The sequence below is a fragment of the Balaenoptera acutorostrata genome, chromosome 2 (assembly GCF_949987535.1).
Source record: "Balaenoptera acutorostrata chromosome 2, mBalAcu1.1, whole genome shotgun sequence".
Lineage (NCBI taxonomy): Eukaryota > Metazoa > Chordata > Mammalia > Artiodactyla > Balaenopteridae > Balaenoptera > Balaenoptera acutorostrata.
Genome location: NC_080065.1, coordinates 173,577,933 through 173,646,199, shown reverse-complemented (window position 1 = coordinate 173,646,199; position 68,267 = coordinate 173,577,933). Strand labels below are relative to the sequence as shown.

Here is a 68,267-nt window from a genome sequence, read left to right as displayed (position 1 = left end):
CGTGGGCTTTCTGTAGTTGTGGCGAGCGGGGGCTACTCTTCATTGCAGTGCGCGGGCTTCTCATTGCGGTGGCTTCTCTTGTTGCGGAACACGGGCTCTAGCCGCGGGGGCTTCAGTAGTTGTGGCGCACAGGCTTAGTTGCTCTGTGGCATGTGGGATCTTCCTGGACCAGGGCTCGAACCCGTGTCCCCTGCATTGGCAGGTGGATTCCCAACCACTGCGCCACCAGGGAAGTCCTCTTTAATAGTCCTTATATTAGCCCTATATTAGCTTATTAGGCCCTATATTAGCTATCTACTGATGCGTAACAAATGACCCTAAAACTTAGCAGCAGAAAACAACATTTATCTCACGGTTTCTGTGGGTCAGGAATCTGGGAGTGGCTTAGCTGGCATTGACCTTAAAAATAAAACAACCAGTTATTTTACCAGCAAAATGGGTTTATGCAGGAATAGCAGAGAATTGCAATTCGGGGCAAGCATGCCATAGCAAAAACTGTAGGCAAGTCCAGCAAACAAAGGAGAGGAATGTTATGTTTAGAGAAAAGGGGGAAGTTGGGAGGGGTTGCTTTGAAGGAAAGTCCATTGGAGGACAGTAGGAGTTCAGGGCAGTGATGGTTTTCAGTTGGCTAAGTTGTGACAGTTCCCACTGGCTGGGCTATTGCTGGGCAAGAAGAAAACTCCCTTCTTCCTGCTGGGGCAGTAAAGTAGAGACGCTTTCCTGCTGGGAATGCAAGGTAGGTCTCTTCCTGTTGGGATGTGTAATTGACATTAAGTGATAGTGCATGAAATCTCCCCCTTCTGGCCTCCTGACTCCATTTTAAATGAAGTTTCCTTTATTCAGTTTCACACTGGGTACTTGTGGCTTAAGGTCTCTTATGAGGCTGCAGCCAGGGTTGAGGTCAGTTCAAGGCTCCACTGGGGTTAGAGGATCCACTTCCATACTCACTCGCTCCACAGGGCTGCCTCATGACACAGCAGCTGGCTTCCACTAGGATAAGTGTTCCAAGAGAGAACACCCAAGATGCCAAGATGGAAGGTATGTTCTGGTCTTTTTTTTTTTTTTTCCTTAAAAAAATGGACGTATTTTTCTTATGTAACAAGAAGTCCAGAATCCAGAACTAGGCAGCTCCAGGTGCCCTTTCACCTACTCCATGATACCACAGACTTTTTCTTTTTTGGCTGCCCCATCTTTAGTGTGTCCTCTTTATCCCCAGGCTTGTTGCCTTCTGATTGCAAAATGGCTGCTGCATGTCCAGGTATCACATCTACATTCAAGACAAAAATGCATCTCCCCGGGACTTCCCTAGTGGTCCAGTGGTTAAGAATCCACCTTCCAATGCAGGGGATGTGGGTTTGATCCCTGGTCGGGGAACTAAGATCCCACATGCCGTGGGGCAAGTAAGCCCACACGCTGCAACTACTGAGCCCGTGCGCTCTGGAGCCCGTGGGTCACAACTAGAGAGAAGCCCAGGCACCACAACGAAAGATCCCGCGTGTCGCAATGAAGATCCCACATGCCACAACTAAGACCCAATGCAGCCAAATATAAATAAATAAATATTTATAAATAAATATTTTTTTTAAATGCATCTCCCTTTTATCAGGATAGAAAAAGCTTTCCTAGAAATCCCCACAGCATACTTCCATACATGGCCATCCTTACTGCAAAGGAGGCTAGGAATTTGGGGCATAGGAACCCATAGTCTACGAAACCTAATCTTGGAAGTGACATCTCATCACTTTTGCTGTGTGATATTCATTAAATGCAAGTAAGGGAATTCCCTGGTGGTCCAGTGGTTAGGACTCTGCGCTTCCACTGCAGAGGGTCCGGGTTCGATCCCTGGTGAGGGAACTAAGATCCTGCAAACCGTGCAGTTCGGCCCCCCCCAAAAAATAGCAAGTTAATAAGTCCGGCCCGCTCCAAAGGGAGGGATTTACACAAAGGCATAAAATACCGGATGGTGGGGGATCACTGGGGACAATCTTGAAAGCCTCCCCTTACGGGCCCCAAAGCCAGGAGCCTAGATGACCAAATCCAGGCAAAGGAAACATGCCCCCAATTCAACCTGGGGTCTGTTCTAGAGATCCAAGCCGCTTTTTCTTTTTTCTGGTCACAGACTGTTCTGCTTGACCTGCAGTATTATCTTGTGTAGCAGGAAGTGTTTGCCAGTAGCATAGACTGCCCTGGGCTGGCTACGACGAGGAAATCAACACTGGCGAAGGAATTTAAACGGGTCTGTGGGACTTCTAGAGCAGAAGCTGGACCTCCTAAGAAGCAGTAATACAGAAAAGGAGAGGTTGAATGGGAACACAAGTACTGTTTACCACAGCAGGCGTGAATCAAACATCAGTCTCTTAAGGGGAGAGCTTTTCTGAGCAGAATGGGGTGTCTCTAAGAGGAACACATTATTATACGTGAGATAACCCAAATATTTGTCTCTACTCTTGATGGGCTGGGTTTGCTGATACAGTTGTAATGACCTCAGCAGAAGCCTTTTTGTTGACCTTAGATCAAGATCCAATTTTTACAAAATGATGTTTGGGATTAAGTAGGTGAGGAAAGTGTACATAGTAGGAGGGGCCTATAGAAGGAAATCTACTATATTGGTTTCCTGAGACTGCTGTGACAAAGTTCCATAAATTGGGTGGCTTAAACTGACAGATATTTATTTTGACTTTCTCAGTTTGAAATCAAGGCATCGGCAAGTTGGACCCTTCTGGAGACTCAGAGAGAAAACTGTTCCGTGCCTCTCTCCTGGCTTCTGGAGGCTGCCTGCAGTCCTTGGAGTTCCTTGGCTTAGAGCAGCATCACTCCAACCTCTGCCTCTGTCCTCACGTGGCCTTCTCCCTCTGTATGTCTGTGTCCAAACTGTCCTGTTCTCATAAGGACACCATCATTGCCTTACAGCCCACCTTAATCAAATATGACCTCATTGTAACTTGATTGTATCTGCAAAGAGCCTATTTCCAAATAAGGTCGCATTCACAGGTACCAGGGGCTAGGATTTGAATAGGTAGTTTGGGGAGACACAAGTCAAGCCTCAACACCTATCTTCTGAATTGTTTAGAAGCATAGCTATTACGTTTTTGTCAGCAGGATCAGGTGGGGAATGAAGATGCAGCAATCAGCTATTATCCGGAAGAGTAGCTGCAGTCTGTGAAACACACACAACAGAGATTTTTTCTTGTTTAAGAGGCAGAAGAAAACCATAGGAGGTCTCTAGTCCAGGATGAAGATGAGAAAGAGCATACTGAGAAAACTTTTAGGCATTTAATAGAGAGTGCCAACATACGATAATACGCAAGATGAACAGGGGGAAAGAAAAGTAAAAAAATGACTGTGGAATCAGAAAATTAATCTTGTCTTCTCGGGAGGAAGTCATCCACAGCTGACGGTTATGTGGTGGGGGGTAGGGGGTGTCAACCTTTAAAATAGCCAGTTATTTTACTAGTGAAATGAGTTTACTAGGGAATGGCAGAGGAATTGCAATTCAGCACGTGCAAGCTATGGCAAATCATATGCAAGTCCAGAGAACAAAGGAGAACATTACTTTACAGAGGAAAGTGGGAAGTTGGTGGGGGAGCGCTGCTTTGAAGGAAAGTCCACTGGAGGAAAGCAAGAATTCAGGGTGGTGACAGTGGTGAGTTGTGGTAGTTTCTCATTGGCTGGGCTGTTGCTGGGCAAAGAAAAAATCTTCCTTCCTCTTGCTGGGGTAGTAGTCTTCTTCCTGCCCAGGAGTGTAAAGTAAGCTGCAACAGAAGGTATGTCTGTGAGAGGGAGAGCTCCCCCTTCAGGGCTTCCTGACTCCATTTTTTTTTTTTTTTTTAAGAATTTTTTTTTAATTAATTTATTTATTTATTTATTTTTGGCTGTGTTGGATCTTCGTTTCTGTGTGAGGGCTTTCTCTAGTTGCGGCAAGTGGGGGCCACTCTTCATCGCGCTGCGCAGGCCTCTCACCATCGCGGCCTCTCCCGCTGCGGAGCACAGGCTCCAGACGCGCAGGCTCAGCAACTGTGGCTCACGGGCCCAGCCGCTCCGCGGCATGTGGGATCTTCCCAGGCCAGGGCCCGAACCTGCGTCTCCTGCATTGGCAGGCAGGCTCTCAACCACTGCGCCACCAGGGAAGCCCCTGACTCCATTTTAAATGAGATTTCCCTCTATTAATTTTCACAGGGACTTGTCTGTCTACTGCAGCTGTAGGTTTCTAGAGCGTGCCAAGAATCCTCAGTTTAAGGTCTCCTGATGGAATGGATATCCAGTGGTCAGGATAGGATGAACTAACTGTTTTTAATTGGGAAACACAGATCACAGAGCCTGATGAAACTCTTTCCATCAAGACTCAGAGCAGGGACTTCCCTGGCAGTCCACTGGTTAAGACTCCATGCTTCCAGTGCAGGGGTCACGGGTTCGATCCCTGGTTGGGGAACTAAGATCCTGCATGCCGCGCTGCACGGCCAAAAAATAAATTAAAAAAAAAATTCAAGGGCAAATTTCCTCTGATGACTTTTTCAGAACACTGTCTCTTGAGGTTTCAGGTGATGCTGGGATTGCTTACTGGACAATGTGGAAAAGCAGCTTGCACGTGTCAGTGATACTGTGTGGGCATCCTCCGAGTCGCCTGCAGTATTTAGTCACGTTAGCCTGTGATAGGGTAGACTTCAGGACTGGGAGTGGAACCATCAAATGCATGTCAGACTACTATTTACTCACAATGAGATAACTTGAGGGGTTTGATTTTTAGTGCCGACAAGGCTATTGGCAAGTTTAGACCTTGGAAGATGGGAGATTTCTGAGATCTTTGCTATGTCTTGTTTTAGAATTCCATTAGTTGTTGAAGTCACAATATCCTGGCTCCATTGGGCTAAGTGAAATTTATCAGGAAATGAATTCCACCTGTTTCTTTTCTTTTTTAATGTGGTGCCTAGGAAGTATTAAACCCAATCAGTGGCCCACCTTACCTTTATTTCTAATGGACAGCACAGCTCTATAAGATCGCCCCTGAGTCAGGATAATTCTTTTATTTTTTATTTTTTGGCTGCATAAGGTCTTCGTTGTGGCACGCAGGATCTTCGTTGTGGAGCATGGGCTTCTCTCTAGTTGCAGCATGCAGGCTTCTCTCTAGTTGTGGCATGCGGGTTTTCTCTCTCTAGTTGAGGCGCTCAGGCTCAGTAGTTGTGGCGCACGGGCTTAGTTGCCCCGCAGCATGTGGGATCTTAGTTCCCCGACCAGGGATCAAACCGCGTCCCCTGCCCTGAAAAGTGGATTCTGTACCACTGGGCCACCAGGGGAGTCCTGACTCGGGATAATTCTTTAACATGGGGAGGCAACTGTGGATTCTCCTTCTTGGAGGAGGGAAGGAGGGTGGCAGGGTTTAGAGTGTCACGGTGATGGAGAGTGACACGTGAAGGGGAAAACAGGAATATGTCACAGGAGCTGAGAATGCTGAGTGTTTTCTATCTGAAGCGCAGTCTGCAGGCATGGGGTCCAATTAGCTGAGTGGAGACCCCAGAACCCAGTCACTGAAGCTTCCACAAATTCTGCTGCTGCTGCCCTAGTTCTTACACAAGGTTACTGAATCCTGGCTACTGAATCCAATGAAAGATTGAAATAAACAATGGTGCTGGACGACTCCCATGTGACTGAGTCAAGATCCCTACTGCCTCTCCAGCCCTTTCACTGAACAAAAAGAGAAAAGAATTTGTGGATCTAGAATCCAAGAAACAAATACTTTTGCAGCTGCTTTTTGTAGCAATCTTTGTGCTTCTGCATGGCCATGCTTCTTGTAACCTGAAAAGTATACAATCATTGAAAGATACTTATCTTAGCACATTTTACATCAGTACAACCAACAGAGGAATATGGCTCTCTTTTTGTCACTTTAAAAAAAAAATCCTAAATTTGGTAAATGAAAAAGCTCTCCTAACAGTTTGGAATTAATTAAAATTTGGAGAATTCTAGACTAACTTTTTTTAAAAATATTTATTTATTTATTTATTTTTGGCTGCGTCGGGTCCTAGTTTCGGCATGTGGGATCTTTCGTTGCAGCGCACAGGCTTCTCTCTAATTGTGGGGGGCTTGTCTGTAGTTCTGGTGCACAGGCTCAGTAGTTGCAGCACAGGCTTAGTTGCCCTGCACGGGCTCCTCTCTAGTTGTGGTGCACGGGCTTAGTTGCCCTGCGGCCTGTGGGATCTTAGCTCCCCAACCAGGGATCCAATCTGCGTCCCCTGCATTGGAAGACGGATTCTTAACCACCGGGCCACCAGGGAAGTCCCCAAGAATTCTAGACAAACTTGATGATACTTCTGTCCTTGCTTCTATAGGTGAAGGAGCAAATATCTGTGTTAACCAATGGCAATCTCAGGATGCCCAACGAGAGGTGAGGCATAAAAGACATCTTCAGAGTTGTCTTATTCTGAATTTGGAGACTGAATTTGGGAAAGGTAAAATCATGATGGTTGCTGGAGAAAAGATTTAAGTCATAAAGACAAGAAATATTTTCCCGGCAATAAACAATGGTTATGAGGGACTTAATTTTTTTCAAAAGTAAGGGATCTTTTCAAAACACAATTTGGGAACATTTCAAAAAGCATACGAGTTAACAATATTTGGGGGACAAAAGGCAATGTCTGTGCATCTTAACATGAAGTAACAGCCACTTTACAGGGAAAAAAAGACCCAAATTTGAATTTTCCTCATTGTGTACATTATTCATTAACAATTTGCAGTGCAGTATTTGTTAATATAGCTCTCTATGTGTGTATTTAGGCATACAGGGGTATACGAATATACAAATATATAATAGAGAAATGAAATTTATCATGGTATCAGATAAAACCGTGTGTGTCACATAAAATTTGCCTGCAGGCTTCTATAGCCCACTCTCAACACGGGGCACATCTTCCAGCCAAGGTTAGGATCATAATTTTTGGTATGACTTCCTGACTGTGAGCCCCAGGAGACCAGGGACTGTGTCTGTCTCATTCACTGCTGCGCTCCCAGCACAGGCGCAGAGTAGACCCTCAATACTTACTTGAGAATGTGAGCATCTAAGAGCTATAGAATGTCAGAACAATAGAAGTCAAGAGTTCTCAGGAATGGGAGCCATGCCCTGTGGCCTGGGAGGTGGCAGAAGTCTCCTTGTAGAAGACTTAACTTGTTCTGGAACGATTCACTTGACCTGCACCCCTCAGATATGTCAACAGACATAAGAGGCTCCCGCCCTCAGGAAGATGTGACAAGCCTGGCTCTTTTTTTCAATTAAAAAAAAAAAAACATTTTTTTTTTCTTTTTAAAGCCTGGTTCTTTACCGGTAGAAGCTTAACTAGGTGTTGCCTTTGGCACTTTCATCCCTCACCCCATACGGAACAACAATAAATGTTTATGCTGAGCTCCTTCTTCTTGGTGACAAATATTCCAGGTGAAGGGGTTCGATCCTCCAGACAACACAGCCATAGGGGAGACTGAAAATAAACAGGTAAACCAACAAAGCAAGTTGATGCTATGAAGGAAATGAAGAGGGCTGGGGGCGGGCACCAACTATTGATCCTTGGGGAAGTCAGGGAGGTCTTTCTCAGGAAGGGATATTTGAGCCAAGGCCTGAAAGAAGTGAAGGAGTCGTCCGTGCGAAAAGCTGCGGGCAGAGGGAACAGCACAGGCAAATTCCCTGAGGCAGGGCTGTGTCTGGCAATTGGGAGAAAGGAGGCTGGTGTGGCTGGAGCTGAGAGAGAGTGGGGAAGAGGAGGCAGATGAGATGGGAAGCTGGGGTGAGTCCTGCAGGGCAGGGGGACCCACTCAAGGCTTGAGAGCAGGGGAGGTAAACGATCCGACTCAGTTGCCAGCAGTGTCACTGGCATTGCCTTTTGGAGTATGGACTCCGCAGTCAGCCCGTCCTGCCTAAACTGCCCCTAAATCCATGCCCTGCTTCTCTCCGTACAGCCAGGCCCAGTATAATCATTCTCAGCCCCCTAGTACTACCATTTTTACAGATGAGGACACTGAGGCTTAGTAAGTGCATAAAATCTAAAGTATAGGTGCCTAGGACAAACTGGTCCCCCAAACCTAATTGTTGAATAAAATAAAAGAGCAAGGTGTGTGCGGGGGTGGATAGCAATCCAGGAGGAGGGATTCTGAGTCCTTCGATTACACTTTGGTCAAATTCAATTTCTGGTCTCCCTGAGCCTGTTTCCCCACCTGGACAGCGCGGAGTGTTTTAACTTCTCTGTCCCTTTCTTCTGCTCCCTCCCACTTCAACTTCGCAGGAGGGAGGCAGAGAATGTGGACTAGGAGAGCGTCTTCAAACCACAAAGCGATGTTAAAGGGCCTGACTCCCCCTCAGGCGAAGCGTGTCTAACCACGCGCGGACCGCGGGTTCTGGCGCGCCCTGGCGGCCAAGCAACTCCTGACTGACGCCGCCAGACCCACACGTGAAACCGAGGACTCCATTTTTCATCTGGGCAACGGCCATCTTGGTAGAGACAACAGTCCAGATTGTAGTTTCTGCTCTCCTCTCCTGACTAGCTAACGTATGAAGTGAGCGCAAGGAATGAGGGTTTATAAAATATTCTCTTCTTGAAGACAAAAAGAAACGGCTAACGCCCTTGGCTTGGATTGGAGCAGCATCTCCTCTACCAAGATGGCGACGGAGCCGAGACGTAATCAGCACGCGCCCCCCTGGGGCTTAGCGCGCAAGCCCTGCGGTGACGGCACAGAGGTGCGACCGGGCGGCGCCGGGGGAAGGAGGTAGGAGCGGCAGCGGCGCGGGCGGAGCCGGGGGGCGGGGGGCGGGGGGCGGGGGACGGGTGGGCCCAGTGGGGCTGCTGGGCCTGGGACCACCTCCCCGGGAGGGTTGGAGATGGGGTGCTCGGAGACGGAGGCGCTTTTGACCACCGTCTCCAGGGCTCCCGCAGGGGCTATGCCCATTTCCCGGAGCGGACGATTGAGACCCAGAGGGACAGCGTCGTGCTCGAGGCCACCTATCTCCGGTCCTGCTCCTGAGCAGCTTACAGGCCTGGGGGTGACAGAGCTGGGTACGGACGTCCCTGGCCTCTTGCAATGGGATCAGGGCTGGGGAGAGGGACGACGGACTGGGGGAGCCTAGAAGGGGTAGCGGGAGGACTTCTTGGAGGAGGCAGCGTTGAGTTTCATCTTTTATTCTCTTTCTTACTTTCACATCCAATCAACCACAAAGGTCTTGATTCCCCCCTAAGTGTACCCACTGCTTAGCCAAAGCCACTCCTTAGACCCCCTGTTTGAGCTCCATGCTTCTGTCTCAATCCTCCAGTTCACCTCCTTACCAACCCCAGAGGGCTCTGACGCCCTCCGCACCTTCCCATCACCCTGGAATACAAATCCCCTCTTTCCAGCCTGCCTCCCGCACACCCCTGGGGGCTTGGATCTCCCCACTCCCTTAAGTCTTTCCTTTGATGTCTCCTTCAGGAAGCCCTTTGACACCCCCTCCCCATCCCTCCCTAGGCTGGGTCAGAAGCCCCCTCCCGACTTCCTCAGCGTCCATATGGCCCCATCACAGCTCTGATCTGGAGTTACCACTCTTATTGTCTATCTCCCAACCAGCCTGGGAGTCCCATTCTGTCAGGAAGTCCATCAGCACTGCCTCTTTCCCCAGCATCCCACACATACTAGGTGTACAGTGCGTGTTTACTGAATGACAAAGTGTATGTGTGTGAGTGTTTATCAGAGGAGAGAAGCTGTCTGTATTAGGCTTTGGCTGCCATAACAAAATACCACCGACTGGGTGGCTTAAACAACAGATTTATTTGCTCACAATTGTGGAGGCTGGGAAGTCTAAGATCAGGGTGCCAGCCAGTTTGGTTCCAGGTGCAGGCTTTCCTCCTGACTTGCAGATGCGCACCTTCTCACTGTGTCCTCACATGGTGGAGAGAGCAAGCTCTGGTGACTTTTTCTCTTCTTATAGGGACACCAGCTCTACTAGATTAGGGCCCCACTCTTAAGACCTTATTTAACATTTATCACCTCCTCACTGGCCTGTCTCTCTTTTTTTTTTTTTAAGGATAAGGTACCGTTTTTAAAAATTAGTTTATTTATATTTTGGCTGCATTGGGTCTTCGTTGCTGCGCGTGAGCTTTCTCTAGTTGTGGCGAGCGGGGGCTACTGTTTGTTGCCGTGCACGGGCTTCTCATTGCTGTGGCTTCTCTTGTTGTGGAGCACAGGCCCTAGGCGCGCGGGCTTCAGTAGTTGTGGCACGCGGGCTCAGTAGTTGTGGCTCGCAGACTCTAGAGCACAGGCTCAGTAGCTGTGGTGCACAGGCTTAGTTGCTCCGCGGCATCTAAGAGGAATCTTCCCGGACCAGGGATCGAACCTGTGTCCCCTGCATTGGCAGGCGGATTCTTAACCACCGCGCCACCAGGGAAGTCCCAGCCTTGTCTCTAAATACAGTCATATTGAGGGTTAGGGCTTCGACATATAAATTTTGGAGGGACATAAATATTCAGTCCTGGCCTGCAGAGGGGGTCAGAAAAGCCCTGTCAGGCTTTGGGATGGAATTGGGGGTCTTAAGCAACACGAGGAGGAGGAGATGCTGGGGCTGAGTCTCTGTGAGTGGGTAGGTTTTCACAGGAGGAGGGGACAGAGGAGGGTGTATCAGGTGAAGGCATAGCAAGAGCAAAGGCTCAGAGGCTGGAGAGGGAAGTGAGTGGGAAGAGAAGTGAGAAGCTGAGTTTGGACACAACACAGAGTGTGAAGTAAATACTGAGAGAACCCTGGAAATAGATGCTTGTTCATTCATTTGCGCAAAACATTTTTTGAGCCCCTACTCTGCAGGGCACTGACTGAAGCAGTCCCAGCCCTGCCCTCATAGAGCTCCCAGCCTGGTGGGGAAGATGGACATTTGTCGAATAATCCTGTAAATGAACATAGATAGCAACCTAAACAAGTACCTCAGAGAGAAGTTTATGGTCTGAGAGCCAGGGGGTGTGTCAGGGAAGGCTTCCTGGAGGTGGCAACACCTGAGCTGAGCCCTGAAGTTTAAATAGGAATTAACTGGGTAAAAAGAGGAGCAAAAGTGGTGGGCAGAGCAAGTGCAAAGGCCCTGAGGTGGGAACATGCTTTGTAGGCTTGAAAAAAGGCAAGGAGGTTGGTGTGGCTGCTGCTGAGAGAGTGAGGGGGAGATGGAGAGAGAGGTGGCATGTGGGGAGTTTCCTCACCTGACACTTAGACTGTGACCCCCACCCACTTCTTAGTGCTCTTCTGGGGAATCCAGGTGAGGTTTTCTGTTGGGTACATTGTAGATGCTCAGTAATGAATGCTTGATTCAGGGGGCCCAGGAGCAGCTGGGAGAAGTACAGGATCAGGCTGGCATATCCAGCCCCGCCGTGGCAGCTCTTGCATCCTGTGTAGGGAGGGACTGGAATCAACCCCACTTCTCAGATGAGGAAACTGAGGCTTAGGGGAGCATTTCAGCCACGATTGCAGGGCCAGGACTCAACCCTGAGTCTCCTGGGTCCATTGATCTCCCTTACTTTGCCCTGCTCTGCCCCGTGGGATTCACCCCCCAGTCTCAGCCTGGAGGAACTGCCTCTCTGTGTCATGTGAGGGTCACCAGTGGCCTCAGAGACCTGATCTGCATTGATGTTCCCTGAGAGGCCAGCTGGGACCCTGTGGCGGGGCAATGGTTAGGAGGACAAAGTTGGGACTGAGGGGCTGGGCCTCGGTTGGAATCCGGGCCCCTCCACTAACCCACTCTGTGGCCCTGAGCATGTCACTTACCCTCTCAAGGCCTCAGATTTTTCATCGGTAAAATGGGGAGAAAAGTACCTGGCCTTGCTACTGCCGGGGGATGACACAGTTTAGACTACATCAGTCAGTCAGCATTCCGGTTATCATTGCCCGGCTCCATCTGACTCCAAACCCCTGGCTTTGCCCATTGCACCATCGTAATTCCCTCAGCCCCTCGCCCACCCACATGACAGCGTAAATCAGAATGTGTTCATGCCCTGCTCAGAGCCGCCTAACAGTTCCCTGGTGCCCAGAGAATAAAATCCTTGCTCTTTCTCATCCCTCCTTGTCAGCCTCACACCCTCCCACTCACTCTCTTCCCTCCCCTTCCCCCTTGCTCACCCACACCGGATTCAGTTGCCTCCATGCAGCCTGTAGCGCATGGCCTCGTTCCTGCCACAGGGTCTTTGCACATCCTGTGCCCTCTGCCCAGAAGTCTCAACCCTTCATCCCCACCAAGCTGCCTCCAACCCATCCTTCAGGTCTCAGCTTGGCTGTCACCTGCCAGGGTTGTGAGAATTCACAAGACGCTATATGTAAAGCATTTAGCCCAGCGTGCATGACTGCTGCAAACAGGAGCTGATAGGGCTCAGAGATGGGAGCCCCCTCCCCCATAAGCCACACAGCTAGGAGGTTGGTGGTGGGGGGTTGCCTGGTGGTCCTGAGTCAGGATGGCCCTACATTCTTTCCCCTTCATTCTCGATGCTGGGCCTACTTCTCCAAGGTTCAGCAAGGGACTGAGCTGAAGATTCTCAGTGGGGAGAGGACAACCAGGAGTGAGGGACATCAGCCCATTTCCCAGATGAGGAAAACTGAGGCCCAGAGAGCTGAAGGCTTGCCCTGACCGCACAGTGCTTATGTCCTCAGTCAGTACTCTGGAGGTGGGGTGATCTTAATTTCTTGGCTTCCCTTCCTCACCTGAAAGGCAGGCTTTGGAGGTGAGACTCCAGGCTCGGCCCTGTGCAACTTAGCCAGGTACCTTGACTTACCCACCTTCGAAAGGGAATAAGGGCAGTCCCCGTGTTTAAGGCTTTGAGAGCATTCAATGTAGTTGGGCCATATAAAATGCTTAGTAGGGGACCGGGTGTGGGGAGGGTGGCACCTCCCATTTGGTGTCATCATTTCCCCAGCACCCAGTATGGGACTCACACAGACCAGGTGCCCACTGGACAGCAGCTTTACGATTGTTATAAAATCTCCTGGCTGTGCGAGCCTGGGCTGGATCACTGGGAACAGTTCATGGCAGCTGCTTACCCAGGGGGAGGGGGATTCGGCCTCAGGGCTGTAGGGCCGGGACACTGAGGCCTCATAGCCGGCAGAGTGGGAGGGTCCACACACAGACTGCCCCGCGGGGATCTAGAGCAACATGACTTGTAAGAGCTGAAAAGTAGAAACAACCCACGTGTCCATCATGGACAGATGGATAAACAAAATGTGGCCCATCCATACAATGGAATATTATTCAGACATTAAAAGGAATGAAGCACTGACAGATGTTCAAACATGGATGAACCTCGAAAACATGATGCTGAGTGAAAGAAGTCCAGAATAGACAAATCCATAGAGACAGAAATTAGATTAGTGGTTGCTGGGGGAGGGGAGGTGGGGAGGGACTGCTCATGGGGACGGGTCTCCTTTGAGGGTGATGGAAATGTTCTGGAACTAGATAGAGGTAATGGTTGCACAACATTGTGAATGTGCTAAATACCACTGAACTGTGCACTTTAAGATGGTTCATTTTGTATTACGTAAAATTCACCTCAGTAGATATTTTTTTTAAAAGAGAAATGAATAAATCCAAAGCCCTTGTTTTATAGCCAGAGCTATTGAGGCCCCAGGGGGGTCGTAGCTGCACAGGTGTGAGTCTGGGGCTGCCGAGGGTGAATGCCCCAGAGTCACTGGTCCCTGCCCTCCACTCACAGCGTTCTGAGGGATGCCCAAGAAGTTCCAGGGCGAGAACACTAAATCGGCAGCGGCCCGGGCACGGAGGGCTGAGGCCAAGGCAGCAGCTGATGCCAGGAAGCAGAAGGAGTTGGAGGATGCCTACTGGAAGGATGAGGACAAACACGTCATGAGGAAGGAGCAGCGCAAGGTGGGTGTGCCCTGGGCTCCCGCGCCCCACCCGTGGGCAAGGTGGCTGGGCAACACGGTAGAAGGTGGTGAGAGGCCCCTGGGTCTTTGGCCTGAAGGGTGAGGAGTCATTGGACATGGAGCAAGGGCAAGGAGGGAGACAGAAACAGAGGCAAAGGCTCGTGCAAAGGCCCTGAGGTGGCCAGGACTTGCCACATTTAGGGAACGGCAAGCCCTCCACGAGCTTGTTTCTCTCCTTCGTGTGATGCCAGGGTTGGTCTAGACTGGCAGGACCTCACTCTGGAGCGATTCTGCACCCAGGGGACACTTGACAACATCTGGAGACATTCTTGGTTGTCACAACTGGCAGCTGGAGGGTGCTACCGGGCAGCTGGTGGGCAGAGGCCCAGGATACTGCTCAACACCTGGCAGCGCACAGGATGGCCCCACAGCAGAGTGAGCCAGCCCGGCTTCAGCAGTGCCGAGGCTGACACGTGCTGATAGATCCTGTTTCTGACCTGCTGACCTGGGGCCTGCAGGCATTTCCGGGTGTTTATAAAAACACAAAAGAGGGCAAGGATGGTTGACTGTCTCCTGCGGGGCCGCAGCGCCACACACACAGTGGGTGCTTAATTGGTGTCCGGGAGTGGTTCAGGGCTGATGCTGACCCTCTTGGCCCAGTAGGTGGCACCAGAAACCATTCTTAGCCTCTTCTAGTCCCCTGGGCTGGTGAGAGGCTCCAGCTGGGACTGTTAAAGGTTCTGGAATAGCAGTGGTGACACACCATCCCTGCATGCCCAGTTCAGGGGGCGCCTGGGCACTTTTGTGAGTTTTTCCCATTGTCTTTCTGTGCAGGGCTGGATCCTGCCTTGTTTTTAGTTGGAATTGAATATCCCTGGTTGCCTCCCCTCAGCGCCCCCAATGTTGCACTGGGTCCATGGAGGTCTTTAAATTTTCTTTTTGACTGCCAACATTTTGACAATATAGGAAAGTTGAAAACCCAAAAGGAAAACTAATGTCTGCCGGGGATCCATTATCTAGACAGAAAAGCCAGAGACTTTTCCACAGTCCCAGAGGCAGCAGCCCAGCCCAGGGCCCCAGGAGCCCTCCCCAGGCCTGCATCTTGGGCCTCGGTGTCATCCCCATCCTCTAAATGAGGAAACCAAGGCACAGACAAGGCAGGAAGTCCAGGTCACGGGGCTGTGAGGAGGGGCTGGAGCCAGGCTGGCGCTAGCTGAAGCCAGGGATCTGCCTTCTGGTTTGTGATGAGGTTTGACTAATAGCCTTGCAAGCGTCCATGCCCCAGGGGTGTGGCCCAGGGAGCATTTGCCTGTCCACTCACCTGTGTAGCACACACCTGGAAGAATGCACAGGGCAGAGGTCCGACAGGCAATAGGGGCCAGACAGGCTCTCAAAGCTACTCGACCCTGTTGCTGTAGCACAAAGCCACCATGTGCAAATAGGCTAAAACTTTACCAAAACAGGTGGAGGGCCAGAGTTTGCCAACCCCTGCTCTCTAGAACATTCCCAGCCCCCATGCCCCTCCCAGGCAGTCCCCCCTCCTGAGTGTTTTACCTGGAGCTATTGATGGTTCTCCTTCCCCATGGGGTGGTTTTCTGGGTTTTGTTTATCCCTCTTCCTGCTGATGGGTGAGGGGGGCCCACAGTCTACACAGCATACCCGGTCCCTCTTTCTTTCCTTATGTGACAGCTGCTTTAAAAAGATACTGTTTTTATGAAAAAGAAACAAATCCACATTTGTTCCAAAACACTAAAAAAACCCCAGCACCTCCCGCCCATGTGACCAAAGGCTCTTCTCACCCAATGCCATACCCTAAAGGCCATGTCCTCCGTTAAATGGGATCGCACAGCCAGATTTCTGCCAGCCGCCAGGCATCAGCCTTGGGCTGGGCCGTAATTCATCGCCTCGCCCAGAGGCTGGCATTTCATTTCCATTTGTTCCATATTAAGCAACTCGGCAATGAGCACCTGACTCTCTGGGTTCCATCTCAATTATTTAGGAGGCTCATTTTTGATGGCTCCAGAATATTCCGTCCGCAGCCTCATCCTTCACCCATCACCAGATGCTGCCAATTGCTAATTGGCCTTTTTAAAAAACTGCGAGCGTCTTTTTCAGAAAAGTCTGCTGAATGTCAAAGTATAAACGCTCATGTTCCCGCCTCAGTCCCATGTCCCTAGAGACTAATGGCCCCATTCTGCATGTCCTTGCTGAGATTGGAGCCTTCTGGAATTCATTCACTCATTCATCCAGCACACTTTTACTTAAGCACCTACTGTGTGCTGGGCCAGGGCCTGCCTCCTGCCTCAGGGACTAACCAGATAATCGGAAGACTAGAAAACAGGGATTTGTGGAACACAGGAAAGAGCCGTGTGGTAGAGCAGGACAGGGAGCCAGGAGCTCAGGATGAGCCAGAGTTAATCAGGAAAGGAGGCCGGCAGTGGTGCTCCAGCAGGGTAGAACAGCTAGTGCAAAGGCCGTGAGGCAAGGCCGTGCTGTGGACAGGGTGAACGTGGGCTGTACACGCACCACGCAGTGGTCGGGGAGCCTCAGGAGGGCATTACTTCTGACCGATGGGGTAACTGAGACTCAGAGCACGATGGCGCTACCCCAGGCGTCTGACCACAGACATGGGATCCTAGCAGCTGTGCCCAAACAGCCTTGATCTTTAACCGCCACCATCCCTGCCGCCCCCCCACCCCCACCCCCGGCTTCTTTCCTATCATGCAGGCAGGTTGGAGGTCAGAGGCCCAGTACGTGTCCTCAGGAACCCCTTTTCTGGGGCACTTGGCCCTGTCACGGGGGGCACTGCAGGCATAGGGACCGTCCCTGAGGCCTGGCGGGCAGATGGCAGAGTTGCAGGCAGTGAGTGGGCAGGTGGGAGTGCCTGCAGTGCAGGGCCCTTTGGGGGTGCTGGGCGGGAGGCGGCAGAATATTCCAAGCCTACGGCCGCACAGCCACACTGCACTACAAAGGAACCAGAGCCTCGCTCTGTCTCTGGAGCAGTGGAGGGGCAGCGGCCAAGGACAAGTCCTACAGGCCACATGTCCCCTCGACCAGCTGGCATCCGGGCCTCCCTGGGGAACCAAGGTGGGATCAGTCCCAGCCCCTGTGACGCTCAGCTGGGAACACTTCGATGGTGCCTCCCAAGGTCTCCTGGCTCATAAAGGCAGAAGCGCTATCCCAGCTGGCAAATGGGTCCAGACCCCAGTGGCTCCTGTCGCCTTTGGAATCCAGTACAAACCCCTCCGCATGCCCTTGAGGCACCCCATGGTACCACCTCTGCCCTCCCCACGTCTTTGTCCTCCACACTTCCCCTCCTCCCTCCAGCCACACCAGCCTCTGTGCTGTTCCTCTGTCATGCTAGGTGGTTCCTGCCTCAGGACCTTTACACCCACCGTTCCCACCACTAAGGACTCTCCTCTTCCCCAGCTCTTTTCCTGGCTGGCTCCTCCTCCAGCCCAGGTATCACTTTTTCTTCAAGAGCCACCCACCCACTGCCTTGGCCAAGGTTCCCTGTTGTTCCCTAGTCATATAGGATGGGAGCCCCCAGGTAGGCTCATCGTGCTCCCATCCGTGTCCCCTACGCCCATCACGGGGTCTAGCACACAGCAAGGCCTCCATCCACACTGGTTGAGATGCAAACTGGACCCCATGCCGGTGGGACGGGGTCCACTCCTGACTCCCAATCCCCCAGGAGGAGAAGGAGAAGCGGCGCCTGGAGCAGCTGGAGCGCAAGAAGGAGGCACAGCGGCTGCTGGAGGAGGAGGACTCGAGGCTTAAGGGCAGCAAGGCCCCGCGAGTGGCCACCTCCAGCAAGGTCACCCGCGCCCAGATTGAGGAGACGCTCCGCCGAGACCATCAGCACAAGGAAGCCCCGGACACAGGTGGGGGCCTCGGCCCACTCTGGAGCTGCCCTTTTACCTGATAAACAATAGGCAGTGGGCCTACCCTCTGGACTGAGTCCAGACCCCCCTCCTCACCTCCAGAGAAGCTGCCTGGGCTCTGCAAGGTGAAGGGGGTGGGTGGGCGGTGTCTCGGCAGGCCTGGCTCTGAGCACGGACGCCATAGGCACACACGTGTGTAATTACTCTGCACCTGACCCTGGCTTGTGCTCCCCGGGGTCCCCATAGCTGATGTGGTGCCCCGAGGTGAGGAGACAGCAGCCACGTATGAGGTGTCTCCTGAGTGGTGGGCTGCAGGGAAGTTAGTTTGGGGACTAGGCGGGCAGGACTGGCCCATCCCGAAGGTAGGACTGGGCGGGAAGCTCAAGTTGCCTTTCCATCCTCCCCCATCCTTCTCTGCCTGCCTGCCTCCCTCCCGTTCTCCCCTGCTTCTTCCCCTGTGGTGTCTCTCATCTCCATGGAACTCTGCGTCTCTGCTTATTTCTCTCTGTTTCTGGTATGTCTCTGTCCCCCGGCCGCTCCCGCCCCCAGCCGAGAAAGCCAAGAGCCACCTGGAAGTGCCGTTGGAGGAGAATGTGAACCGCCGCTTGCTGGAGGAGGGCAGCGTGGAGGCGCGCACCATCGAGGATGCCATCTCAGTGCTCAGGTACGGGGCAGGGCAGAGGTCTTTGGGGTGGGGCTTGGGGCCCGGAGGGGAGCTTGAGCCTCTGGGGGCGGGGCGGGGCGGGGCGGGCCACGCCCCAGCCCCCTTGACGCCTGCGTCTTTACCAGCGTGGCGGAGGAGGCGGCAGACAGACACCCTGAGCGCAGAATGCGGGCGGCATTCACTGCCTTCGAGGAGGCGCAGCTGCCGCGGCTCAAGCAAGAAAACCCCAACATGCGGCTGTCACAGCTGAAGCAGATGCTCAAGAAGGAGTGGCTGCGTTCGCCGGACAACCCCATGAATCAGCGCGCCGTGCCCTTCAACACCCCCAAGTGAGCCTGGAACTGGGGGAGACGCCCCGTGGGCGGTCAGGGTCACGACCCCACACGCTCTTCCGTTGGGTCAGCTCCGAGGGTTACAGAGATGTATGGGGGCCACGGCGCGTGTCCTGGGGGCTAGGAGGCATCACTGGCCACACCTCCCGCCCGAGGGTCCCTGCTCCAGTGACACCCCTCGCCCTTCCCGCACGCGCCAGTGTCCTGGGGCTGAGTGCCCAATAAAGGCAGTTGGTGAGGCAGAGTGTGCTCTTGAAGTCTACGTGACTGGGTGGGTGGTGGGAAAGAAGGGCTGGAATGAGGTGGAACGCACAGGCCACAGCCAGAGAACACAGCCAGAGAAGGGGCCCCCAACCGTGCTCCTATCCTAGCAGGCTAGCTGAGAGCTGTGCTCGGCTCCCGGCTGGGCCAGTTATCCAGTGAGAGACCTGTACCATCATCCCCGGAAGCCTTGCTGGGGGTAGCTCAGAGAGGTTGAGGCACTGGCTCCAGGTCACACAGCACTTCAGAGGCGGAACTAGAGGAGAGCTGGAGGTGAGTTGTTGGCACCCTGAGATTCTGGTTCAGAGTCAGCAGCCAGGTCACATACTGTGCTTGGGGTCAGGAGATGCAGGCTGCTCTGCTGTTATTCCAACACGGGAGGCATCTGGAATAACAGGGCAGGCTTCCTGGTGGAGGATTTCTTTAGAGCAGGCCTTAGTGGAAGATGAGTCAGTTTCCATCGCAGAGGCAGGGCACTGGGCAGGCAAGGGCCTGGAGGTTGGAGTGGGCAGGTGGATCCGGGTAGAAAGGAGTATCCCATCAGAGGCCGAATATCTGGGAAGGGCTGGGTGAGAGCTCAACTTGGTTCTGGCTTCCTAGAGCTTAGTTGGCCTCAGGGAGTCAGTAGAGAGGAAGGGTAGCTGGGAGATGGGCCCAAGTGTCTGGGGTGGGGTCCACGCATTTACCAGGCCACTGCTATGGGCTCCCATCCAAGTGACACCCTGCCTGCACTCACAAGCCTGCCCCTGCACCTCTGGCCTCTATCCCCCTCACTCTCCACCAGCCCCCCAGCTCTGGCCCCACTATCTCCTTGTTCCCAACTTCTCCAACACAGCAGACTTGTTCCCTCTCAGGCCTATGCCAAGAACTCTATTCTCCCAGGTGTCAAGTCTCGGATGCAAATCCTCACAGATGTCCCCAACTCTGTGGGGTCATGGCTGAGCCTAAGGGAGCCAGGCTCTGCCCAGAAGTAGGGAGGTAAAAGTCTTCATGGAGGGAGGGCTTTGAAGGATGGGAGTTCTCCACAAAGACAAGGGACAGAAAAGGCTGAAGGGACCACACATGCAAAGGCCTGGAGGTCACAACTCCTGTTCAAGGGGGGGGGGGGGGTGCCATTAATAATTGGGTACAGCTGAAGTGCAGTATGGCAGGTACCTGAAACAATGGTAGCTGACATAAAAGCTAACCAACATACATTGAGCACTGGCTTAGTTTGGGGATTTCCCCAGGAACCAACTCTGAGACAAGGACTAGGGGGCATGTGAGGGATCTAGGATGGACCCCAGGAAGACCCCGTGGGGGTTGAGGGAAGTGAGACAGACGGAAGGAGCCCTACAGGGGGTGCCAATGAGCTGAACCCTCACCAGGGAGGACTGTGAGAAGAATCCATTGTGAGATGCTGTGCGAAGCATCCAGTGGATGCTGGGCCCTGGCCTAGCACATGATAATGTCATTTCACTGAGGCCTGGGGACAGCCCTGTGTTATATTGATCTTCTTTCTAGATGGGAAAACTAAGTCATCTGCCTGTGTCACATAGCCAGGAAGCACCCAGACTGTTGGTGAGCCAGCGGGGTGGAGGTGGGGCCCGGAATTGGGGCTTGAGATGTCAGCTGAATAACGGGTGGAGGAGCCCAGATGGCTCCCCACAAGTGGAGCCATTTGAGCTCCCCCTCTTACCTCTGGGGGCCTTAGGCCAGGGCCTTAATGGGTTTGAGCCTGTTTCCACCTATATAAAACAGGACTGAAACAGTATCTAACCCTAGGCCATCTCGAGAATCAACGAGATGGTGCCTAGGAAGGGCAGATGCTGAAGAAGAGCTTGGCAAAGGAACCTCCTGCATGGCCACGTTGGGGTATTTGTGGCCGGCGATTAGGGAAGGTCGGGGACCAATGGTGATTAACTGGAGGGAAGAAGCCAGCGGAGCGTGCAGGGCCTTGGACGCCACGCTGAAGAATGGGGCGATGGATGGGACTTCACCCCAGGGCGACGGGGAGCCATGGCAGGTGTGTGAGCAGAGAGTAGGAAGAGCACCGGAGCTGCGCGTGGCAAGCTCTGCTGGGGACTTGTAGGGGGACGACTGGTAGGCCAGAGAATGAAGGTAAAACTCAGGACAGGTGCTGAGAGGGCCGCCTTCATTCCTCACACATAAAGACGACGGTAATAACGACTGTTCTGCTTCAAAGAAAATCCTCTTCTGACGCTTTCTGGCCTCATCCCCGCGGAATCCCAGGCTGGCGCATGCGTGCGGGCAGCAGGGAATCCCCGGCTTCGCCGCAGTGCGCGGGAGGGGGCGTGAGACGGGAGTTCCGTGCGCTCCCAGCCCTCCCCGCGCGCGTTGCCTTGACGACCAGGCGGTGCCGCGGGGACGCCGGACACTCACTGCGCCTGCGCGGGGGTTGTCTCAACGGCGCCAGGGCTTTCCCGTCGTGCGTGAGTCGGGGAGGGAAAGCCGCGCCCGGCACGCATGCGTGGACCCTCGCCCGACCCCCGCCCTGTGGGCCAGGGAATCCTCACCTGCCGCAGTGCGCACTGGGGGCGGGGCGGGGAAACCGGCTCAAACTGGAGTGGGGTTCGCTGAGGCTTGGGCTGGGGAGGGAGCGAGCGCGGGGTCTTCCCCAGGTTCCCGCTCCGGCCCTCGCCGTCGCCTTGGCAACCGGGCGCGCCGGCCGCACTGCGGGGGCGGCGGCAGCCTCGGGGAAGCCGGGCGGCTCTGCGCCTGCGTGGGGCTCCGCGCCTGAGGCTGGGGTTTCCCTTCGTGCGCCTGAGGGATCGATGCGAGGGGCGGTGTGTGGGGAGGACTGGAGAAGGTGGGCGCCAGGGAAGGGGGTGAGCGCGGAGAGAGGGGCTGTGGGATAGGGGAGGATTGTGGTGGAAAGAGGAGGCGGAGTGGGTGCCGAAGAAGGTAGGGGGAAACGGGAAAGGGTGGGGGTGGTGGGGAGAGGGGTACCGGAGGAGATCGGAGGAGGGGGTAATGAGGGAGAGAGTAGAGGGAGGGGTACAATAGAGGAAAAGGAAGGAAGGGAGGAGGAAGTTGGGGAGCAGTTAAAGGACACGGACAATATGAGGGAAACAAAGAGAAGCTTATTGAAGGGAACACGGTGGGGTGTAGAGGTGACTGGGGGAGAGAACGGACACCTTCAGGACAAAGCAAACCCCAGGTTTGTTGAGCCAGGAAATCCAAGTCTAAGATTTCCAGATTTAGAAAAAAAAAAAAAGGTACGGGACACACCAGTTAAACTTGACTTTCAGTTAAGCAATGAATAATTTTTAAGTATGTCTCATTCCGTGCACTGTTTTTACTGGCAACCCTAATCTTGGTCGGACCACTTCCCTCTCCTCCCTGCCCTCCCCCGCCCCCCCCCGCCTGTCCCTTGAGCCTTTCTGAAAGCCGCTGGGACCTCTCAGATGATGCCTTTGTCTCTCACCTCCCTGGTGCCCCACAGCCCTGCATACTGGTGCCCTCCCATGCCATCTCCCATCCTCCTGGCTTCGAACACCACCTTGAGGTGGAGTCCTGGCCAGGCAGTGAAATGCTCAAAGGCATGGCTCCCACAGCACCTTCAGGTTCTCCTGCGGGCGCTCGCGCTCTCTCTCTCTCTCCCCCCCCCCAGCCCCCCATAGCCCCTCCAAACCCTTTGCCTTGGGGCCTGGCCCTGCTGAGGTGACATAATGTCTCCGCCCATGCCAGCTGCCATCACCTCCTTCTCCCTGAACTTCCTGGGCTCCTTACTCTCAGCCTGCGACCCAGGAAGCTCCTACTCCAGACTCCCCCTCAATCTCTGGGCACATAAGCATATAGTAGATACTCGGAAAAACATTGGAGGGTAGTTTTATGGAGGCAAGTACTGGGGGGAGTACTTGATTTTTCAACACAGGCAGCTGCATTTTTCATCCCTTAGGGGCACACACCCTCTCCAAGCTTTTGTACCCTCCAGCAAAGCAATTATCCTTTTATCCTCCCCTTTGGTTTCAAAAAGTATAAGATAATAAAACATTATGGGAAAGCTAATAACGGGAAAGGTCAGCCCCTGAGAGCCCCTGGAGCTGGGCTGCCCCTCACTGCCTCCCCCTCTCCCCACTTCTCATCTTTGCTCTTCATATTTATTTCCCACTGGAACAAGTCGCACCTCCCGCCTGGCTTCTGCTTAACAGGCCAGAAACTCGGCCCCGTGGATCATTTTTCCCAGGAGCATGTTATTTGGTAACGGGCTAAGCAGTCCTCAGATGGGGAACATTTGAGCCCGATTGTGCTTTTAGTTTCAATGTCCTAGGCGACGCCCCTGCAGAATCAGGCCCTGCATCTTTTGTGCCATGTCCTAGGGGTGCTTTCTGGGGCAGCTCACTGGGCAGAGGGTGATGCCATCCCTTTATTTGGAGCTGGGTAGCTCCTGGGGTGGTGCTGGATCAGAGTTGGCCCCCTCCTCTCATCAGCCAGGCCCAAGTTGCACCGGGGGCCCCCATTCCCCTGGGGGAAACAAGGTGAATAAGTGAACAGACCGCTCCCACCAGGAATGAGGACAGTAACCTAGGATGATGTTGCCAGATAAGGAACGACTCTAGGCAGGAGGTGACATTGGACCGGGCTTCTGAAAGACAGTAAGAGGTGAGGAGAGCCAGGAAAGGGTGATCCTGGAAGAAGGAACAGCAGATGCAAACGCCCCGAGGCTGGACAGGGTGACAGCTGACAGGCTGGGGTAAAGGGCCCCCACGTGGGGGCCGGACCACGTGGCCCTTTCAGGAGGGGGCGAGTCAGGATCCTCCTCTTGGTTCAAGCAGGAGATTGCCTGTAATGTGGGGCAGGACGTGACCAGTCAGTCACATGGGTGAGGATGGAATTCTGTGGCTGCATCACAGAGAAGGGACTGTGGGGAGACACTGGGGACACATGAGCTGCGGGACTGGGAGGGGACGTTCTGGGGGACCCACAGGGCAATTGTGGGTGTTCAAGGGCGGGGGACGCCCCAAATGATGCGTGCCCTGCCACCACTGGCTCGCGACTCTCCCTCACATGGGCCTCAGCCTCCCACCAAGGGCTGGAAGCCACCCCCAGGGAAGTGTTGGGTGAGGCCCCTCCTCTGTCGAGTCCCCGCTGTTCCCGCAGCCCTCCCCCTCTCTGCCTCCACAATGCAGACCCCAGAGGCCCCCTGCCGCTTTGTTCTCTTTCCCTCCACACATGGTCACGGTCACGCTGGCGGCTCCCTCTGAGCGCGGCTTACACACATAATGGGAGGGGGGAGAAAGCGTTCCCAGTCGCCCCCGCATCCGCCCCCGCGGTCCGCCTCCCCCAGCCCAGCCCGCACCGCGGAATCCCCGCCTCAGGACCCCGCCCGGGAGAGCATTACCTTTCGCGAGATGCTCGGGGTGGGGAAGGGGGAGGGCTATTTTTAGAATGAATGGAAGAGGGGAAAAAATCAAAACAGAAAAAAAGGATGGAGGCTTGTAGAAGCCTTCTGGCTCCCAAGAGGAAAGCCCCCTCACCCCAGGCCAAGGCAGAAGGGGGTGGGGGCTGTTTCAGAGACGGGGCGGGCGGAGCAGCGGGGGCAGAAGGCGAAGAGGGAGAAGACAGTGGTCTGGGAGGGCGCCGCGCTTCCTGGAGGTAAGGGGGAGAGCTGGAGGAGACCAGGAAGACATAGCCGGCAGCCCTACAGACTCCTGAGAGCTGTAGGGACCCCAGAGGTGGGCGCTGTCCAATCCAGACACTCCGACAAACAGACTCGGAGAGGGGCCTGGGCAGAGCCAAGGTCATTGGGGGGCTGAGCCCTAGACTCAGTCTCCCATCCCCTAGTGACCCAGACCTCGGGAGCCGCATTGTTCTAATTTGGCAGAGTGACCTTCACAAACCCTGCCATCCAGGCCTCTGCGGTTCATGTTCGGCGGGGTCCCGGAATCGTGCGGGAAGAGGGCGGATATCAGGATATCACTATGCAACAATAACACGGAGAAGTTTTCTGTGGTTTGTTTTCTGACCACCCCGGGTCCCTCCTCCCTCACTGGGACCTTCCAGCCCGGGCAATATCACCAGCTGCTCGAAACCCCCGGGTTCCCCCTGTAACTCCAGGCCCACTCAGTGTATGTGTGTGGGGGGAGGTTAATTGCCTTCTGTCTCCCTGGCCTCTGCTCCTTCCCCGGACCCCGGGAGCGGCCCCCAGAGTGAGGGGGGCAGCCGTATTCTGTGCTGCTGGGTCTCCGGGCCTTGGCCAGAGGCTCCCCCTGTCTGGGTCTCAGTTTCCCCATCTATGAAATGAGCGCCGCGGGGTAGCAGCGGCAGAGGGTCCTCCCGGCTCTTTGAGCATCCTAGGAGATTTGCTGGCACGCCCCTGCGAGGAGGGGGCTTGCGCGAGACCAGAACGGGGATTCCCGCCCCCCACTCCTAGAGCGGCGTGGCGGGGGAGGGGGTCGCGCGGCGGCAGCCTCCGGCTGCCTCTCCCTCTGCGCGGTCGGCGCCCCCTCCCCGGGCGGCAGGGCGGGGCCCAGAACGGCGGGGAGGGGGTCAGCTCTGCGGCGGCGCGCGCACACCCTCCCGGCTCACACGCCCTTGCCCGGCGGTGCACTTGTCTTCGCGCTCGGGCCAGGCGCGGGGGCTCCAGCTGCTGCGGCCGACTCCGGCCGGTGAGTAGGCAGTAGCGGGGTGGGTTACAGGGTGGAGGTCTCAGCGGCGCTCCCCTTCTCCTCGGTGGGAGTATAGGTCTGGGTTTGCCCGACTCGGGGAATTCAAAGGGGGAGCTGCGGGAGGGAAGGAAACCCCTTCCATTCTCCCCCAACACCAAGCCCCGAGTCAGCTCCAGGGCCCCCAACCCCTGGAGAAGGGGGCTCCCGCTCCCGGAATTTGGGATGCGGAGACATCCTCCCACGGAGGAGAGGGTGGAGACATGGGCACCCTCCTGCGCCGCCCTCAGTGTGTGTGGGGGGGGGGAGGACTGGTCCCACTGCCCCTCCCCATTACCTCCCGCTCCCCCAAGGCCTTTCTCTCCCAGTGTGTGGCAGGGATTCCCCCGGCCGGCCTTGCTGCAGAGTGGAAGGGAACCCCCTCCTGCCAGCCTACTGTGCGTCTGAGCGCTTGCTCTTTGGAGCTCACGCTCTTCTCTCTTCCCTAAGCTTCTTCTCCTACCCCCACCCCCATTGACAGGGAGAGAGGCCCAGAGAGGGCTAGCACTTAGCCAAGGTCATGCAGCTGGGCAGGAGCAGAGCCGGGTTTGTGGCTCACTAACCTCAGAACCCAGCGGATGGTGTCAGCTCTAGGGTCCTCCGCTCCCTGCATTTAACCACAGGTGTGAGGGCCCTGTCTGGGGGACCCTGGAACTGGAGGAGGGTTTCTCTCACTCTCCCCAAGTCTCTCCGCCCTGCTAGAGGCCCAGACAGGAGTGAATGGAGAAGCCCCACCACCACCACCACCTGGCTCCTTCCTTTTGGCTCCGAGGTCCCTCATGCCCCCTAGCTCCCCACCCCAAGCCTGACCAAGACCTTGAAGGAAATCCCTGGGGCGTGGGGGGGATTCCAGATGGGCAAGCCGAGCATCGTGAGGCCGTGGAATAATGTCCAGTCTGATTCAACCACCTGCTGGTTGACCTTCTACCATCCCCCTGCCCTACCAGGGCCAGAGTCAACTCCCAAGTCCCCCTGGCTAGAACAGGCAGCCCCTGAGCCATGCAGGCGGCCATTGGCTCCCACCCCAGACGCTGGCAAAAGAAAGGACAGCTGTGATGTTCACAGCCAGCTGAGTTTTCCCTTCAGTCCCATTCTGGGGTCTCCCCCACCCCTCTGCACCATGGGGCTGCCCTGTGTCCCCTTCTGCCCTCTCCTCCAGGGCAAGACCTGGGTACTGTGGTCATATGGGGATTCTGGAGACAGCCCTGTATAGACAGCGAATACTGTGAGGGAGCTACAGTTCCCAGGGCAGCTGCAAAAAGGGGAGGATTTAGGGACGGCCAAGAATAGAGCCAGAGGTTCCTGACTCCTTTATCCTCACACCAGCACATCCTAGCCTCACTCACCCAGCTCTCCCTGTGGTGAAGGAATTGGTGGGGGTGAGGGGGGGAGAGGAAGACAGGGAGCAGCCTGAGGAAAGGCAGATAGAGCCTTCAGTGTCAGGGGAAGGAGGGGGGCCTCCAGGGAGGGGGCCTGGTATGGGAGGAATGTATCAGCAGAGGTTCACCAAGGGGCATGCGGGAGGCAACAGGGCTCCACTGGACAGACAACGCCACTGATCCTGAGTTTCCCTAAAACTTACAAGGTAACCCAGCTTGTCAGAGTGTAGATCTGTTCTAAAGACCATTGCCGTCTGGGAGCTGTCCGCCCCCTGCCCTCCTGGGGCCCTGCTCCACCCCACAACCCATGTCTGGTCCTTACAGGTCAGGGGGGAAAGAAAAGCGGCCACAACCCCCTGCCAGCCAAGTGGTAGCCCAGCGGGACTGAAGGGGACAGGCCGTTTGGTGGTGCCTCATCAGGAAGACCCCTGCACCCGAGGGAGGGTGAGTGAATCGCAAACTCAGGTCACATTTGGGGGTCGGGGGCAGGGGGCCAGGAGTTGGATAGAAAAACTGGTGACTTAAGATAAAAGTGCCAGCCTTTGAAACAATACTAATAATTTAATAATAATTATTATTATAATGACTATGCGTTCTAGAGCCCCCCAGAGAGTCACTATCCACTTTCTTTGATCACTGGTGGTGGGGAACCTGCTCAGAGAGGCTCAGTGATCCACCCAGAGTCACACAGCCAGAAGGAGGGAGTTGAACTGGGTTGGAGGGACCCTAACCCCCACAATCTCCACCACCCAGATCCCGTGGCCTCACTCCCTGGGGACAACCCTTGGGGAGCACCTCCTTTGCTTCTTCTTTCTCCTGCAAATGTTGATGGACATTCTGGCGTCGGCAGTGAGCTGCCGATGTGGAGAGGACATAAGTGCCAGTCCCAGATGTGTGGGATCATTTAGTCAAGCAACAAAGACTAAGCAGTTGTGGTATGCCGGGCCCAGGACTGGGCACTGGGAACACAGCAAGCACTGAGGCAGGGCCAAATATGCCCTTGTGATATGTGCTGGGAGGAAAATAAAACATGGAGATGTATTAGAGAATGACTGGGGCATAGGGGAGGCTCCTGTAGTTGGGCAGAGGGACCTCACCAGGGAGCTGACCAGGAGCTAAGACCTGAAAGAGGAGGAGTAGCCAGCCAGGCAAGAGCTGGGAGAGCAGCATACCAGGCAGAGGGAACAGCATGTGCAAAGGTCCTGAGGCGGAAAGAAGCTTGGCATGTCTGAGGAACAGTGAGGAGGCTGGTGTGGCTGGAACAGAATGAGCAAGGAGGAAGGTGAGGGCAGGGGTGTCTGCAGGCAGGGGCTGAGGTGAAGGAGTGGACTTCAGAACACTGGGGAGCCATGGAGTGTGTGTGAGCAGGGGAGAGATATAGTCTGATTTATGATTCTCAAAAGTCCCTGTGGCTTCCGTGGAGAACAGGGACTATTGGGGCAGGAGTGGAAGTGACAGAAGGCCAGAGGGGAAGCCAAAGGGGCATCTGAGTAGTCAGCTGGGCCAGGACCAGGGTGGGGTCTCAGGGATGGAGAAGAGTGGGCAGATTCTGGGACTGAGCTGGCCATGGAGGATGAACTGTTTGTGGCCAGGTTTCTGCCTCATGCTGAGGGACCATGGGGAGGGAAGGAGGGATTCACTGTGCCTGGGGAAATCTAGGCAAGGCATCCTGGAGGAGGTGTTCTTGCTCTTTGAGCTGGGTCTTGAAGGGTGAATAGGAGTTTGCCAGTGGCCAATTGGAGCCATGCCCGGGATCTATTCATACAGATGCCGTGCAGGCCACGGGGAGCCACTGAGCACTAGGAATTAGCAGCAACATGATCATATTTTAGCAAGGAAAGACCCCTCCGGGGGCCTAGCAGAGACTGGACTGGAGCCCGAGAGGTCAGGAAGGAGCTTTTGAAATGGTCCAGGTCATGATCAGGCCAGTAGCAACTGGGAGCATCCAGTCAGCCATCACAGTATGCCTGGCACGTTTAATGGGGATTAGCTCCCTAGCCCCTCCCCCTGCCCTTGGAGGGTCCTCGTTGCCCTGCTGAGGAAACTGAGGCTCAGAGAGGGACAGTCTGTTGTCCATGACCACTGTATGAGTTTCCAGGGGCTGCTGTAATAAATGACTACAACCTGGGTGGCTTAAAACAACAGGAATATATTCTCTCACATTTTGGAGGCCAGCAGTCTGAAATCCAGGTGTTGGCGGGGCCACACTCCCTCTGGAGGCTCTGGGAGAAGTCTCTTCCAGCCTCTGGTGGCACCAGATGTTCCTTGGCTTGTGGCTGCATCACTCCAGTCTCTGCCTTTGTCTTCATGTGGTCTTCTGCCCAGTGTGTGTGTCTGTGTCTTCTCACGTGGTCTTCTTATAAGAACACCAGTCATCAGATTAGCACCCACCCTAATCCAGTATGACCTCACCTTAATTTAACTGCATCTTCAAAGACCAATAACGTGGCCAAATAAGGTCACATTCTGAGGTCCTGGATGAACTGGAATCTGGGAGAGATACTGTTCAAACCAGAACAGCCATACAGCAGGGCGCTGTGCTTGACCATCGAGCCTTTAAAGCCCCAGGGCTTATGCCAAGGCAGGGGCTGTAGGGATGGGGACAGAGGGGTGGCCTGGAGCGAATTTAGGTGGACAGGCCTGGGGTCCCATTGGATGTGGGGGACTCTGGGGAGGAAGAGTTAGTCTGGAGCCTTCCAGATGGAGAGTGAGGAGGGAGGGAGAAGTTAAGTGTCTGGAGCAGGGATGCCGCTGCCAGCTGAATGAAAAAGGCAGCCCCAGGGCAGGTCCCCTGGTGGATGTGGCAGGGTCTCCCAGACCTCAGCTGCTTGTGGGAACTCCGTGCTAATGACAAAGCCGATTCCCTGCCTGTGTGTCACCCCCAGGCTCCCACCTCCTCCTTCAGAGTAGGGACTGAGGGCCCCTCACTGGGCTGCCCGCGGCGAGGACCAGGGGATGCCTGGCACAGTCCCTTTCCACCCCTCCCTGGCCTCATTTCTGCTGTGAACCATCTGCAAGGGCCAGTTGTATATATTTATTGATTCAAGGTCTTATCTTGCCCCCTGGCCTGAAACCATGAGTTTGGGGGATTTTGTGTGACTTTGTCCACAAGTATCCCCCGCTTGGGGTGCAAACCCTGCCTACAGGAGGTGCTCAGTAAATGCCGATAGAATAAATGAAGCTTCTCCAGGTCCCTGAATACTGGAGAGCCCAGGAACAAGCCCTCTGTGATGCCTGCCCCAGCTGCCCCCCACCCCGCCCCCCCCCGACCTTCCTGTCCCCTTCCTGCCCTCATAGTTCACAGGACACTAGGGGGCTTAACCCTCCATGAGTTCCTCTCTGCTCGGCGTCCTCCCACACACAGCCCTGTGAGTGGGACCCCTGCCCGCCTCTGTGACTCGCCCCACCCTGTTTACTCCTTCTCTCCAGCCCCACTGGTCTCCCTTCTCTTCCTCCAACACACCCTCCTCTGTCTCACCTCAGTGCATTTGCCCTTGCAGTGCCCTCTGCCTGGTGTACCCTTCTCCAGCTCTTCTGGGGTGGCCCCTTGGCCCCTTTCAAATGTTCTCTTTTCCGAGAGGCCTCCCCTGACCATTGTAGTTAAAGGCTCCCCATCCCCGTTCCTATTTTTCTCAACTTCATGGGATCCTTTTCCAATGCTTTTGTATGGAAGCCTCAGTAGTCCTTTACGTGGAGAGGTTTGTTCCCTTCCTCTAGAAGATCAGTTCCAAGAGGAGCAGGTTTGTATCTGTCTCAGACTCTGCATCCCCAGCACCAGACTTAGAGAAGGAGCTCAGTGGGTATGTGAATGAATGAATGAATGGGTGGATGAATGAATGAATGAATGAGAGAGTGAGTGAATACCTTCCCCACTCTGCCATCCCCACACTCACAGGGGACTCAGGGTCCCGCCTCCTTCCAGGCAGTCATTGGTTAGACCCAGGATGGGTCTGAGATTTCTGTGAATGCGCAGCTTGTGGGTGAGGGGGGAGGTGGCCAGTCTGCCCCTCCTCAGGCCACTGCCTCTGGGTCCTTCAGTTCCTGGGAGGTTCTCCCAGGTCTCCTGCACCCAGACCCATGGCAACTGCCCTGAACTTGTGGCCCAGCCCTCGGGCCTCTGGAGGAGGGGCTTTGTGTTTAGCCTCCATCCCCTCACTGGTCTGTAGGTCATTTTCTGGGACTGAGTCCTGAGGGCCTCCCAGCTGAAGTTCATTTGCATGTTCCTTGGGTCCCTTCCAGCTGACTGTGGGCTGTTGAGAGGCTGTCTGGAATGGAGACTCAGGTATATCCCACCCAGAGCTCCACTTTCATCCACCCCCTACCTTTGTCCACCAATGCCAGCCTTGTCTCAGAGGGTGAGATTCAAGCAGATAGCATGGCCAGCTTGGGCAGGAGGTGATCGGTCACCAGATTGACTATCAGCTCCTTGAAGAAGGTCCCTGATCCCTCAGGGCAGGTGAACCCAAAAGGGAAATAGGGATGTTTCCAGAGAGAGAAGGTAGATGCAGAGCCTACAGGGCCTGGGTAGCGGGGGAGGGCTGGAGAAGCCTCTGAGGGCTTGTGACCCATGCTTTTGTGAATTTCTGGATGTTTACCTGTTGGACTTGAATTCAGAAAGCATCAGATGCTGCAGGGACCCCACAGCAGTCTGTGCAGGCCAGGGTCAACCCGTAGGCACGGTGAGAATGCTTCTCGTCGGGCAGGGACCCATACGGGGGCAGGCTCAGGCTGTCAGGGGACAGGGCATTGAATGCGGCACAAGGATGTGTGCCAGACCCCGAGAGAGATGTGGGCGGCTCCATCACTGTTGTGCTTTAGGAAGAGCCCCCAGTGGCCCAGGCAAGGGAACAGCAAGTGCAAAGGCCTGGAATGAGCTGAGGGGAGTCTGAGGAGGCCTGGGATGGGGGGGCTGGTGAGTGGATGAGTGGGATGCAGGATGGAGCATGGGTGAGAATGCGTCCCTTTAGGGTTCCCACAACCCCACTCCTGGAGCCCCTGTGGATACAGCAGGGTATGGGTGGTCCCCAGGCCTCTACTTCCCACCTATCACAGACCTGTGCACTGTCACCATGGCTAGGCCTTCTTCAGGGTGTCCCCGACAGCCTGGGCTAAAGAACAGGCTCTCGAGAGGAGGGAACAGGAGTCCCATCTGCTGACCCCTGGCCATCACCTGGCTGTGCTCAGCCTCGCCACCATCACTGGCCCATGACACTACCCCCTGCCCAAGCAGCTGTCTGCTCATGTATTCATTCAGCCCAGCTATTTTCTGGGTACCGCAGAAGAAACAAAACAGATCAGCTGCCCTCAGGGAGTGATGAGCAATCAGATGTTCCTGACCTGGTCCAAAGCTCAGGGCCAGGAATAAAACAGATGGGGGACTGGGAGAGAGATGGGGGAAAGCTGCTACCCCCAGGAGCCCCTGGGCTGGGGAGGGCAGAGCCAGACTCAGTGACCCAGGTGACAGGGTGACAGGGTGGGGACAGGGTGAGGCTGAGGTAGTGAGGCTGCCTGGGAAAGGAGGAGGTAAGGGCTCCCCACTTTCCAGTCCCCACAGCTCCTCTGAGCTGCCATTAACATTGAATGAATGTTGCCCAAGGCCATCCTCAGTGCCAGGGGAAAGGGGCACCGTTTGCGGGACCCCCAAAATAGTCTCCTGCTGTTCTGCCATCCTGGCATTGGTTTGGGGAGTTAGGACTGGGGGAGAGGGCTAAGTCTGAGTGGGCTCTCTCCTTCCAAAGAAGATGACCTTTGCCCCAGCAGGCACCCCCTCCACCCCTGGAAGCCCCCATACCCAACTCCGAGGCATCTTCTACTTGCCAACATCCTGCTTCCCACCCCAAGACTCCCCCACACGGAGAGGACTTTGATGAGGTCATTTCAGGAGGGAGATGTCCAGTCACTTTACAAAGTTGTCCCCTCAGCAAGTGCGTGGTGTGATCAGCCCCCAGGCTCGCAAATGTTGAGAGGTGGCTGGAGTTTGGGGACCTGATTTTGGAAAAGGGGTGGTTAGTTCTCAAAGGCTGTCGAGGTCGGGAGTTTTCGCTTCGCTAAGGTCCTCTCCACGGCGCGGGGCAAGGGTGAGTTTGAGGAGCAGCAGCTCGCTGGGGAGCGAAGGGGGAACCGGGGAAATGAGGGATCTTTAAATAGAGGCGGGGCTTGCGGGGTCGCCGGGGGCGGTGCCAACCCGGGCTCGGCCAATCGGCTGCGCCGCCGGCGTCGCACCGCCCCCTCCTCTCCCTGCCCGGGCGGGCGCTCGCCCCCCAGCCGGGCCCGTGGGCAGGGCGGCGGGGGATGCGCACGCTGCCACCGCCCCCGGCCCCACAGACCCAGGGCCTCGCGCCCGCCCGCTGCTGCCGGCCCCGCCCGCGACCCCGGCCCCGGCCCCTGCCTGGGGGTCCGCGGCCGCGCGGGACCCTCTCCCCTCCAGCCTCGTCCGCCTGCCCAAGACGAGCCCCGCAGGTACTGAGTGGGATGGGCAGGGGCACCTAGGGCGGCATGTCCCGGAGTGAGATGCGGTTTGGGGCAGGGGCTAGGAGGGTTTCCGTGGGGTCCGCAACCCAGGGGATACGGCGACGGGGGCAATGTGTGTATGTGCACTGCCCAAGTGAGTAAAGATTCACGGACCCCCATCCTGGAGGGGGAGGGTACTGGGTTCACTTTGGCGGGGGCAGAGCAGTGAGTCTCCAAACTCCATACATACGGTGGGGGAGCTCTCGGGGTGGAGGCAGTGACCCAGGACTGACTTGGTAATGGGAGGAAGGAGACCCTCACCACTGGCCCCTGTATCCAGCCATTAGGGGCAGCACGGCAGGGGTCGGAAAGCCGGGTCCCCCAGCTCTCCCTGGACAGAGGTCGGGTACCCAGCACAGTGCACTGCTTGGGCTGTCCTGGAGGGTGGGGCCACACATGTGAGCGCTGAAGGCTGGGGGTGAGCCAGAGATGCTGATGGAGATGCATCAGAGTGGAGGGCACTGGGGACAGCAGGCTAGGGCAGGCTAATTGCACCCTGTTGGCTGCTGGCAGGTTCCTGACGGGTGGTGATGGGGGGAATGCCTAAGGGATGGGGTAGTCAGCCAACGACTTGCTGCACCCACTGTCGGGCAGCCCATGGGGTGGAAGGACGAACAGATCCTGTCCACCCTGCAGAGCTAGGGCCCCAAGAGTGCTGGTGGAGGTGTGTCCTAGGGTCCTACACCACCCTCCGCAGGGACAGACAACCCACAATTCACCCACATATCCTGGAAGGTTCTACCATGTGCTGCTCTGGCCATGGTTCCTGGGAGCAGTGGGGTGGGCATTTGCCCCAAGGAGGCTCTGCCTTGGAGACTGATGGGCAGGGGTCACGTTCTCCTGGTCCAGCTCTGAAGGACAGATCACGGTGTTCGGTAGTGTCACCACAACAGGCGTACCCATGGCTGAGTGCTAAGCATTTTCCACATGAGATCTCACTCCATTGTGGCCACCGACCCTGCTGGGATGGCACCGAGACACCCCTTTACTAAAGAGGTAGATGAGGAAGTGGCAGTGACTTCGTCCTGGCTGGGACACCCAAAGGTCCCTCTGCAATCAACCCATCATTTGTAAAAGAGTTCACTCGAGGGCCTTTCAGGTCTGGCCATTTTCTTTCTCTTCCTGTTGGGTGGGACAGTTCGGAGGAGTCGGCCTCCTTGCTCCCTGCTCTCTGCACACCTTCCCCCACTCCTCAAGAGCCCTCCTGGGTCCCCCCGGCCCTGCTCGGCCTACAGGTTTCCCACAGCATCTCGTGGGATGGTACACGAAGGCGGGGTTTTGCTCATCCCCTCACCCCAGCATTCAAGGAACAGAGGTCTTGTGCCCCAGACATGTTAGACAATTTGGGGAATTCCAGGAACCCTCAAAACCAAATGCAGCCCATAGGATGTTTGTTGCTTTTTAGAGGAACTCCTTGGAGAACCCAGGGCCTTCACCCAGAAAAACACACCCTTTCATGGACATCCAAACCTTGGCTGGGGTTTCACAGGGACTTCTGGTTCTTTGGGAAATCTCTGAGGGTCCCGGGGACCCCAGCTTTAGGCCCAGGTTGCATTGAGGGAGGGGAAGGTGAATCTGGGGAGGGGTGTGGTCTCTTGTCCCCACGGCCCTATGGTCCCACCCAGTCTTTAGAAACGGGCTGCCCCCTTCTCCTGCGGGATTGCAGGCAGGCCACTCTGTCCTTCCATTTCCTATGTGGTCGTGGGAGGGGTGGGACAGTCACCATGCCTGTGTCCTGAGCTCTGTGGCCCCTCAAGGACAGGGCCAGGCTGGCTCCCTTGCCAAACAGCCGCTCATCAAGAGGGACCCAGGCTGATCCTGCCATCCACTGCCCCCAGACTGCACTAACTTAGTCCCTGCCTTTCCTGGCTGTGTGACCTTGGGCAAAGTGCTGAACCTCTCTGAACCTTGTCTCCCCTCTGTAGAATGGGAATAAGAATGCCACCTGCCTTGATGAGTGGCAATAGGGATTAAATGTGGTAATTCTCATCAAGGTCTTGGCCGGCAATAAGCAATAGGTCCGCATTAACAACATGGGCACTAAGAAGGCCCTCCCAGAAGCCACCTGCCGCCTGTTCACATGACCTAACCCACCCCCTCCCTGCCCAGGGCACTTTAGGACACGGCTGCCAGGCAAGGAGGAGCATGGTGGAAACACGGCTGAATTTGGCCTGTGTGTTGGGCGGCTGAGTCACATCCCCAAATTGCATCTTCATCGGTGCATTTTGGAAGGTCGTTTGCACCGCTCCCACCCGCTTCCAGTCCTGACTGCCAGGCCACCACCTCTCCTGCCTTTGCTCCCCAAGCCCTGGGCAGGGACCTTCTGCACCTTCAGGAGGGAAGATGGGAGGGGTGCCTGAGGTTTCCTTGTGTCTTGGGCGAGGGCAGGGTCTGGGGCCGCTGTGTGTGTCCTGGTGGCAAGCTCTTAGCCCTGCCTAGCAGCTGACAGCCCTTCAGGTGGCAAGCAGGGGCTCTAGCCCAGAGGAGAGTGGCACCTGAGTGCTTGTGAGGACGAAGAGAGAGATCAGGGCCAAGGTCAGCCTTATAAACTGTGAAGTGCTGGGCCTGCAGGAGATCAGCCCATATAATCTGTGATATCCTGGGACCACATGGGGCCAGCTCTTATAAACTGTGAAGCATCAGGTCACAGGTGGCCACAGCCTGGTTGGTGAGATGGATGGAAGTGGGACACATTCTAAGACTCATGTTTCTTGTGTTCCTACCATGTGCTGGCACCCTCGTCTGGGGACATGTAGTGAGTGGGACAGATACTGCCTGGGGCAGGGCGCGGACACAGGCACAGGTGGTTCTGCAATGCATGCGGTGGTGCCCTGGCCAAGGTCACCCATGTCCCGCCTGGCAACATGGCTCATCTTGGCGTGTCCTGATGTGACACTTTCTGAGCCTGTCACCCCCAGGAACATGGCTTCAGGGCCAGGGAGGTGTCCTGTCTGTGCATGCAGCCCCCTCTCCCGGGACCCCAGCACATGCCAGCTTGGCCTTTTCCAAGGGGACAACACTTGGCCCACAGCCCACCACTGCGTGACTTCTTGGGAGAATCCCACAAGGCAGCCTGGTCCAGAATCTGCCTTGTAAGGAGATGGTCCCTTCACCACATGGTACCTCAGTTTCCCCATCTGTACAACTGGCCAAATCCCAAGACCCTCTTCTTGGGGGTGTTGTGAGGATTAAGGAGAAAAATCTGTGTGAAGGACAGAGCCTGGCGTGTAGTAGGTGTTCAGTAAACTCAGGCTGTGGTGGCAGCAGGGGGTGCCTGCAGGGGTGGGGAGTGAGAGAGTGGGCTGGGGGGGGGCGGGTGGCAGGGAAGGATCTGGCAAGTTGGGACCCAGGAGATCGGACTCCAGGCAGCCTCATCATGTGCGTGTCATTGTCTTCAAGGTCCTTGCTCTTTCATGTGACGCCACGGGACACTGCCCTGTGCAGGAGCAGGGGGCAGATCATACAGTCTCCTCCTTGGTAGCCAGTTTCCTTGGTGGGGAAACTGAGTCTGGCCCGAGGTCACAGGACCGGGCCAAGCACGCCTCCCAAGACCCTGTAGAGTCAATTCTGGGATTTTAGAGTTAAATCCTGGATTGTTGCTTTGGTCCTGCAATGTGTTTGGAGATCACGGACCTCCCTCCATCTAAGCAGGAGGGAGCTGAGGGTCTCATAGCCACGGCCATGGTCCCCAATTTCCCCCTGGCCGTATCCCGTGAATATGTAAGTGTGTTCAGGCCTTTGGACAGCTCTACGGGAGGAACTGGAGTAGAGTGAGATTAACTTGTCCAAGAGCCTGAAGGTCAGAAGGAGACAAGCCTGGATTGGAACCACCTCCCGGCTGCTCATTTACACAGCCTCTAGTCCTCCCAGGCAAACCAGCCAGCAGATTCCATCTTGAGGCATTCAGAAGTGTTTATTGAATGTCATCTGTGTGCTAGGCATTGTTCTAGGTACCTGGAGACACAGAAAAGTCAGTGGGCAAAGGTCTGGTAGGAGGGTGTTCCAGGCAGAGGGCACAGCAGGTGCAAAGGCCCTGAGGCAGGACCAAGCTTGCTGGGATCTGGTAATGGGGAGGCCACCGTGGCTGGAAGGGAGTGACTCTGGGGAAAGTGAGAAGGATAAGGTGGGTGGGAGCCAGACCACGGAGGCCTCCTGGACACAGTGAGAAGTTGAGTTTTTATGCAATGGCACTGGAGAGCCATGGGGAGGTTTGGAGCAGAGGAGGGACATAGGCTGACTTGCAGATTTCTGGAGTGGCCAATCCACTTGTCAGCCGCAATCGGTTCCTGGCCTCTCCAGCCTCAGAATGTGCTGGGGTGGGGTCCATAGCCCTCTGGTCAGTTGCTGAGGCCCTGACATGACCGTGTCCCCCATGCCCTGCAGGTCAGTGCGGGAGCCCAGTTGCTGAGCCATGCCGGGCCCCGGGCGGCCGGCAGCAAGCCCAACCCCAGCACCCACATAGTCATGAACAGCCACAGACACAATGGCTTCGGGGGACGGCCACTGGGTGGCGGGCTGGGTGCCCTGGGCCGAGACCCTCTGGACCCCGAGGCCGGCCACCCGCCGCAGCCTCCGAATGGCCCAGGCATCCAGGTGGTGGTAGCCAAGAGTGAGCCGGCCCAGCCCTCACCCGGCAGCCCCCGGGGGCAGCCCCAGGACCAGGAAGAAGAGGAAGATGAGGAGGAGGATGAGGCGGGTAGGCAGAGGGGCTCAGGGAAGCCCCCCAGCGTTGGCCACCGTCTGGGCCACCGGCGGGCGCTCTTTGAGAAGCGGAAGCGTCTCAGTGACTACGCTCTCATCTTCGGCATGTTCGGCATTGTGGTCATGGTGACGGAGACGGAGCTGTCCTGGGGGGTCTACAGCAAGGTAGGCGTGGCCCTTGCCCCTGGCACCCCAGGGAGGCCCTGCTGGTCCCACTGGGCTCCCCGAGACTCCTTGGGCACGGGGTGGGGGGCCACATCAGCTCTAGGAGAGGGAGGGGGGTGGGGGATGCTGAGGGGTCCCTGGAGGTGGGAAGGTGGGGGGCCCTGGGCCTCCTGTTGTGTCCACCCCGTGGGGGCAGCAGGAAGGCTGCAGGTGGGCCCAGAAGGCTCCAGCCCATTCCCTCTGCCCTGCAACAAGAGGCCGCACCTTGGCTGAAGGTGGGGATGGGGCTGCCTCCCAAGGTCAAGGTGGGGGGGGGATGGGGGAGCCCCAGAGAAGGGCTGCGCCGAGGAGCAGGGAAAGAGCTTTCCCTTTTTCAAGAGCGGTCAGGACCAGGTTACATGGGTCCCCAAGTGGATGTGAGGACAGAGGGAGATGAGAGCCATGTCAGCCTGTAAACTGGGAAGTGCTACGTCTGCATGAGGTCAGTTTTTGTAAACTGTAAAGTGCTGTACCCATGTGAAGCCAGGCCTTATAAGCTGAAGTGCTGGGCCCACCTTGCCCTCAGCCCAGGCCTAAGGAGTAAGGCCCAGAGCTTCACTTTCTGAGTGAAGCCACCAGGTGGGGGGTCAGGAGGGCTGCCTGCCCCGACAGTGTCTGTCCTGCCCTCTCTCTTTGTCCAGGAGTCCCTGTACTCATTTGCACTCAAATGCCTCATCAGCCTCTCCACGGTCATCCTGCTGGGCCTGGTCGTCCTCTACCACGCCCGGGAGATCCAGGTCAGTGCCCAGTGGGGTTGGGGCAGCTCCCCTCCCCCCAGCCACCTGGGACCCCAGCCCACCTGGGACCCCAGCCCTCTAAGACATAAAAGGATCAGTAGCCTCTTTATAGTGAAAAAAAAAAAGGACTTCTGTGGAGACATACTGTTTAGATCACTCTAAATTTCCTTGGAATGCATATCTTCATTTTAATTTTCATTGATTCTTTGGTAAAGGACCAACAGTGAAGGAGCAGGAGGTGGGCTGGGGTTCTGGTGCACGTGGGTTGTTTTCACAGCCCTGGGTCTTCTGAGGTTTTGCAGCCGTGGGGTCCAGTGTTTGTAGCACCAGGCTCCTTTTCCTAGTCCATCGGACCCTGTGTTTGAAAGATTTATCACGTGCCAGAGAGTTTATTCTCCTATTTCAGGGGTTGATCAAAACCTGGTCAGGCTCCTGGAGAGCCCAGTTCAGGGCTTGTCAGGCAGGCGTTACCACAGCAGGCTGGCACCAAGGCCTGGGGACACCAAAAGGTGTCAGATGTGGCTCTTGAGTCTGGCCTTTGACCCCTGACCTCAAGGAGCGACAGTATGGCAGGAGATGGGTGTAGGAAAATCCTACCTGGGTCGCACTGTATGCAGACCTGTCAGGGGACACCCAGGGTCTGGCACACAGGAGGGGTCCTTGCTCTGGCTGGGGGTTGGGGGAGGGGGACAGTGACCCCTGAACTAAAGGAAGCAGTTCTGAAGATACAGCTGTGGACAACAGTCTGGCAGTTCCTTAAACAGATAAACATGGAGTTACCATATGACCCAGCAATTCCCCTCCTAGTTACACACCCAAGAGAAACAACAACCTACATCCACACAAAAACTTGTACACGTATGTTCATAGCAGCATTATTCACAATCGCCAAAAAGTGGAAACAACCCAAATGTCCACTGACTGATGTATGGATAAACAGAATGTGGTCCATCCGTACAATGGAATACTATTCAGCCAAATGAAAAAAGAATGAAGCTCTGTGTGTTTGTAGCACCACAACTGAGTGGCTGAAACAACAGGAATGTATTCTCTCACAGTTCTGGAGGCTGGAAGTCCAAGATCAGGTGCTGGCAGGGTTGGTTTCTCCTGAGACTCTCTCCTTGGCTTGCAGACGGCCACCTTCTCATTGTGTCCTCACATGGCCTTTGCTCTGTGCTCACACATCCCTGGTATCTCTTCCTCTTCTTATAAAATGACACCAGTCCTGTAGGATTGGGACCCCACTCCTATGACCTCATTTAATCTTAATTATGTCTTTAAAGGCCCTATTTCCAAATACAGTCATACTGGGGGCTAGGGCTTCAACGGATGAATTTTGAGGGGGCAAAGTTCAGTCCATAACACTCCACCCTCTGGCCCACCTTGCAAATCCTTGTCCTTCTCCCATGCAAAATGCACTCATCCCATCCCAACAGCCCCCAAAGTCTTAACTCATTCCAGCGTCAACTCTAAGTCCAAAGTCTCATTTAAATATCGTCTAAATCAGACATGGGTGAGATTCGAGGTACTGTTCCTCCTGAGACAAAATTTTCCTCCAACTGTGACCAGACAAGTTGTGTGCTTCCAAAATACAATGGTGGAATAAGCACAGGATAGACATTCCTGTTCCAGAAGGGAGAAATATGAAAGAAGAAAGGGGTGACAGGTCCTACACTTCTCTCAGACCTAACCAGGCAAATTCCGTTAGATCTGAAGGCTGGAGAATGATCTTCCTCGGCTCAACGCCCCACCTTCCAGGCCCACTGTGGCGGCAGCATTGCCTCGTCGGCCCTGAGTGGTGGCCTTTTGTGACTGCCTTCTTTCACTCAGCTTAATGTTTTCAAGGTCCGTCTACATTGTAGCATGTGTCAATGCTTCATTCCTCTTTATGGCTGAGTAATGTTGCATTGTGTGGAAGGACCACATTTTGTTGATCCATTCATCCATTGATGGACACTTGGGTTGTTTCCACTTCGGGTGCCTGTGAACACTGCTGCTGTGATTGCGTGCACACGAGGACGTGTTGGAACGACTGTTTTCATCTCCCTCGCCTATATACCTATGAATGAGATGGCTGGGTCATTGGTAACTCTGTGTTTGACTTTTGGGGGAACATCTGTGCCACGTTTAGCTTGAATTGTGGCCGACCCTGAGAACTAGGGAGTTTTGCCTTTGAGGCCATATTTCTTGTAAAAGCCGACGGGGTTTTCGGCCGGGATCTTGCTCCGGGGCCTGGTCTCGTGTCCGAGGCCCGCCTCATCCCGCCCGCCTGACCTCCGCAGCTGTTCATGGTGGACAACGGGGCCGACGACTGGCGCATCGCCATGACGTGCGAGCGCGTCTTCCTCATCTCCCTGGAGCTGGCCGTGTGCGCCATCCACCCGGTGCCCGGCCACTACCGCTTCACGTGGACGGCGCGGCTAGCCTTCACGTACGCGCCGGCAGCGGCCGAGGCCGACGTGGACGTGCTGCTGTCTGTGCCCATGTTCCTGCGTCTCTACCTGCTGGGCCGCGTCATGCTGCTGCACAGCAGGATCTTCACGGACGCCTCCAGCCGCAGCATCGGCGCCCTCAACAAGATCACCTTCAACACGCGCTTCGTCATGAAGACGCTCATGACCATCTGCCCGGGCACCGTGCTCCTTGTCTTCAGCATCTCCTCCTGGATCATCGCCGCCTGGACCGTGCGGGTCTGTGAGAGGTGCGCCCCTGACCCCCTGACCCCTGATCCCAGTGACCCTCATGCCCACCCACGACTTTAGTGACCCCAGGGCTCTCCCAGCCGTCACTCTGTCCCCATGACTTCTGACCCTGGTGGACCCCATGCCTACCCACGACTTCAGACATCCAAGGCCTCCCCCCAGCCATCACTCCATCCCCATGATTCCGACCCTGGTGACACCCCGCCCCCCATACCCAGTTCCTGGCCTCAGTGACTGACAGTCCCTCAAGTGCAGCTCCCTCATCCCTGGGACTCCAGCCCTGTGTCCCCACTCCCCTCCAGCCCCTACCCCGCACCCCTCTAGGACCCCATCCCTCTTCCTCCTCCCCCTCCCCCAGGGGCCCCTCCACTGGCCCAACCTCTGGTCCAGGGTGGCGGAGGCAGCAGGAACAGGGACCCCCCCCCATCCACCTATTCCCCCCCACGCAATTTAACCTGCTCTCCTTCTCCCCTCTGCCCGCCCCACCGGACTGTAGGGAAAACATGTGAGTCCTACCCTCAGCCGAGCTATGTGTGCAGAGCTGCCAGCTGCCCTGCCCGCCAGGAATTTAAGATCAGCTGCCACCAGGGGAGGGAGTGGGGAGGTGAGGCGGGTGGCTGGGACCTGCCCAGAGCCCACAGGGCCCCTGGGGAGAGCCTGTCCCAGTGCAGCCAGGCACGTGGGTCTGGGGTCAAGCCCAGGATAGCGGGAGGCAGGCCACTCTTGGGCTATGTGCACTTGGCATCCCTGGGGTCCTTGTCACCAAGGCGGGGGCAGTGGTGGGGAGAAGGGGGGAGATGAGCTTACTTAGCTCTGGTGCCTTGTTGGGGCAGCTGGCCCCAGGGGGCTCAGACAGCTCCTTCGGAGGGTTAAGTGGGTCTGGGGTGAACGAGAAAACCGTCCAAGCTTTTAAGACCCCCGTAAGGGGTCTGTTCTGAACAGCCTTGGAAGGTGCAGGGCCATCAACCCGACTTATATATGAGGACACTGAGGCTCTGAGGGGCAAAGGGACATCCCTGAGGGCCTAATTCCTGATTGTCTCCAGAAACCCCCAAGGGTTCCAGGAGAAGGAGGGGCCCCACTGGACCTCTCAGGGCATGGGGGTGCCTTGTCTGGGAAGGGGTCTCTCCTGCCTTGTCCCTAGCTGGGGCTGGGACTGGGCTTTCTGGGAGGTTCCTTGGCTGGACCTGCCCCCAGATCCCCAGTCCTCACCCCTTCAAATGCCCCCTCCATGACCCCTGCCTCAGCCTGATGTCGGGCTGATGGGGGTGAGGGCCTAGCTCTTTCTGTCATCAAGGTTAACTGTCTGAGGATCACACAGGGGCTCCTTGGACCCCTCATGTGCCCCCGTGCCAGTTCCCACAGACCTCAGGACTGAGATCTGGGGAGTGGGAGAGGGTGCCTTGCATCAGGCATCCCTGGGGTCCAGGCTGGGTCACTGCAGGGGTGCCTGGGAAGGGTGGGGAATAGGGCAGGGCCGGGGGGGAGCAGCCAATCCTAAATTCTGAGCCCTCTGACACTGCTTGATGCCCTCTCGCCTGCCTCGCTCCACCCCTGTGGCTCTGTCCCACCCCACCTCCTGCATGCCCCCCACTCCCTGGTCCTGGGTGCTCCTGTAGCACCCACCATAGCTCCAGCTGGGCCTGGAGCCTCCCCCGATGGCTGATGGGTTCCCCACTCCTCCTGCCTCCTGGGTGTGGAGCCCTGGTCTCCTGAGAGAGACACTAGAAGCTGGTGCAGCTTGGGGCTCACATGCCTCAGTGAAAGATGGGGTTCAGTCCCTGGTCCCCCTTGTCCAGCAAGCAGCCCGGAAGTCCAGGCTGAAGGGGCCTGGATGACACCCGACCCTCCAGTGGGGCAGGGACTCTCAAAGCCCAGACCTGCTGGGAAGGCCTCCAACCCTCCTTCCCACCTTTTGGGTTTCCATCTCCTCCTTATCTTGAGCCCCTGACCCCAGCCCCGTCTGCCTGGAACAGCCCTACCCGCCAGCTCCCCCTGCCCTGCCCCTGCGGCCTGGGAAGGAGGGAGTCAGCTGGAAAGGGCTTCCTGACCTCCCAGAGCTGGAGGGGCTTTGCAGGTAGGGGGCTGAGCTGGAGCAGAACCTTGAGCCATCCCCAGACCCAGAGAACCAATCCCTTGGTCCCCCAGCCTGGGCTGACCATAGGTAGAACCAGTTCATAGCCTGTGTGGCCAGGGTTCCAGGCCCGGCTTTGATTGGGACAAAATCATGTCCTTGCAAAGCCTTGGGGTCTGTCCCCCTGAATAACAAAAGTTGAGTCCCAGGCCTCTCCCCAGTGCCAAGCAAGCTGCCCCTTCCCTCCTGACTGCCAGGAGAACCCCAGGCCCGAGGTTGGGGCAACTGCCCTCCACATATTGACTTCCCTAATAATCCCAAGCCCCAGGGTGTGGTCCTCCAGGCTCCTGTCTCCCCGTAGAGTCCTCCTCCCTCCTTGGGACCTTGCTGGCTGGGGAAGTTCTTCCTGGTGTCTGACCTGAATCCTCGCCTCTACTTCCTGCCGCTTCTGGTGCCCGTGGCCACCCGCGTTCGCATCTGTCTGTGTGTCTGTCTTTGGGAGGGGGATTGTGTGCACATGCGTGAACACGTGTGCATGCCCCCTCATGTGCGCACGCTCATGTGCGTCACCCACACGTGGGCCCCTCTCTGCCCAATAACCAGCAGCTTGGGGGTCAGGTGAAAGGAGAAGGTTGGAAGGGATGCTGGGAAGGAGTGGTTGCCCTGTGCCCTGTGGTACCCTCAGGAGGACCACAGGGCTGCCTCTGGCACTAACCATCCCCCCACCCTGCCCTATAGCGGTGCCCTGGACACTTTGAGCCTCCAGAGTGATCGGCTCCCTGCAGTCAAGGCCCACATGCAGCCAGGTGGACCCAGGGCCCTGCCTTCCTGGGGGTGTGATGAAGGCAGAGGGACCAGTGTGGATTGACTGGGCCCTCCCTGGCTCCCCCCATCCCCCAGGTATCACGACAAGCAGGAAGTGACCAGCAACTTCCTGGGAGCCATGTGGCTCATCTCCATCACCTTCCTCTCCATCGGCTACGGCGACATGGTGCCCCACACCTACTGCGGGAAGGGCGTGTGCCTGCTCACTGGCATCATGGTAAGGGCGAGGGCCCTTGCACATTCCCACTGATGGGGAGCTCACGCCGTCTCAAGGTGGACCCGCTCAGAGTTCCTCCCTGTGTCAGCCCACCCCTCCGCCACCCTGCTCCTTCCCTCTGATGTGACACAGAAGACACCCTCAGGCTTCCCGGGGACATCTCCTCTTGGGTTCTTCCAGCCCTAGATATGTAGCTTCCACTGTATTCTCCAGTCCAGATGCTGTGATCCACTCTGAACCAAGAGTCATTTTTGCCCCTTTATGCTCCGCAGCCTGCTTAATTCACAGCCCTTGGATCCAGGGCAACAGGCCTGATGCTTCTGTGCCTCGGTTTCCGCCACTTCCTCTGCTTGTTGCAAGGACTGAGTCCATTCATTTATGTGAAATGCCTAGAGCCATGAATGCCTCGGATACCCAGTCAAAACCCTCTGAGCCCTGCCATCACAACCCAATTCTCCATCCTTCCCTGACTACCGGGTTGTCCTGAGCACCCCACTGAGCTCCTGGGGTGTAAGGTTTATCTCTTGTGACTTCTGTGGGCCCAGGCAGCACCCCTTTTTCCCTAAAGACTTCTCAAGTCCGCCTGCTTGTATGGGCAAACTTTGGCATCTGGTGTCTTCTCTTTACCCTGATTTGAACATTAGGTTCCCTGCTCATCCCCTCCTTCTGGAACCTTCTTTCTCTCTAAGTTTCTTTCATCTCCACAAGTGCTTTTCCATGTTTTGAATTATGAATTGTTTGACTTACAGTAGGGAACTCCTCTCCCCAGCCCCCAATTAGCATGTTCATTTTGATGCTGAAAACTCGGCCTCTGTGCACTGGTGCTGAATCAAATCTTGGAGTCAGAGTTTGGGGTGAAGTAGGAAAAAATAGCTGTATTGCTTTGCCAGGCAAAGGGGGACACAGCAGGCTCATGCCCCTCAAAACTGTGTGTCCCAACCCAGGAGGATTTGGTGAGGAGTTTTTTTTGTTTGTTTGTTTGCTTTAAATTTATTTATTTATTTATTTATTTTTGGCTGTGTTGGGTCTTCGTTTCTGTGCAAGGGCTTTCTCTAGTTGTGGCAAGTGGGGGCCACTCTTCATCGCGGTGCGCGGGCCTCTCACTATCGCGGCCTCTCTTGTTGCGGAGCACAGGCTCCAGACGCGCAGGCTCAGTAGTTGTGGCTCACGGGCCTAGTTGCTCCGCGGCATGTGGGATCTTCCCAGACCAGGGCCCAAACCCGTGTCCCCTGCATTAGCAGGCAGATACTCAACCACTGCACCACCAGGGAAGCCCTGGTGAGGACTTTTATACAATGGTTCATGGACGGAGCTGCTGATAAAGCTCAGAGTGTGTGCAGGGCCTGCATTCCTTTAATCTGGCCTCAGGTGATCTCCTGATGAGCTTCTGTGGTTCTTGAGGTTATCAAACTTATGACCTTCTCTTTGGAATGAAGACTGCTTCATCAAATAGTTCATCTTCCATTTGCTGGGGGCCTTAGTTCTGCAGAAGAGCTCAAAGATACTCTTATGTGTATCCCTTAAGGTGGAACCAGGACCCTGCCCCAAGGCTGCACTATGGTTTCTTGGCTACTCCTCCCTTGTCTCTGCATCCCTTCCCTTCCCTTCCCTGATTAGCAACTGTTCGAAAGGCTTCTGTTGCCCAGGAGCCCCACAGGGTCCTGCTCGGTTTCAATTTGTGAAAAAAATCAATGAACACCCACAAGCCAAAGGAAGTCAACCAACCCGATTCCCCCCAGGGTCCGCCCCAGGCCACTTCCTTTTCTTCATAGAGAGATGCTTTTGTTCTTGCAAAAGTACTATGCCATCCCCACCGTGGTTTCCTTTCCTCCTGCAGAGGGAAGGGCTGTCTTTCCATTGGCTCCTCCCAGCCCCCTTCACTGCATGTAGACTGACCCCGTTGTCACCATCTCCCGAGGCCCATGGCTCTCTCCCCCCTTCTTGTCCCCTCCTCTTTGGACACAAGCTGGGGGTCCACGTCCTCCTCCAGCCCCCACCGGGACCTCGCTTCTCCTGGCCAAGCTGACCTAGACCCTCTCTCAGTTAAAAGACATTATGCCTGTTTGCTTACGTTATTTTTTGAGATTGGAAGGGAAAAAAACTAAAGATCGGCCACAATCCACTCCCCTACTCCCACCCCCGGCAAATGAACTTTACAAACGAAAAAAGAAGAGCTCTCAGATAAGATGATGGCTTTAAACCCAGAAAACCTGCAGCGAAACAGAAAAGCCATGTTCTCTTCTCTGGGATGAGCCTCCTTCCAGAAAATTAGTTCCGTGTTTACCCTGTGGCTCATTCCAGGCCCTCGCCCCGGCATGTGCAGGAATGTTTACACCCAGGGATGTTTTTGCTTTTCTCTGTCACCACACAGCCAGGTATCACACAAAGCCACACATTGGTCTTTACTCTCTCTCTCTCTCTCTCTCATGCGGCTGCACCACATGGCTTGTGGGATCTTAGTTCCCTGACCAAGGATCGAACCTGGGCCCTCGGCAGTGACAGCTCAGAGTCCTAACCACTGGGCCACCAGGGAATTCCCCACACATTGGTCTTTTAAGCCACTTTCTAATTCTTCTGTTAGACCTCTCCTCTTCTACCCTTGCCCAAGTGTGTCCCCTCCCAGTCACTGCCCCACGGACTCACCCCCTTCCAATAGCTTATAAAGCACACATTTGCTCATTCTTGAACTTCAAGGCGTCCCAGCATGGCCTCCTCTGAACTCAGTGTCTTTTGCTGGACGTGGCATCCATGCTATTGTGTAGAGTCATTGGCTGATCCTTTTCCTGGAGGCATAGTATTCCACATGGAGGTTTCCAGTATGTTTCTTTGCCCCAGTTGACAGGGCTTTTCTTGAACACGGACTCCTGAGTCTTCCCAAGACCTTCGTCCTGGCCAGGAACGCATGATGGGGTCTCCTCAGGGGGCGACTTTGTGCCCACCCTTCCGCATAAGTGTTTCCTTCCAGCTGGAAGAAAAACTAGCCACTCCCCTGGCCCTCAGAGGCTGAGCCCAGGTCTCTTCCTTCCTTCCACCCTGTATGCAGTAGCTGCAGGAGGAAGCAGCAGGTGGATGAGGTGCCAAAGACAGCCTCCAGCACAGGTGGGGAGCTGCCTTCTGGCCCCCTCATTGGCCCCTGCCACCTGCTCCACACCACTCCTGGGGCTGATGACACCTGGATGTCCTGGGCTCCCCAGCTCCTGATTCTCAGTGGCAGAAGCTCCCCCTTCCCTCCCTCCTTCTGCATCACTTTTCACTGCCCCCCACCCCTACCTCTCAGCCTTGCTGTCCCCCTCGGGTCCTCACTCCTGCCCTTTTGTCTCTCAAGTGGCCCCCCAAGTGGGCAAGCAAATCCTCTCTGGCCTCCTTCCCTAGCCGGGAGACTGGCTGCCATTCAGAACATACTGGGGAGGGTGGTTGCTAGAGCAGGGAACCCATCACGGGGGAGATGTCCCCTCCCTTTACTTCCCCGCATCCTGGGACCAATACTTTGCCTCTTTCCTCCTGCAGATGCCCCACCGCAGGCAGCTGGCCTGACCCTTCTTTCTCGCCACCCTTCTGACCCTACCAGCTGAGTCCCCATTACTGGTCAGCAACATGTCAGCTGGGTCTCTGTCCCCATCATCCAGACCCCAAGGCCTGGATGGAAATGCTTCCAAATCCTCCCACCTCCATGGGCCTCAGCCCCAGATGTACATGCAGATCCTGCCTGTTTCTTATCCTTTCTCTTATCTCCGAGCCTCACCTTCCCCCTCTGCCCAATGGGGTTAAGAGTGGTCCTACCTCCCGCAGTTGCTGGGGATCAAATAAACTAATCTATGGCACAAGCTCCCTGGACGTTTGATGGATATTAAGCAAGTGGGGTTGGGAGTCAGTGAACTCAGAAGATGGGATTTGCCAACCCTGCAGGATTGGAGGGCAAATGTGAGGGGGAGGAACCAGGAGGGCTTCCTGGAGGAAGGAGGGTATCCTACTTGCAACCCATACGAGGTGGACCCTGACATGCCCCCTCGCCCTCTTCATGCAGGGGGCTGGCTGCACGGCGCTCGTGGTGGCCGTGGTGGCCCGGAAGCTGGAGCTCACCAAGGCAGAGAAACACGTGCACAACTTCATGATGGACACTCAACTCACCAAGCGGGTAAGGACGCCAGCCCCGTCACAGCCACCTCGCCTCCTGGTCCTCAAGGGCAGACCCTCCTCACCTTCTGCACACGTGCCCACGGGTCATGCCGTGCCGCCTGTGTGTGCCCAGCCTGCGCTGGGCTGTGCCACCACGTGAACACCCTTACACTGTGCACAGGTGTCCACTTCTGTGCCCAGTCACAGCCCAGTCACGGGCCCCTCGGCAGGAGGCAGGGATTCGTGGTGAGGCAGCCAGATGCAACTTATAAGCCGGATGCACTCAGCAGGTCAGCTTCTCTGTGCCTCTGTTTCCTCACATATAAAATGAGAGAAATACCGGCGTGTGTAGATTCACTGAGTTAACATTTGCAAGTTGTATAGAAAGGGTCTGGCCCATGGTGAGTGATGTGTGTTAGGCAGACACACGTGCGCAAACACACACACAGCACAGATGTGGATGTGTAAACATGGTCCTGACCTACAGTCCCAGGACCCCAGAGGGGTATTTCCAGGAGTTTCTGGAGGTTTCCAGAGCTTTCCATAGTTTTGTGCTACTCTAAGGAACTGTTCTTTCTCTGGCCTCAGGTAAAAAACGCCGCTGCTAACGTTCTCAGGGAGACGTGGCTCATCTACAAACACACCAGGCTGGTGAAAAAGCCAGACCACGCCCGGGTTCGGAAACACCAGCGTAAGTTCCTCCAAGCCATCCATCAGTAAGTCCAACACCTTTCCCACTTGCATTTCTGTGTCCACCTGGCACGGAGGCAGCCCTGGCCCCCAGGGAGGAGGCTGTAGACTAGGCCAGACAGCTCGTCATGGCCACATCATGGCCATTCCCATGCCAGGTGGTCAGTTGGTTGGGGCCTGCAGCTTCTGTGCTGGGTGGGATAGTGGGTTGGTCGGAGGGAGGCAGGTGATGGGCCCAGCACTTGTCCAGAACAGTCACCTCTGATAAATCATGCAAACCACCCAACATAGTGGCAGGTAGCATATTTTATTCTCTGGAATAGCCAAAATGACTCTCCCCTTGGACACTGAAGCAATTTCCCCTTTTTGCTTTGGCTTCCAGGAAGCTCAGAATTAAATCTGTGGCCTGATTCATGTGATCATGTGGGATAATTAGAGATTACTTAATTTTCTCTGTTGTCCCTTTTTCCTGAGAATTATTTAATCAAGTCGTTCTCATCTTGGCTGCTCATTGGAGTCACGTGGGGGTGCTTTTTAAAAATCCCACAGGCTGGGAATTCCCTGGTGGTCCAGTGGTTAGGACTCCATGCTTTCACTGCTGAGGGTGCTGGTTTGATCCCTGGTTGGGGAACTGAGATCTCGGAAGCTGCACAGCATGGCTGAAAATTAAAAAAAATAAAATAAAATGCCACAGGCCATACCCAACACCAGTTACAGTAGAGTGTGGGATACAACCTGAGCTCAAGTTTAAGTTCCTCAGGTGAGTCCAATGTGCAGCCAGAGTTGGCAGACTTTTTCTGTAAAGGGCCAGATATTAATTATTTCAGTCTTTGTGGGCCAAAATGTCTCTGTCACAGCTACTCTCAACTCTGCTGTTGTAGCAGGAAGACAGCAAGGATGAATGGGTGTAATTATGCCTCTTCTCCAGGAATGGAGTGTGGATCAAACAATTGGGGTGACCAGGTGATTTGCCTGCACCTGCCTGTCACACAGTATTTTCTGAAAATGGGAACTGTTATTGCTGCTGTTATTACCACCCTCAATATGTTCATTTGGTCATTCCACAAGCATTTCCTGCACCAGCTGGTGTGCCAGGCATGGGGGACACAGACATGGCTCTGCTCTGGACCTTGCCCCAAGGGATGTCCCAGAAGGTTCTTTGGGAGAAGTCGGAGGGTAGGAATTGAGGAGAGTTAGGTCTGTGGAGAAGGCACCTGCTCTGTGAGTTACCCGTGTCCCTTTGTTCTGGGGAAGGACTATCTCGCTCACCCTTAGGTCCCCCTGAACACCTCCAAAAAAATAGTGGCCTTATGAGAACAGCTGATGAAATCAAGCAAGTTTGAACTAGGGCCTGAAGGGTGGATGGGATTTGGGTAGGAAACCGAGAGGTGGGCAGGCATACCAGGGAATGTGCACAGTTTGGGCAGAGGCGGGGAGGTGGGAATGAGCCCAGTGCCAGGGAGACCAGAGGTACCACCTGCAGGTATGAGGGATCCACGGCATCTTCTTGAGCTGGAGAGTCCCCATGATGGGATGCAGTCTGAGCAGCCAGTGAAAAGGAAACAGTGGCCTTGGAGAGGACAAACTGAGGAACACAGCATAGGTTTGGGAAGTGTACACATTTCCTAGGGCTACTTTAACAAAAGTACCACAAACTGGGCGGTTTAAAACAGAATTTATGATCTCACTGCTCTGGAGGCCAGAAGTCCAAAATCAAGGTGTCGACAGGGCCGTTCTCCCTCTGAAGGCATTAGGGGAAGATCTGTTCCAGGCCTCTCTCCTAGCTTTTTTTTTTTTTTTTTTTTTTTTTTTATTTATTTATGGCTGTGTGGGGTCTTCGTTTCTGTGCGAGGGCTTTCTCTAGTTGTGGCAAGCGGGGGCCACTCTTCATCGCGGTGCGCGGGCCTCTCACTATCGCGGCCTCTCTTGTTGCGGAGTGCAGGCTCAGTAGTTGTGGCTCACGGGCCCAGTTGCTCCGCGGCATGTGGGATCTTCCCAGACCAGGGCTCGAACCCCTGTCCCCTTCATTGGCAGGCAGACTCTCAACCACTGCGCCAGCAGGGAAGCCCCTCTCCTAGCTTTTGGTAGCCTCAGATGCTCCTTGGCTTATAGAAGCATTGCTCCAATCCTCCATCTTCATATGATGTTCTCCCTGTGTCTTCACTTTGTCCTCCCTCTGTATGTGTCTGTCCAAATGTCCCCCTTTTTATAAGGACACCAGTTATCTTAACCTAGTTAAATTTGGAAAGACCCTATTTCCAAAGAAGGTCACGTTCTGAGGTTCTGGGGGTTAGGACTTCAATATATCTTCTGGGGGGACACAATTCAACCTGTAACAGGAAGGTTCCAGAGGTGCCAAGGATGACTTGCCCAGGGCAGGCATGTCAGTGGCTCCTTAGCAAGCCTCCGCCAACTTCCAGGGCTAGGGGTGTCTGTATCCACCTCCACTTCTCCAGACCGAGGGCTGGGTCCTCTCAGGGGCCCTGGCAACACCCAGCATGGGTGGGCCCCAAGGGGCCTCTCCGAGCATCTATCACATGTGGGCGAGGCCATGGGTGAGGGTTGAGTTTGGACCAGTGAGGAGGAAAGGAGAGTCCTACCTGGAAAGGTCTCCCTGGGCTGGTTTAGCTACAGAAGGGGTGGAGAGAAGGGGTGAGGACAACCCCCCCCAACCCCATAGGCAGCTGTCCAGGGGGCCAAGGTCTCAGAGGCTGAGTGGCAGACGCAGGTGCAAATCCTGCTAGGATGCCAATGGGCACTGGCTTTGCCCCTCTGAGCCTTGACTTCCCCTTCGGGAAATGGTATGGGCATAGTTTTCTGGACTAAATGCCACCTCCAGGGCCAGGAGCTTGGCACAGGCTGGCATACAGTGGGGCTGCAGGGCTGGAGGCAGCTGCATTTGCTGTGAGGCACTGCTGGAGGGAGGGGGCAGAGGGAGGATGCATCCCTGAGGGCTGGTACCACCCCCTCAGAGGCTGGACCTCTCCCTAGAGCAAGGGCAGCTGCCCCTCCGCCGTCCAGGGCCCCCAGCCTGGCCCTGGGGTGGCGCACGTGGGAGGGTTGGGCATGGGCTGCCCAGGTGTGCTGAGATTAAAATTGCCTTGTGGTTTCTCCCTGCTCCGCCGGGTCCTGCCAGAGCTCAGAAGTAAGTCTCTTCCTGGGGGTTAGTGCATGTGGGCACTGTGGGTGGTGGCTGAACCGCCCTCCAGGCCCTGCTGCCCCCTGCATGCCAGGAGGGAACGGGCTGCAAGGCGGCTAACCTCCAACTTGCCCCTCATCCCCCACTGCATATCCCACAAGGTGACTCTGGGTGGGGTGGGTGCATGGAGGACCCCTGACCCCACTGCAGCCTCTGCACAACCCCACCTGCCCACCTGTCCCCCAGGCTCCGGAGTGTGAAGATTGAGCAAGGGAAGCTGAATGACCAGACCAACACGCTCGCAGACCTGGCCAAGGTGAGCAGGGCAGGGTGAGGTGGGGCAGCCCCCTGGGCCAGAAGGAGTTGGTTAGGCCCTCAGAGGAGGATGAGGGATGTTCAGTAAAGGACAAGGCCCAGCTCCTGCCAGGGAGGGAGGGAGGGACAGGGTTGGTGCCCATAGTATAGACAGGTGACCCAGGCAAGTGATGCAGGGCAGGCAGGGACCAGCCACCAGGGAATACGAGCCCTGTCTGCAGGGGTCCACTGTGACCAGAGGCTCCAGTTGTTAGAGTGATGCCAGAAATCTACATCTGTGTGTAAAATCTTTACTTTTTAACATTGGCAGCTATTTTATCAGCCTTTTTTTTTTTTTTTTAAATTTCTTGGCCACGCCGTGCGGCGTGTGGGATCTTAGTTCCCTGACCAGGGTTCGAACACACGTCCCCTGCAGTGGAAGTGTGGAGTCTTAACCACTGGACCACCAGGGAAGTCCCAATTTTTGTCAGCCTTTTTTTTTTTTTTTGGCAGCTATTTTACATTTTTAATTAATAGCTAATAAAAAGTTTTACTAAGAATGTGTAATTAGTGGGCTAAATTGGTGAAGTGGTACTTTCGTATTTAGAAATGTCATCTACATACAAGCTCTAAAATCTAAGAGAAAAACAAATTTCTTTTGCTAGGGTTATAAGTTCAAGTTACAGCATCGGAGGAGAAAGCTTATTTGTATAGCAATTAAACATCTTTCAGGAAATTAAAGTTGATTGCAAGAGCTCTGTAAGATCGGTGTGTGTTATAAATGGATCTATTTGTTGGTTCTAATGTCAGGTCCCATCCAATTTCCCGCTTTTTATTCATCCATTAGAAGATACGTCAACTGACTCAACTTCAGTTGGGCAAGCTCTTAGAATATTTGTCACACTCTTCTGAACTCCCTTTTGCCCTTTCATAAATAGTTCATGTGTGAACTATGCTAATTGGCTCCATCTCCTAATCAATTAATCAATCTGAACCTAATTTAATATTATCTTTAGAAAATGTTAAGTCCTCTCCTATTTTACTACTTATACTCGTCACATTTTGGACTCGCTCTTTTCACCATTAGCAAGAGAATGCAATTTAATTAAATACTAATGGGGGACTTCCCTGGAGGTACAGTGGTTAGGACTCTGCGTTTCCACTGCAGGGGGCAGGGATTCAATCCCTGGTTGGGGAACTAAGATCCCTCATGCTGCACAGAGTGGCCAAAAAAATAATAATAATAATTTAATACTAACCTACATAAACTTAATTTGAAAGGGAACATTACAGAGGAAAAAACATATTCTAGAACCCTGAAGAAATAATTCAGTCGTTAGTAGAAAGAACATAATCCTAAGAGCATGTAGAAATCCTTGGCCAACTAATTTGATGTCATATGAGATTACAGCTCCAAATACATATCGAATGCCTTTGAAAAATTCAGGTACTAGATATTATAGTTTGGATTATCCATATCACACTTCCTTCATTAGTACAGATGATTAAAATGTGAATTTATAATAGTTATTTAAACCTTATAATTACAGCAGTATACTCCTCTCAAAATACATTTAATGAAGGCTTCTTCCAAGTAAGTCTTTCACTGGATTGGATTATAGGGTTTCTAATTTTTTTTAATTTAACGAGGTTAAAATGTTTTCCAATATTAAATTTTAATGCTTTTCCAAGGTTGCTGATTTAATTTGTATCTCTCCAACAAAAACAAAATATATATTCTAATAAAAATTTAAACCTCAGAGAGGGCCAAAATAGAACCATCCAAGGGCTGGTGCCTCCAGATGTTACTCTCTGGCCCGGGGGACTTTGTGACCCCTTGAGGCGGGCTGGGGTGAGGGTCTGCGGCCCTACGTGGTGGGGCGGGGGCGGGCAGAGGCATTTGTTCATCCTCGGATGGGGTTGGCCTACCAGTAACAGGAAAGGGTGGAAGGCACGGCTCAGGTAAAGGCTTGCGGACCGGAAGGGAAAGGCTGCAGGTACAGTGCGGAAAGAAGGAGCTGTGGAGTGGATGACCTGTCTCCCTCCCACAGATCGAGAGGTTGGGGTGGGGTAGGGTGTGGCACAGCCCCTTCAGCCCTCGCATCTGACGCCCACGACGGGCGGTGAGCTGCGGTCCGTCTGGGGGTCTAGCCTGCGCGGAGCTGGGCTGAGACGCGGAACGGTGGTCTAGCGCCACCTGGTGGCTAGAGCGGCATTTGCACCTAGGGCTGTTTTGCTTGTCCCGCCTACCCCCTGCAACTCCCGGGCCCATCTGGACTGTGGCAGAACCAGCCCCTGCTTGCTGGGTTGTGGGGATCAGTCGAGGTGGCAGGGATGCCCCACCACCTGCTGTAATGTAATTATTGTGTCTGTCGTGTTGCCCGGTCTGTGATAGGGTCAGATTCTTGGGGTCACCTCTCCCCACCCAGACTTCTATCCCCTCCCCAGTCGAATGTGGAAAGCAGGGATAGTTCACAACCGAGCCTCCTCCCCTCGACCGTGTCCCCAGCCTGGAGCAACACCAGTCCAGAATCACCCAAGACCACCCTCTGGCTTTACAGGCCATGCGGCTAGTTCATCCCCTCATGGCAACTCTGGTCACATCCGCTGGGCCCCAAGACCTCCCTTGACATTCCCCTGGACTGCTGGCCCCGAGCCTGGCACTCAAGACCTGTGTCTCCGCTCCCCTCGCCTATTCTCCCACCACTCCCTGGGGCCCAGCAAGATACCTTCGGTTGGGTTGGGGGTGCGCTCACAGTTGCTCCTCACTTGGGTCCAATTAGTGGGCCCCCACCCAACCGGGGCTGGTCTGCCATCTCTCTGCAACCACCCCTCCCTCTCTCTCACGTGGCCTCTCCTCTCTCCCACCCTCCCTGTCTCTGACAGACCCAGAATGTCATGTACAACCTCATGTCCGAGCTGCACGCCCAGCACGAGGAGCTTGAGGCCCGCCTGGCTGCCCTTGAAAGCCGCCTGGATGCATTGGGCGCCTCCCTGCAGGCCTTGCCGGGTCTCATCGCCCAAGCCATACGCCCGCCTCCACCACCCCTGCCTCCCCGGCCTGGCTCCGGCCCACTGGACCAGGTGGCTCGGAGTCCCCCACACCGACGGCCACCCACGGCCCCTTCAGACTGCGGGTGACGGCTCTGCCTGCCACCAGACTCCTCAATCTTGGCCATCGTGTGGCCGCCACCTCCACGCCACCCAAGAAGCCCTGTACAGTGGCGCCTCTTGGAGTTCAAGGAGCTGAAACCGAGTTGGGCTGATTGGACTGGGGCCCGCCAGACTGTCCGGGCAGAGGGCAGGGCCGTACGGCAGGCAAGGGCAGGGGCGGGCCACCACCGGCTTCCTCCCTGATTGGAGCTGGGAGAGCCCGGAGCTTCCTCTGGTCCTCTGCCACCCCCAACCCCTGGCTCTCCCCAGGCTCCCGGTGGGTGCAGAGCAGCCAGGAGAGGGGTCCTTGCCAGTTCCAAATAAAGCAGGACCCACCCACTTGCTGCCTGTTGTGCGTGGCTGGGGGACACTCATAATCACAACATGGGAAGTAGATACCCAGCCCTGGGGGTCCAGACCGGATGTGGGGTCAAGGTGAGCCCATCCCCATCCTAGGCAGGTTGTCTCCCGGGCCTGAACTCAATCAGAGACACCTCCCTGAGGACGTCTGCGCCAGTCCCACCTGACACCGATTGAGGGACCCTGCAGAGAGCATGGCCCAGCCCTGGCCTACAGGAGGCAGTGGAGAGTCAGGACGTCCTTCCAGCTGGCTTTGCTGGAGCACCCACTAGGGGCCAGCGGAGCTGTGGGTCATGGTCCAGTGGGGGAAGTGACATGAGTGAGGAGGGCCACTAAGTCTTAGGCGGACATGGATTGAGCACCTGCTGTATACAGGCAATGTAAATTATCACACTGACTCTTCACCAGAACCTGACCAGGGTAGGATGGGGAGACTCAGAGAAGTCAAGCCACCTGCCTGGGGCTACAGAGTGAGGAGGGGTGAGCCAGGATTTAAACTCAGGGGTCCATAGGCCAAAGGGAAGAATGGACTTGGTGGAGGGCACTCCATGGGGAGGGGAGTGGTGTGATCCTGGGGTTTGAGGGGCGCCTCTGGGGCAGGATGGAGGGGAAGGTTCTAGACATAAGTAGAATCAAAAGGTCCCTCCAGGCCTTGAGCTCAGAGTGCTGGAGTCAGGTGGGGGCGGCAGGCAGATGCTGGGCCCTGGGTGGAGAGGGAGGCTAATCTGGGTCCAGCTGAGAGCCCAGGCTCTGGCAGCCTCCGATAAGGCCATGGGCCACCTGGCTGGAAGTGATAGGTGGGGCACAAGAGCAAGAAGGGTCTGGGGAGGTGTCAGTGGGCTGTGGTCAGACGTGAGTTCGAGTCCTGACTCTGACACCGGTGGATGCCCGTAGGCAGTGGCTGCCCCTCTGGGGGCCACAGTTTCCTCTTCTGTAGGATCGGGTGCCGAAAACAGGGCACCGTGCTCACCCTTGGGAGCACCCAGTCTGACGGAGGAGGCGTGGTAAACACACAGCAGTCACAAACACAGCGACCAGAGCCGTAAAGAAATAAGTCCAGAGCATGACTCTAGTGACATTTGGGCGTGGGTGAGTGGGAGAGCAGACGTGGGGAACGGCGTTCCTAGCAGCGACAGCCAGTGCAAAGGCCAAGAAGCAAGACTTGGTGTGTTTGCGGAACAACCAGATGGAGGCTGGGGCGGCGCCTGGTCCAAAGGTGCCGTGTACGGGACGAATGAGTCCACACGACAGAGCCCGGTGGCTGCCTCCGCTCCGCGCCAGCCACAACCGCCCCAGCCCGCCTCTGACTCAAAAAAACAGGGCCCGCCCCGCCCTGGGGGTAGCAAAGTCAGCCGCGCGGACACGCGGGCGGCACGTCCCCGGAGGCCCGAGCGCGTCACGGGGCTGACGCGGAGGACCAGGAAGTCCGCCAGCTACGCGCCGGCCGGGACCCGGCGGCGCCCGCACAAAGTTCGCAGAAGCAAGAGAACGCTCGGGGGGCGCCCGGCGCGGCGAAGACCAACGCTGAGACCAGGGAGGTCTGCAGACGCGCCCCAGCTGTGCGCCTGGTCGCCGGGTGCCCGGCGGGCCCGCGCCAGGTGTGGCAGCCCCGCCGTGCGCCCCGGCCCGAGCCATGCGCCCGGGGGGCGTGCGCAGCTTCGCGCTGGAGCTGGCCCGGGACCCGGGCGGCGCGTACCGCGGTGGGGAGCGCCTGTGCGGCCGGGTGCTGCTGGAGACGGCGTCGCCGCTGCGGGTGACAGCTCTCGAGGTGGCGGCGCGCGGCGGGGCGGTCACCCACTGGCTCGAGGGCCGAAGCGTGGGTGTAAATGCGGTGTCCAGCGACTACGCGGCCGCCGAGACATACCTGCGGCGGCGGCAGCTGCTGCTCCGAGGTGAGCCGCTCATCCCCCCCGCCACGCCGAGCCAGGATCCCCCGGGACCCTCTACCCAGGTCTGGGCGCCCCTCTCCAAAGCCAGCCTTTCGACTTAGAGGCTGTGTGGTCGGGTGACCCTTCTCAAGAGGTGGAGACCTCCTCCTCAGGGTGTGGACCCTCCTACAGGGTGGGACACCCACCCACCTACCCCCCTCCAATACCCTCTTTTCCAGGAACTCCTCCTAGGGTCTGGGCGCGCCCCCCTCCTCCAGAGCCGGGACGCCCTCGACCTAGAGGCTATGCTGTGGGGAGCCCCCCCATATGGAGTCTGGGGGATCCCTTGGTGGAACTGGGAGTTCCTCCTCTCTGGACTCTAGGATGCCACGTTAGCCCCAGGCCTGGTGTCTCTGATTCCCAGAGAAGGCCCCTGTCTCACGCCCTGCCAGTGCCCCTTACCAGTTTTTACAGGAAGGGTTGTTCGCTGGGTTGGGGGTTCTGGTGGTGTTTGCAGGTGAGCGGGTGGGACTGCATCCCAGGCAGGGAGAAGACTTGGGGTGGGGTCAGATCAGGCTGGGAGTCTTAGGTGTTGGGCATGTCCCTACCTTGCTCTGAACCTCAGTCCCCCACCCTCAGGCCATACAGCCAGTCGGGAGCAGAACAGGGCCAACAGAAAGAGTAAGTCTGTGCCCCAGCACTGTGCTATGTGGCTGAGGAGGGTGTTGGTCTCTCTGGGCTGCCCTGGCCACCTCCTCTTGGGGAAGGCAGACCTCACCATACCCATCTGCAAGATGGGCGGAAGCAGGAAGCAGCTCAAACCTGGCTCTCCCCCGCAGCCCCCTTTTTTCCAGCAGTGCACACACTAGATGCTTTGTCTACAGGCTTGCAAACTTGTCCCAACGGCCCCCAGGTGTGGGGGCCTGAGCAGCTGTGGAAACCGAGGCATAGCCGGCAAGGGGTGAGGCAGGAAGGGGCCCTGTAGTCACTTCCCTTTCCCTGTGACTCGAGGGAAATTGGGGCTGGTCTCACCCTACAGTCCTCCTGGTCCCACTCACTGGTAGCTTCCTTAAGATACTGGAGGGGTGAAGCTTGTGGAGTTGCTTTGTGACCTCTAGTGAGGCCCTGCCCCTCTCTGGGCCTCTGGGGACCCATCTGTGAAACGGACTGAGGGCACTGGCTCAGAATGAGCCTTCCTGGGACTACCCTGGCCGTCCAGTGGTTAAGACTCTGGGCTTCCACTGCAGGGGGCGTGGGTTCCATCCCTGGTTGGGGAACTAAGATACCTCGAGCCGAGTGCGGTGTGGCCAAAAAAAAACAAAACAAAACCAAACCAAACAAAAAACCCAAAAGAGCCTTCCCATCCCCCCAGGGTCACTCCATTCCCCACCTCCTCCTGGGCTTATAGCCTCCTGTCCTCTTTCTAGGGTCTATTTGGCCCCTTATTTCAGCCCCAGAGCCCCCTCCTCCGGGTACCCCCCCCCAGGGTGGTCACTCAGTGGACAGCCTCTACCCCTCTCTTCCGGCCTGCCCTTACCCCTATCACTGATTGGTTGTGTCCGTTTATGGCTGCCGCCCGCTGGGTGTGCCTTGGCCTCAGGGGGTCCCGGTGTGGCCTGAGCCAGACTCAAAGGGGATGGCCAAACTAGGGGGTGGGTTCAAGCAGCAGTGCATCCCTCTGTCACCAGAGGGCGCAGGCGCTCCGCAAATCGCGATCAGTCAGCTCCCAACTAGGAAACCGTGCATGTGGTTCTTCTCCGAGGAGACTGAGGTCCACAGACGGTTTACCGCCCCAAGGGCACACCGCAGCCTTGAATCCGGGGATTCCGTGAGCTTCCCCGGTACTCGGCTCTGTCTGTGAGAGGAAGAGTTAGGCCTAGAGGACAAGTAGGAGTTTGCGGAGGCGGGGGAGGGAGGGCAGGTGCTGAAGGTTTGGAAAGGAACGTCGGGGCAAAAGCGCTGAGGCGCAGCCGACTGGCAGTGTCAGGAGCGGGCTGATGGGAGAGAGGCTCTGGGAGGGGTCGAGTAGGGGCTACACCGTGATTCATGCACAACCCTCTGAAGTCGGGAATGATTTTCTTCTGGCTCTACAAACGTGGAGACTCAGGCTCCAAGTGGTTGTCACTAGCCCGGGTCAGCCAGCTGAGCGGGTTTCAAGTCAGAGGAGGGGGCAGTAGGCGCCCGAGTGGAGGGAGGCCCCATCCACTTCTTCCTCCCTCCCCCATTGCACAGGGCGTGGGAAACTGAGGCCCGAGGTAGTTAGTCCTAGGCTCTCGGGGCCTCGATTGGGGCCTGGCTGTTAACACACCCTTCCAGCTCGGGCTGGACGTGCATCGAGTCACGTCTGCAAGTGGCGGCCGGTTGATGATTAAACCGACGGCAGAATGCTCTTGCTGGGTGACCTCAGGCCCGAGTCCTCCAGGCCTCAGTTCTTCCTCTTGACCCCCGGAGTCTGAGAGATACTTGCTCTGTCCCGCAGTGCTTTAGTCTCACCCCAGGGTGCACTAGGGTAAAGGGCAGCGGGTCGCGAGCCTGGGCTGTTGTTATTTTGCTCCACGCGTGGGCGGAGCCACGCCTCTCGGCGCGCCATTGGCGTATTCCTCTCCGGGGGCGGGACCTGCGTCTCGCCCCGCCCCTCCCTGCCGTATAAATGCGGCGCCGGCGCAGGCAGTGAGGAGTTGCTGGCCTGATCAGCGAGTGCGCGTGCGCGCGCCTGGTGGGTTCGCGTTCTCAGGCTGCAGCGTCCGCAACTCGCGCCTTCGCGTCGCGGGTTCGAAGCCAGGGACCGCGCGCCGCGAGTTCGTATCCCAGCCGCGATGCTGTTCGACAAGGTGAAGGCGTTGGTGGTGCAACTGGATGGTGCGAACGCGGGCGCCGAGCCCGTGTTCAGCGGCGGCCAGGCGGTGGCCGGCCGGGTGCTGCTGGAGCTGGCGGGCCCGGTGCGCGTGGGCGCCCTGAAGCTGCGCGCGCGGGGTCGCGCCCACGTACACTGGACCGAGTCGCGCAGCGCGGGCTCGAGCACCGCGTACACGCAGAGCTACAGCGAGCGCGTAGAGGTTGTGAGCCACCGTGCCACACTACTCGCGCCAGGTACCACCTGGGGACCCCTGCACGGCGCGTGCTGCGCGCTCTGGGAGCCCCTCACAGCCACTGAGCCTCCCCTTCTTGCTCCTACCTGCAGACACCGGAGAGATGACAACGCTGCCTCCTGGACGCCATGAGTTCCCATTCAGCTTCCAGCTGCCACCGTAAGTCAAATGGGGTGGAGGATTGCATGGGAGTCCCTGAGTCTGCAGCCCCTTCCAGGTTTGGGACTCCACTGCTCGGTATCTGGGGACCCCCGAGCCGCAAGACTGTCTCCCGGGGGGGGCCCCCAGGAGTGCCTCGTGTTTCTCATCCCTTTACGTCTTTGGGAATCTCCCACCCGGTTGTCTGTGGATCTCACCCACTGAAGCCCCTTTCCTCCACCCCCAGAACGCTAGTGACTTCATTTGAAGGCAAACATGGCAGCGTCCGATACTGCATCAAAGCCACCCTGCACCGGCCCTGGGTCCCTGCCCGCCGGGCAAGGAAGGTGTTTACTGTTATCGAGCCTGTGGACATCAACACACCGGCTCTGCTGGTGAGCTGCTGCCCTTGGGGAGGTGGGATGGGAGCACCACAGGCAGGGTCCTGGCTATTTGGTGACTGGCTCCTCACTCCCTTCTCAAAGTGGGGGTCACAGCTGAGCCCTGGCAGGGAGGGAGGCAGTGGGGGAGGTAGGCATGGGAATGCCTGTGGAGTCCAGTGGAGCCAGGTGCAAGTCCCAGGGGCACCAGTTGGCTGTGTGTTTCTGGATAAGTGTCTCGCCTTCTCTGAGCCTCCTGTGCCTCCTCCGTGAAATGGGACACAGTCAGAGCTTGCAATAATAATGGCTTACTAAGCACTGATTACGCACTAAGTGCTTGGCTTGTTTGCTTGTTTTCAGCTTAATGAGATGAGTCATATTCCTGGATCTATTTTACAAATAGTTTCTAGAATGTTAAAAAGAAACCAGGATACTAGGCCCTGCCCCAAATCCTCCTTCAGCTGAGGGTGGTTTAGAAGCTTCACGGGGTCTGTGGTTGGCACAGTGGGATGCATTTCATGTCCTTTCCCTCCACCCCACCAGGCCCCTCAAGCGGGAGCTCGGGAGAAGATCGCCCGATCCTGGTACAGTAACCGTGGCCTTGTCTCCCTCTCAGCCAAGATCGACCGCAAGGGCTATACACCAGGTAGCAGGTGGGAGGGGCTGGATTGGGAACAAGGCCCATGTCAGGGTTGCAGGTGGGGAAACTGAGGCCCTGCCATCCCACCCTACAGGTGAGGTGATCCCCGTCTTCGCCGAGATTGACAACGGCTCCACGCGCCCAGTGCTGCCACGGGCGGCCGTGGTCCAGACACAGACCTTCATGGCGCGAGGTGCCCGCAAACAGAAACGAGCAGTGGTGGCTAGTCTCTCAGGGGAGCCTGTGGGCCCCGGGCGGCGGGCACTGTGGCAGGGCCGGGCGCTGCGGATCCCTCCTGTGGGTCCTTCTATTCTGCACTGCCGCGTGCTACATGTGGACTACACCCTCAAGGTAGAGTATCCTCGGGGGCTGGGATGGCTGCGTCTGCTCTGTCCTCCAGGCTGGGGGTCCCCCCGCCCCCCATCAAGCCCTCCTGTAGAAGGAGGGTGTGGCCGAGGCTGCCTGGGCACCCTCTGTCATGGCTCCTTCCTCCAGGTCTGTGTGGACATCCCAGGCTCATCCAAGCTGCTCTTGGAGCTGCCGCTGGTCATCGGCACCATCCCTCTGCATCCTTTTGGCAGCCGCTCGTCCAGCGTGGGCAGCCATGCCAGCTTCCTGCTGGACTGGGGACTGGGGGTCCTGCCAGAGCGACCTGAAGGTGAGCTCTCCATCCTGCTGTGGGGGGCATGGGTGGGCAGAGAGGCAGGTGACTCTCCCTCCCCCAGCCTCGAAGCCCCCATCTGTGAAAGTGCTCAGTAACAGTCATGTTGGGAGTATGAATTCCCCCAGAATCCCAATCCAAGGGCACACAGCCCAGCAGCCCCAGAACTGGCACAAGCCAGCTCCCAGCCATCGTCCCCAATTCTGGGGCTCCCCGCCTCCTTTACCAGCCTCACCCACCCCGTCTCTCGATTCCAGCACCTCCCGAGTACTCAGATGTGGTGGCCGACGAGGAGGTGGCAGCCATGGAGCAGAGCCCCTTCCGACTACTGCAGGACCCTGACATGGGTGTTGAAGGCCCCTTCTTTGCCTACATCCAGGAGTTCCGCTACCACCCGCCACCCCTGTACTCCGAGGTGAGCTTAGGGGGTTCAAGAAGCCCCTGTGGCTCTCCAGGCCCTGAGAGCCAAGATGAGGGTGGAGAGCCACAGATGAGTTTTAAGTAATGATGGAACTCCTATACATCCCCATACAGGTGCAAGGGCCTGAACCCACCTTGCACCTTAGTCTGTTCCTAGGTGTCACCCCTGGCCAAGTGTGGGAGTGGAGATGAGGAGGGTGGGGAGGGGTGTTTCTGAGCCTCCAGGGCCTCCTGAGACTTGATGGGATCATTTCCCCCCCTCCGCAGGAGGATCCAAACCCACCCTCAGAGGCCATGAGGCCCCGCTGCATGACCTGCTGAGTGGCAAGTGGAAACTTCAAGGGATGAGGCTGTACACGTGCTTCCAGCCAGCGTGGACATGAGTGAGGAGTGGCTGGATCGAGAGCAGACCAGCCTGACTGCGCTGAAGTTGGGGAAACCGAGTCTCAGAACGGGGCAGGGCCATTCCAACATCACACAGAGCAGAGGAAGAGCCAGTCTGGAGTCTGACATATCTGGACTGGTTCTCATAAGGTATCAAATGCCCACCATAAGATCCGAGAGACTGTTCAACTTGTCTGTGCCAGCCTGTGGTCCCCCAGAAGCCTCCAGTCTGGGAGAGACAGAGCCAGACATAAATACTTCCAGGCCCACAGGACCAGAGGAAGGGACCAAGAGCTGGGAGAGTCCAAAGGGGGAGCAGGAAGGCTTCCTGGAGGGAAGGGCATTTTAGCTGAGGCTTTGGTGCATGAATAAGAGCTCGGAGGGCAGGCAAGCAAGCGGAAGGAAAAGTCGAAGAAGGTCAGAGCTGAGTGATGTTTGGAGACTGCCCCCTTCATCTTAGAACTGGGGCTCAGAGAGCAAGTGCCTCAGTCGAGGCCACACTGCAAGGTCCGGCAGGCGAGAGGGCCCAGGAATGAGGCATTCAGGGAAGCAGGTCATCAGAGCTGTGTGGGGCAACAGGGCAACAGGGGCAGCGACTCCAGCCTTTGAAACCTTTGAAAGCCAGAGATTCCTGGCCCAGGCTAGTCTGCCTGGGGGCCCCTCCACACACTCCAGGACGTGAGAGCTGCCTGGGTATTGTATGGCCCGAGAAACCCAGGTTCAGAGTGGGACAGACAAGACCGGCTCCATCACTTGCAAAATGAAGACGTGGGGCCCCTTGTTCAAGAATTCAGAATTTCAAGACGGTGACAACAGAACATTAAACCAGGCTGCAGGGACAGAGGTCAGCCTGGGGTGACACAGCAGGGCCAGTGTGCTTCTTCTGGGCACCCCCTGTGTCCTGGAGGGACAAAACAATGGGGCAGCTGGACAAGCCCCCAAGTGCAGAGTCCCAGCCCGGGCTGAGGCAGGACCCTCACCTGGGACTCTACATTTCCGTTAAGCCTTAAATTGTTCTCTTTTGTACAGTTATTTTTTAAAAATAAAAGCACGGAGGAAGAGACTGGGCTTAGTGGTTTATTGCCCTCAGGTGCTGAGGAACCTGGGGTGGCCTTGTCCACCGTCTTGAGTCTGGATCTCAGATGGAATTCCAGGCTGAGGAAGGTTGAGGGGCCCATTGTCCAGAAGGTGAAGGTGAGGCCCAGGGACACATAGGGAGACAGCTCAGGCTGGCGCCGGATGCTTTCCCCTCGTGCAGTAGCAGAGGCTGGGAGCGTGGACGGTGGAGGGCAGGCAGGGGCCTCACCTGTCCTCACAGAATGGAGATGAGGGGGCAGAGGGGTGCCAAAGGCAGGAGGAGCCTGCCTGTCTATGCAGTCTGGGCTGGTTTTGCTTTTACTGTGGTTCAATTCATATACCATTTGAAAGTGTACAATTCCTTAGCATTCCTTTCCAGTGTTGGGCCACCATCACCTCTAGCTAGTTCTAGAACATTTTCATCAGCCCCTAAGGAGATCCTGTCCCCATTAGCAGTCCCTATTCCCTGTCCCTTAGCGCCAGGCAACCACTAATCTGCTTTCTGTCTCTGGATTTGCCTGTTCTGGATATTTCATGTAGACGGGATCATAGGATACGCGGCTTTTTGTGTCTGGCTTCTTTTGCTTAGCATATTTGGAGGTTCAGCCACTTTTGTTGCAGCATGACTCAGTGCTTCAGTCCTTTTCATGGCCAAATAATATTCCATTGTGTAGATGAACCACATTTTATTTATCCACTCACACCCTGTTGATGGACCTTTGGTCGTTTCCACCTCCTAGTGGTTGTGGCTCATGCTGCTGTGGTCGTGCTTGTACGAGGATTTGTTTGAATACTCACAAGGCTTTAAGGCAGCCCTAGCGGCATGGAGGTTGTCATTTTTCTGGAGTTGCAGGTGGGGAAAGTGAGTCCAACGGAATGAGGTAACTCGCCCAGGGTCTCACAGTAGGGACTGATGGAGCTGCCACTCAAAACTGCCCCTGGAACTCTGGAATCCATACCCTACAGGCCATGTGACACCCATGTGACACTCCCTGGCAGCCTGGGCTCCACCCCAGACCCTAGGCCACACCCCATTTGGGCGGGGCCCAATTAGACCACACTCTGATAGCCCTGGCTGTGCCCACCAGCCTGCCCAAGGTAGTGAAAATTAACTAGCAGCCCAGAGTGGCCATGGGCAGGGCTGAGGGGCAGGGACAAGGGGTGGACACTGGGAGCTCTGGGGTCAGGCTTTGCTCTCTGTGTGGTGATGGGCCGGTCACTTGTTTCTGAGCCTCAGTTTCTCCATCTGAGACTCTGGAACACCTCCTCTCCACCAGTCTAAATTTGGGCCCTGATTCCCAGTGATTCCTAGTCGTGGGGTTCACCCAGCCCTCCCAGTCCAGCAGCATCCACCCTGGGCCGCTGATACACCATCAAGCTTGGAGCTTGTCAGACTTGGGGTTCCTTGGGGCCTGGCAGCAGAGAGGAGATGTTCCCTTAACACAGTCACCCAGATCCAAGATGGCAGCCTCAGGAGGGGCTGAGTTTCCCCTCAGCTGGATTGTGGGAGACACAAGATCCCAGTTTCCGGATCCATGTTCCCAAACTAAGAAGAGTCTTAGGTGTTTATTGCATTAGCGGATGCGGGTACAGTTCTATGAAAGTTTCCCCCAGGGGGTTTGGGAGGACAAGCCACCTCATGACCCCAGGACTCCTGCGTCTGCAACTATCTGGATCCTGATCCCTAAAGGAGGCAGATTTTCTGGTTCAGATAAATGACAACCAGGATGGAGCTGGCCCAGGCAGCCCAGAATTTGGGGAACTCCCTGAACATAGAGAGGGGCCCACAGAGTATAGAGAAGGGTGGCCAAATATTCTTCTAAGATAAAATCCCTCCCATCCTTGGTCCCCTAAGACCACCCACCCACCTCTCCCTCCAGCTCCCCCTCCATCCCTGGCTGCTACTCAAACACCCCAAGCCGGTTCCCACCTCAGGGCCTTCGCACATGCGGTTCCCTCTGCTGAAAGGCTCTTCCCTATAGCTGGCTCCTCTTTACCCACCAGCCTTATCTTATCAGGGACACCCCAACCTAAAGTCACCACCCCTCATCACTCCCTCCCCCATCCCCCTGTCCTACTGTTTTCATAGCCTTCGTCAGTCTCTGAAATTCGTATTTAGATATTTACTTGTTTGTCTGAGACCTTGAGGGTGGGGCTGGGTCAGGGCTGTGTCCCTGGACCCAGCACACAGCAGGTATGAGTGACTGGAGGGGACTTCCCATCTACTCTGGTGTGAACAAAGACTCTGATGGGGGTGGGAGTGTCACTGCCTCACGCTTTTTCCCAGGACCCCCTAGAATCAGACCTGTCACCCGTTCAGAGTCAATGCCAGTTCTCTGTCTCTCACCACTGTCTTTCTGTCTCTGCTTCTCTCACCATCTTTGCCTCCCCCATCTCCGCCTCACGTTGCTCTCTCACTGTCTCTTGGGCTGTTTCTCTGTCACTGTCTCTCGTATCCTCTATCTCCTCCTGTCTCTGACTTACCATCTCTGCATCTCTGTCTCTCTCGCTCACCATCTCTCTTGGTCACCCTCTCTCCGTCTCTCTCAGTCTCTGACTCTTTCACTGTCTCTGTCTCCTGCCCTGGCCGGGCCAAGCCTGGGGCATCGGGTGACAGGCAGGCAGGGCGCCTGCTGCTTGTTTTCTACCCTCACTGGCAGCAAGCCCAGCCGGGCTGCTGTTCAGGAATCCTCCAGCCGCCCTGCTCCAGCCACCAGGCTCAGCCACCACCAGCCTCTCCTCCCAGCACATTCTGTCCTGAGCAGGGAGTGCTGGGGCCTGGCGAGCAGGCGGGCAGATGTGTTCCTGCCCGGCTCCAGTTACAGGACAGCCTGTCCTGGTGGCCCTGCTCCCCACCAGCGCTGCCCCCTGACGCC

The 68,267-nt window shown here is 56.1% G+C and overlaps 3 protein-coding genes across 9 annotated transcripts; all 3 read left to right on the top strand.

Moving 5' to 3' along the window:
• Positions 1-8,673: 8,673 nt before the first annotated feature.
• On the top strand, positions 8,674-18,969 carry CCDC124 (coiled-coil domain containing 124). 2 transcript variants are annotated; one of them, XM_007195475.2, is made up of 5 exons: positions 8,674-8,742; positions 13,677-13,846; positions 17,540-17,729; positions 18,279-18,393; positions 18,519-18,969. In XM_007195475.2, exons 2-5 carry the CDS (start codon positions 13,688-13,690, stop codon positions 18,724-18,726), a joined length of 672 nt encoding a protein of 223 aa, XP_007195537.1. In that variant the 5' UTR covers positions 8,674-8,742; positions 13,677-13,687; the 3' UTR covers positions 18,727-18,969. The 2 variants fall into 2 exon arrangements, with proteins under 2 accessions (XP_007195537.1, XP_007195538.1); XM_007195476.3 differs by lacking the exon at positions 8,674-8,742 and adding an exon at positions 8,840-9,029.
• A 14,342-nt stretch (positions 18,970-33,311) lies between these two features.
• On the top strand, positions 33,312-56,672 carry KCNN1 (potassium calcium-activated channel subfamily N member 1). 2 transcript variants are annotated; one of them, XR_009007151.1, is made up of 9 exons: positions 33,312-33,471; positions 37,906-38,388; positions 39,069-39,164; positions 41,447-41,865; positions 44,841-44,982; positions 49,007-49,117; positions 49,687-49,789; positions 53,174-53,243; positions 56,108-56,236. XR_009007151.1 is itself a non-coding variant. In XM_057540748.1 (9 exons), exons 2-9 carry the CDS (start codon positions 37,987-37,989, stop codon positions 56,360-56,362), a joined length of 1,623 nt encoding a protein of 540 aa, XP_057396731.1. In that variant the 5' UTR covers positions 33,312-33,471; positions 37,906-37,986; the 3' UTR covers positions 56,363-56,672. The 2 variants fall into 2 exon arrangements, 1 of the variants encoding a protein (XP_057396731.1); XM_057540748.1 differs by having other exon boundaries at positions 49,687-49,814; positions 56,108-56,672.
• A 1,472-nt stretch (positions 56,673-58,144) lies between these two features.
• Positions 58,145-65,375, top strand: ARRDC2 (arrestin domain containing 2). 5 transcript variants are annotated; one of them, XM_057541692.1, is made up of 8 exons: positions 58,148-58,626; positions 61,784-61,850; positions 62,077-62,224; positions 62,753-62,855; positions 62,944-63,200; positions 63,345-63,507; positions 63,768-63,925; positions 64,198-65,375. In XM_057541692.1, exons 1-8 carry the CDS (start codon positions 58,368-58,370, stop codon positions 64,249-64,251), a joined length of 1,209 nt encoding a protein of 402 aa, XP_057397675.1. In that variant the 5' UTR covers positions 58,148-58,367; the 3' UTR covers positions 64,252-65,375. The 5 variants fall into 5 exon arrangements, with proteins under 5 accessions (XP_057397674.1, XP_057397675.1, XP_057397673.1 ...); XM_007195470.3 differs by lacking the exon at positions 58,148-58,626 and adding an exon at positions 61,261-61,692; XM_057541691.1 differs by having other exon boundaries at positions 58,145-58,626; positions 62,944-63,507.
• Positions 65,376-68,267: the final 2,892 nt, after the last annotated feature.

Coding starts and splice junctions, on each gene's coding strand:
- CCDC124 (XM_007195475.2), top strand. CDS start 13,688: ATGCCCAAGAAGTTCCAGGGCGAGAACACTAAATCGGCAGCGGCCCGG. Junction 17,730..18,278: donor CAAGGAAGCCCCGGACACAG/GTGGGGGCCTCG, acceptor TCCCGCCCCCAG/CCGAGAAAGCCAAGAGCCAC. Junction 18,394..18,518: donor GATGCCATCTCAGTGCTCAG/GTACGGGGCAGG, acceptor CGTCTTTACCAG/CGTGGCGGAGGAGGCGGCAG.
- KCNN1 (XM_057540748.1), top strand. CDS start 37,987: ATGAACAGCCACAGACACAATGGCTTCGGGGGACGGCCACTGGGTGGC. Junction 38,389..39,068: donor CCTGGGGGGTCTACAGCAAG/GTAGGCGTGGCC, acceptor CTCTTTGTCCAG/GAGTCCCTGTACTCATTTGC. Junction 53,244..56,107: donor CGCTCGCAGACCTGGCCAAG/GTGAGCAGGGCA, acceptor TGTCTCTGACAG/ACCCAGAATGTCATGTACAA.
- ARRDC2 (XM_057541690.1), top strand. CDS start 61,419: ATGCTGTTCGACAAGGTGAAGGCGTTGGTGGTGCAACTGGATGGTGCG. Junction 61,851..62,076: donor TTCAGCTTCCAGCTGCCACC/GTAAGTCAAATG, acceptor CTCCACCCCCAG/AACGCTAGTGACTTCATTTG. Junction 63,926..64,197: donor CGCCACCCCTGTACTCCGAG/GTGAGCTTAGGG, acceptor CCCCCTCCGCAG/GAGGATCCAAACCCACCCTC.